Source organism: Chenopodium album, chromosome 6, assembly GCF_948465745.1.
Source record: "Chenopodium album chromosome 6, dcCheAlbu1.1, whole genome shotgun sequence".
Classification (NCBI taxonomy): Eukaryota; Viridiplantae; Streptophyta; class Magnoliopsida; order Caryophyllales; family Amaranthaceae; genus Chenopodium; species Chenopodium album.
Genome location: NC_137839.1, coordinates 34819598 through 34891686, shown reverse-complemented (window position 1 = coordinate 34891686; position 72089 = coordinate 34819598). Strand labels below are relative to the sequence as shown.

The window sequence follows — 72089 nt, the reverse complement described above, 5'->3', positions numbered from 1 at the left end:
TCTGGAAAGCGTGCACTTCTAGAGTATTGAGAATTATGGGTTGGGGTACACGGTGGTAGCCCGTGGCTTTCTGAGGCTTGTTTGATCAACATGTTCTCTTTTCTTTTGGTATTTACATTTTTATTTTATAATGAAAGTTAGATGGGATCCTAGACTAACTTTGTGAGAATGGAGTCGCGCCCGTTCTTGCATCGCGCCAAACTTTTATTTTAAATGGTCATTTGGGACCAAAATGATTTGATGGATTGGACAACCTCGTCTATTGCTTACTCCAAATTAAATTAATTAAATTAAATATAAAGAGTCAAGTGTTTGGAATTGATTAGCAAATATGTTGAGTCGATTGAATTGTTTAAGTGTGGAGTCTTGATTAATGAATTCGTGTTGTATGTTTATTTACTTAAATTAGTTGAGCATGCTAGGTTTTGTGCGTTGTAGCTTGTATGTACTCATCTTTGCTGATTGTGTGCTTTTGTGTGTTTTCTTTTGGTCATGGCCTTCGCCTTTCAATGACCCTGTGATGATCCAATTATTACACTTGTATTATTGGGGAGCAGTATTGCACAGGTTAGCTTGATGATGTGAAGTTCGGGGATTTGACATACGCATTTTCAAGGGATTGGTGTGATTGAGAGTATTCGTTCTTTGTGTTGAACTTATTTATGTTTTACTATTTTAATTATGTTTTTGGACTTTGATTATTGGTTTGGTTTTAAATAAGGGCCTTTATGGTTCCAATTTGTAAGCTTTGAATTATTGGTTTTCTAAATTATATTATTTTAATATTTAAGTTGGATATCCGCTGCAATACTTTGATAAAGCCTTAACGTTTTAACACGTGGCGGTAACATGCCAATGGTTCTCCTCTATTTTTATTTAAAGTAAGTGGTTTGGAAAAGGGAGAATTATTGGGGTGTTACATTCACATTTACATAACTTCTATGCACAAGGTCAGAAGGTCTTTAAAGCTTGTAATGTAAGGCTAGGGTAAATGGTAGGATAAATTTTGGAGTATGTGAGGGAAAAGCTATGCATTAAGGGAGCCAAATCCTAATAAACCCATGATCAAAAATAAATGATGATCATACATCTCCAACAACATAACTAAATCCAAAAAAACCACCAAATACAACTCCAATCATCATAAAAAATCCAAACACTTACAAAATTCACTCATAAAAATATGATAATGTAGAACTTGAGTGAAAAACAAACTTAGAACTCATTCTTTTTTTTCTTTTCAAACTTGAATTTTTTTTCTTTTCTTGAACAACCTTCAAATAGAACACTTGAGCATTAAATTTTTTTCTTTTGCTCTTTTTTTTTCTTTTTTACTCATATTGGAAATTTTAACTTTGAAACACAACATATCAATATTTTCCAATCAAAAATCAAAGAACAATAACTCTTCTTTTATTCCCACATTGTGCAAATAATGTGCACACCACAACTCCCTCACCTCACCAACTAATAGCTCCCCCAAGCCAAGCTTGGGACTAGTAACCAATGGGGCTCATATAGACTTGTAATGTGGCTAAATAAATAATAAAAGGGCACAAGCAACAACATGGGTAACAAGAAGGGAACAAATGTATCTAAATACTCTGAAGGCTACCTAAAAGAATGAACGCCTTCGTCCTCCTCATGTACATAATAATAAGTCATGAAACACTACTCATAGTTGCAAATCAATACTCAATTTCATTGACATACCAGGTATTATGGAACTATCACACATTTCCTAACCAAATCAACTAGTCAAGCACTATATTCACAAGTAGTTGGACAAAATTGACGCATGTTAAGGAATCCAAACAATTAAACTTCAAATCATGACCAACAAATCCACAATGCTCATTATCAATAACCAAGAATCAAAACAAATTTTCTCAAGTAAGGGGCACAGGGAAGCATGATTTACAATTCATTGGAACATATTTTTGTATTTTTTTATTTTTCAATTTTTTTTTTGTATTTTTCATATATAAGAAAGCAATAAAAACTACACTAGGAAAGCAATAAAAACTATACTAGAAAGCAAATAAAAAAAAAGGAAGAGAATTACCAAGCGAAAGATCACCCCCCCCCCAAGCCAAATCAAGCAATGCCCTCATTGACTTGGGAGTGTAGCCTACTCCTCATCCTCATCCTCATCCATCCTCGAATAGCCCCCTCCATGGCTAGAACCGGCTTCTCCATGGCCCGAACCACCACCACCATAACCCGAACCACCTGCAAAGTAGTTAGGGTCCACACTCCCCCCAATCCCACCAAAAGGTACATCGGTCTCATAATTATGGACCGATGAGTAGTCTACATAGGTACCGTAGGCACTTGGGTCTGTATATCCACCTTGCGGATATTGGAACCAATCGGTAAAGTGAATCGGGGGGAATAGCCCCCCGACGGGCATAATCATCATACACTACTACAAAAAGAGGAATACACATCGCCTAAAAGAGGGTATATAGAGCGCCACTAAGGCGCTTCCCAGAGGGGGTGCCCTATAAGGTCTACAGTACGCCTGTTTGAGGCGATCTGTATCTAATAGAATAGAGAGCGCCTATCTAAGACAACAGCTCTCTATTCCATGTGTAAAATATATAAAGAACAAGGAAAAGAGAGTCGTGATCTGAGGATAGGCGCTCTATAAATATGTAAAAAGAGAACGCCTATCATAGATAGGCAATCTCTTTTCCTCAATTATTTTTTTTTAAAAAAAATTATTATTATTATTATTATTTATCAATAATAATAATAATAATAATAATAATTCTTACATAGTTAATAAAACACCATAATGAATCAAATAATAACAATTTATTAATTAGAAAAATTATATACAAGATTGCCCTCAAAAAAAAATATGCACAAGATTACTAGTATTTCAATTACAATGACTAATTGAGGAAAAAAAATTACAATAGTACAAGTTTAGACAACCACCATTGCCGTCAACACCTTCCAAGCACCCCACCACAACAAACGACGATACAACCACCTCCTTTGCAACACCTCTACTCGCGTTCTAATGTTTTCAACAACATTTCAGACAACCACCACTGCAATCACAACAGCCGAAACCCACTGTTCACCTACGCCCCCGAATCAACCACTGCACCCACAAATCTACCTTCTACACTACAACAGGAGCCAACAATGCCAAAAAATACGTTACATATTTATTGTTATTGTTACTACTCCAATATAATTAGAAAAATAAAAATCAAACCAAATCTAAAGTGAAAATCAGAAATTTGAGATTAAAAATTAATATTTGAGAATTAAAACGAATTGTAAAATGAATATCAGAAATTTAAATTAGAAAAAAAAAATCTAATTTTAGATCAATCGAAAATTGCAAAAATCGGAAATTAAAACATGAAAAGTGATTGATAAAAGATGAAAAATCAGACAATTATAACATGATTAATAAACAACCACAAAGTAATCGCATCAAACACCCACAAATCTAATAATAATTGAGAAGTAAAACGAAATTTTAAAATGCAAACAAAAAACCCAAAAAAAATCATATCAATCACTTTGTAACATTAAAAAAAAAAACGAATTCGAACATTGCAAGTTTGAAACAAAAAATCGAATTAGAACATGAAAATTCAAACAAAAATGAGATTAATCTTCATATGCCTTTTTGCGTCTTTAGACTTCTCAATTTGTTTTACAGCAACATTTGAAATTTGAAATTCGAACACAGATTCAGGCCTGGCTCGGTCAATGGTGGCAATTCGTGGAAAGAATCAGTTCAACCCACCGCGGACAAACCGCGACAACGCGCGCGCTATAAGACTCCATGGTCGAAGGGTTTTTGGGGGTGATTTAAAGGGCTTCCATGGTGGTGAACGGGGGTTTCTGGGTTGGCTTTGATCTATTGCGGGTTGGAGCCATTGGAGGTGGTGATGGCTGCAGAACATGGTAGTATGAGGGATGAAGTCAGAAGAGAGGGAAGGAGGAGAGAGATGGGGAATGAAGAAAAAAGAAGGTGACGGGTAGCTCTTGATAGGAAATGAGTTAGGGTTATTAGGTTAGTGCATAACTGCGTACTAGTATATGCTTTTCTTTTTGTTTTTATTTTATTTTTTAATTTTTTTATATTATTATAATATTATAGAACGGTTAGCTAAGAGAGGCGCTCTATATTGTATGGTGTAAAATTTTGATATATCATGTAGAGCGGTTAACTTTGACAGGCGCTCTATAGGTTCAACATACAAAGCGCTTATCTTACATAGGTGCTCTATATAATTCTAGAGATCGCCTATGCAACTTGACAGTTGTGTATTGTGTGTTACTTATTCTAGTTTTTGTGGTAGTGATACATGGGGTACAAACCCCTCCCGAGGTTCCTCTCCACATACCCCACCCGTCTATCTAGAGACCCAATTCTAGTGTCCAAGTCCCTAACCATACCCTCAACTCTCCCTTGCCCCATCTCAATCCTATCCAATTGGCTCCTAAAAGCCGAAAAGTCATAAGGGGCGTTGGGGTCTATGTTGTAGTTGGTTGAGGAAGTGGGAATGTCATATGTAAAGGGTGGAGGTGGTGGGTAGTGTGGTGAATGGTGATGAGGTGAGTGGTCTATGGGAGATTGGTGAGTTTGTGGTGAAGGGTGAGGTGGTTGAACCTCACCTTGACCGTTAGTCTCGAAAGTATAAGAAGGCTTCCCCTTCTCAAATTTTGTCAAGGTGGAGTTGGGTAAAATAAAAGCATTGTCCCTTCTACCCGATTCCCTTTGAATCACCCACCAAGTCTCACCTCCCATGACATTAATCCAATTAAGGCCACCTAAATAGGGTAGGTCCATAATAGTTGGGCTGACTACCTTACCTTCGTTGTTAGGGACAAAGTTAAGGTGTTTGACCACTATGTGAGTTACTAGGACACCAAAATAAATGGGTACCCTAGACCTACCCGCCTCGGCCGCATTGGCCACCCTTTGGAAGTGGTTGGCCATCTTGTGGACTATGTTGAGCTTATCACTCCTAGGTATCATATATGACCCTAACAATTCTAGATCATCCCGCCTAACATTGGCGGGTTCATGCCTTCCAAAGATGGTAAGGCCAACAAACCGTTGCCAAAACTTTGGCACGGGATGTTGTATCCAAGTGCCCTTGGCATGTTGAAGGTTCAAATTAGCATCCCCCGTAAGGGATTGATAGACAATGGCAATGTTGTCTTGAGGAGTTTCAATTGGCCTATCCGATTTTAACTCAAAAATTTTTCCAAATTCTTTCAAAGACAATCTAACATCATTATTAAGTAATCTAAATTTAACATGAGAAATTAAAGCATTAGATTTTATGACATTAAAACTAGAAATGAATTCCAAGGTTAAGTAATCATAAGTATCATAATGCATGTTAAACAAACCATTCATGCCAATTCCCTTAAACAACTTTTCTACGGGTTTATCAATTCCTAATTTAATAAGGGTGGGGTGATGAACAAAACGCGTAGGAATTACCTGCCTCGACGTGAGATTGATCATCCTTTGCTTTTACTCTTGGGTGGTGATGACCACCCTCTCCCATCCCGGAACTTGCAATTTCGGGTCAATTCTAGCCTCTTGTTGCCTTGAGCTTTCCCCCCTTACAGTCCTTGATCTCTTGAGAGCCATTTGTGATGAGAAAAGGTAGGAATTGGAGACTTTCTCTCTCTTAGGGTTTGAGAAAATTGAGAGAAAGTGGTAGAAATTAGGTGTAGATTGTAGAGAAAGATGAAAGGATCAAGAATATGCAAAAATATTTGAGTTTTGATGGAAGAATTTGAGAAGATCATGAAAATAAGGGAGTTTGAAGGTGTAAAAATGGAGGTTTTAGAGAGAGAAAGTAGTGGTGAAGAAGATGAAATAAGAAGAAAGTGAGGAAAGAAAGAAGGGGAAAGAATATAGAGGACGACCAAAATAAGGCGCGCCCGATCGGGCAAGCCTCGCCCGATCGGGCGAATTATGCTGAATTCCAGAAGCCTGGTTGCGCGCCCGATCGGGCGCGAATACGAACGAAAATTTCGCCCTTTCACTCGCCCGATCGGGCGAGCTTCGCCCGACCTTTCTTTTCCTTCACTCGATTTGCGCCCGATCAGGCAACCTCGCCCGATCGGGCGAGATAAGCTCGAATTTCTAACTTCACTTGCGCGCCCGATCAGGCAGCCTCACCCGATCGGGCGAATTTAGAGCTGAAAATTATCCTTGCTTGCGTGCCCGATCGGGCGAGCTCCGCCCGATCGGGCCCGTGCCCAGTCGGATTTCCTTAGCTTTTCTTCGATTTCTTTTCGTCTTCAGATTTTTCTAAGTCTATTTACCTCTCAAACCTATACCCGTACAAAAACACTTATAAATGGTAAAATTTCACTCTCCTCGCCTCTCTAAAATAAAAATAAAAAATAAAGAAAAAGGAAAACTAGTCTAGAAAGCAAGAAATACGGGTTGCCTCCCACAAAGCGCTGGTTTATCTAGGTCCCACACAACCCTCTTACCACCTTGATGCTCAGGTATGAAGTGGAGTTAGGAAGGTTTCCTCCACATCTTTACTAGTAGTATTCTCATGATACACTTTCAATCGTTGGCCATTTACCTTAAACTCTTCACCCTTGTCATTGACCAACTCTACCGAGCTAAATTTGTTCACCCTTGTGACAGTGAAGGGACCGGACCACCTAGACTTCAGCTTTCCTGGGAAAATCTTTAATCTAGAATTGAAGAGAAGAACCTTATCACCCGGTGCAAACTCTCTTGATAAGATCCTCTTGTCATGCCACTTCTTGGTCTTCTCCTTGTAGATTAGCGCACTATCATATGCCGACAATCTAAACTCATCTAACTCATTGGGTTGGAGGAGTCTTCTCTTATTCGCGACCTTAGAGTCCATGTTAAGCTCCTTGATCGCCCAAAAAGCTTTGTACTCCAACTCCACGGGAAGATGACACGCCTTACCATAGACTAATCTATAAGGCGAAGTACCAATTGGTGTCTTGAATGATGTACGGTATGCCCAAAGTGTTTCATCAAGCTTCATACTCCAATCTTTCCTTGACTTGGCTACTACCTTTTCTAGGATCGCCATGATTTCCCTATTAGAGACCTCAACTTGACCACTAGTTTAAGGGTGGTAACTAAGCCCGGTTCTGTGATATACACCATACTTCTTAAGGAGGTTATCCAATTGTCTTTCATGGAAGTGAGTACCTCCATCACTAACAATAGCCCGTAGAACACCAAACCTCGGAAATATGGTCTTCTTGAAGAGCTTGATGACTACCTTGGCATCGTTTGTTGGTGAAGCTAAGGCCTCGACCCACTTAGACACATAATCGACGGCTACGAGTATGTAGCAATTCCCATTGGAAGATGGGAACGGCCCCATATAATCAATACCCCAAACATCAAATATTTCTACTTCAAGAATCTCGGTTTGGGGCATCTCATGCCTCCGCGAAATGTTGCCAGTCCTCTGGCAAGAGTCACAAGCCTGCACAAAAGTGTTAGCGTCTTTAAACATAGTAGGCCAATAGAAGCCGGACTCATTAATCTTAGCCACCGTTTGAGTGGGGCCGTGATGTCCTCCATAAGGTGAGGTATGAAAAGCGGTAAGAACGCCATGAACTTTCCATTCGGGAACACACCTGCGAAATAATCTGTCTGCACACTCACGAAACAAAAAAGGATCATCCCAAAAATAATGTTTAACATCAGAAAGGAATTTCTTTTTCTATTGGTAGGACAAGTCAAGAGGTAGAGTACCACCCTCTAAATAATTAGCAAAGTCCGCATACCAAGGGTGTTGCTCTACAACTGCATACAGGTTGTCATCAGGGAATGAATCATCTATAGGAAGATAGTCCTTACCCTCATCATACCTGGTTCGTGACAAGTGATCTGCCACTACATTCTCTGCTCCCTTTTTATCTTTTATTTCAATGTTGAAGTCTTGGAGCAAAAGAACCCATCGGAGTAGCCTTGGCTTTGATTCCGCCTTGGCTATCAAGTACTTCAATGCTGCATGGTCAGTAAAAACAATAACTTTAGAACCAACAAGATATGATCTAAATGTTTCTAAAGCATAAATAATAGCAAGAAACTCCTTTTCCGTAATGGCATAGTTGACTTGGGCTTCATCCAAGGTTTTGCTTGCATAATAAATAACATGCAAAACCTTGTTCTTCCTCTGTCCGAGCACGGCTCTTAGCGCAAAGTCACTTGCGTCACACATGATTTCGAAAGGAAGGTTCCAATCGGGAGCACATATGATGGGTGCCGATATCAAAGCCTGCTTAATCCTGTTGAAAGCCTCAAGACACTCGTCAGTAAAAATAAAAGGAGCATCCTTGAGCAAAAGCCGAGTAAGTGGTTTAGCAATTTTAGAAAAATCTTTGATAAAACGGCGATAAAACCCCGCATGACCCAAGAAACTTCTAACTCCCTTAACATTAACTAGGGGAGGTAATTGCTCAATCACTGATATCTTAGCTTTGTCTACTTGTATGCCCTTATCAGATACAATGTGACCTAGGACTACTCCCTCTGTCACCATGAAGTGACATTTTTCCCAATTAAGAACTAAGTTACACTTTTCACATCTTTTCAAAATTTTAGCGAGATTAATTAAGCATGAATCAAATGAAGAACCATATACGCTAAAATCATCCATAAAGACCTCCATAATAGACTCTATGAAATCAGAAAAAATGCTCATCATACAACGTTGAAAGGTAGCGGGTGCATTACATAAACCAAAGGGCATTCTACGATATGCAAAAGTGCCATAAGGGCATGTAAAAGTAGTCTTTTCCTGATCTTCAGGGTGAATCGGAATTTGGAAAAATCCCGAATGCCCATCCAAATAGCAAAAGAATTTATGATTGGCTAACCTCTCAAGCATTTGATCTATAAAGGGGAGAGGGAAGTGGTCCTTTTTAGTGGCGATATTTAATCTACGATAATCTATGCACATACGCCACCCTGTTACAGTTCTAGTGGGAATTAGTTCATTTTTTTCATTTGTTATCACAGTCATCCCACCTTTCTTTGGCACTACCTGCACAGGACTTACCCATTTGGAGTCAGAAATAGGATAGATAATACCTGCATCAAGTAATTTCATAACCTCCTTCTTGACTACTTCCTGCATGTTGGGATTTTATCTTCGTTGGGGTTGAATGCAGGGCTTGTAATTGTCCTCTAGATGTATCCTGTGCATACAAAAATCAGGGCTAATACCCTTGAGATCATCAATACTGTACCCAATAACTTTCTTATGGGTTTTGAGAACCCCTAGAAGTTGGGAAGTTTTTAGGTCAGTAAGTGCAGTACTGATGATCAAGGGGTGTAGTTCCTGTTCATCAAGAAAAATATATTTTAAATGAGAAGAGAGAGGTTTTAGCTCAGGTTTCTTGACCTCTGCAGGTTTTGATTCCTGAACTAAATTTACTACCTTCATAGTTTCCTTGGGGCTTAACTCTTTTAAGGAAAGAGCCTTTTCAATATCTTGTACCTCATTACCCCAAACGCTTGCATTGTCTATAGATAAATTCCCGCAGAGAACTTCCTCTAGGGGATCCTTCGCAAAAACCTGTGGCAAGCTATCATCACAAATATCATCCATTATATCAATTACAACATTCCTCTAGCATAGGCCCTTTCAAAACCTTCCCTAAATTAAAAGTAACATTGTCGTCACCTACAGAAAGGGTTAGTTTACCATTTTTAACATCAATAATCGCTCCTGTAGTATGGAGAAAAGGCCTACCTAATATAATGGGTATTTGTGTATCCTCTGCCATGTCTAAAACAACAAAATCAACAGGAATAAAAAATTTACCTACTCTGACAGGGACGTCCTCTAAAATACCTAAGGGGTATTTTACCGAACGATCTGCCATTTGCAAAGTTATATTAGTAACTTTTAATTCTCCCATATTAAGTTTAGCACAGACAGACGATGGCATGACACTGACGCTAGCACCTAAATCACACAAAGCTTTATCAATAAAAACATTCCTTATATGACAAGGGATAGAAAAACTACCGGGGTCCTTTAATTTAGGAGGGGATTTGTTTTGCAATAAAGCGCTACACTCCTCTGTGAAAGCTACAGTTTCTACTTCATTAAAGGCCCTTTTCCTAGTCAGAATGTCTTTCATAAATTTAGCATAAGCAGGAACTTGAGTGATTAAGTCAGTAAAAGTAACTGTTACCTGCAGGTTTTTCACAACCTCTAAAAACTTACCGAATTGTTTATCAAGCTTACTCTTCAGATGTCTATTAGGGAATGGAAGCTTGATAATTGGGCTCTGCACATCTCCTCCCTTATCCTGCGATTTACCCTGCACAGAAACATTAGTAGGGTTAGTATCTATTTGTAGCCCTGCAGGCCTAGCATGATTAGCGTTTGGTATAGAGGAATCTATATTAGGAACTGGTCTATCTTCCTTTGGCATAGGAGGTCCATCATAATGTGAACCACTCCTTAGAGTGATTGCATCGGCATGATCTGTAGGATGGATAGGTTGTGATGGTAGAGCTCCCTGCTGACGGGATTGTAGAGTAGATGAAAGTTGTGCAATTTGACTGTCCATGATTTTATTATGGGCTAGGATAGAATCAATTTGCGCATCCCTACTCTCCATATGCTTTTGCACATTGGTAAGCATTGCTCTAATTTCTGTCATGGCAGGGTCGGAAGATGATGAGGGTGATGCTTGGCTTTTCTGGTCGGAATTAGGAAGATAATATTTTTGTTGTGATGGGGTTTACTGTTGTGGTTGCTGTGGAGGTGGAGGGTTTTGTACATTGGTGCTCCGGTATGAAAGATATGGATGATTTTTATAACCGGCATTGTAAGAATTGGAATAGGGGTTATTCTGCCTATAGGTTTGAAAGGCATTAACTTGTTCCATAGAGCTCCTACAATCTTGCTCCCAATGACCTACAATTCCACAATTTTCACAAAAAGCTTCATTGTTAGCAACAGCAGAAACATTAGCTACAGAGTTAGGAGCAACAGTAAGATTATCTAATTTTTGACAAATAGACGTTAATTGAGCTTGCAAAAAGGATACAGAATCAACATTATGTTTTCCTTTATTTGCAAACCCTCTCGGATTCCCATATTGGGAATTGTGTATTGCCATGTCTTTGATAACCTGTCCTGCATCGTCCACATTTAAATTCATGAACCTCCCACTAGCTGCAGAATCTAGCACTGATCTAGAATAATTTCCAAGTCCATTATAGAATGCTTGGATCAATTGCCATTGTGCTAGATTGTGGTGGGGGCACTCTCTATGTAGATCCTTGAACCTCTCCCAAGCCTCATATAACGTTTCTTCGGCCTCTTGAGCGAAGTTTTGAATAGCACTCCTTAGCACCGCTGTTCTCTCTGCAGGATAGTATTTATTATAGAAATTCAAAGCAAGAGTTTCCCAGTTAGTAATACCAAGTGCAGTTCTATTCAAACCATTAAACCATAATTTAGCTTTGCCACATAATGAAAAAAAAGGAAAAAGAATCTCCTTGATTTGGTCTTGCGTGACCCCGGCTTGTCTAATGGTGTTACAATATTGGCAGAAATCTGCGATGTGAAGATTGGGATCTTCACCCTTAGCTCCACTGAATTGCTTCCTCTCTATCATAGTGATAAATTGGGGGTTGATTTCAAACTGAACTCCATCTAGTGACGGAGTGGGAGTAAGGTGCCGGAAATCTGTGAGCTTCGGTTGCGAGTAGTCACTGAGTTTCTTCTGGGTCGTCATCTCTGATTCTGAATCTGAAGGAATATCTTTGTCACTAGAATCAGAGGGAGGATCTCTTCGACTGTTGTCCTCCTCAGAACCCGCCAGAATTTGTCTATAGATTTTCCTTTGCCTATGAAAAGAGCGCTCGATCTCAGGATCGAATGGGATGTAACCTGATCTGGAACACCTGGGCATAAAGAAGGAACTAAAAGACAAATATGAGAATTGCCTCAAAGAACTAACGTTCTCTGAGATAAAAGGGGATAATCTAGACTACAAAAAATAATCAAAAAACAAAAATAAAACCGTTTCCCCGGCAACGGCGCCAAATTTTGACAGGGTAAAGTCGTGTCCCCTAATCAAAAATAAATACCTAAGTCCTCTAACTAAAGTAGATAGGGAAGTAGGGTCGAACTCCACAGGGAAACAAGTCTTTTTACTCCTTATTATTTATTATTATCTAAATTATCTAAATAACCAATATTTTTGGGAATAAGTTCTATACTACGAAAAAGAAGTTTAGGGAGAAAAGAAACAATAATAAGGAAGCCTAGGGTCACAGGTTCACCAATAATTAATATTCCGGGATAAAACGAAGTAATTAATAATTAACATTGCACAAATAACATGATTAACAGGCTCTCGCAATTTACTAGATCTAAGTTCCTATTGAAAATAGCCTTTAATAGTAAATTAACATCTGCTCGATTCATCAATTCAATATTGCTAAACATTCACAATCAAATTACATATGCTCGATTCATAATCTAATTGGAAAGAATTAAAACAATTCAATAAGAAATTATCATGCAATACCCATAATCAATAATAACAAATTATCCCTTCATATTAATTATGGATCCCCACAAACCCTAGAATGAAACTACTCACACATAATCATAACTAAACTAATCAAATAAATAAAACAAAACATAATCAAAGAAGTAAGTAAAATAGCTGAAATTAAAAGAGAAGAAATTGTTACCAAAAGAAAACTGGATTAATGGAAGTAATTAAGAACAAAAGTTGAGAGAGAATTTAAGAGAGAGAAATATCCTAAGTAAAGAGAGAAAGTGTAAAAAAGAAGGTAAAATTACGTACAAATCTCGTACGTAAACATTCCCTAAAACAAAATTAAAACTAACTAATCAGGTCCCATAAAAACACGCGCCCGATCGGGCCCGCCTTTTTCTTCACGATCCATCGGGGCAGTCGCGCCCGATCGAGCTAACGCTCACCTGATCGGGCGCGCCTTCTTGTTGGTGCTCTCTTATGCGCGCCCGCCCGATCGGGCGCAAGCTTTCCCGATCGGGCCCGGTCTTCTTCTTCGAGGCTCGAATGTCGATTGGGCTCAATTCCTCGGCCCAATCTAAGTTTCCTCATCGGGTCTTGACTAAAAGATCCAATAACCTCGGTGTCACATACCGAGCCCTTAATCATCGGCTCTCACCGATCCTGGCATTCAAAAGTGGTTGTGTCTTTCTATCTTCCGTAGTTGATCCATAAAGCCCGGGAAAATGCTCAAAAAGTGCAATTTCCTATAAAATACAACTAAAACTACGAAAACACTAGAAAACACAAATTAGTAATAAAAGTGGCTCGAAAGAGCCAAAAACACTACTAATTATGACCAAGGGACGGGGGTAAATTACTATATGAAATGGACATATTACCTTCCCATCCCAGGTTTAAGCGAATATGGGTTGAATAAATAAGGTCAATCTTGAGATAAGGCTCAAAGTGGTTGATGAAAGAAATGGATATGTGATTGAATGGTTAATAGGGAATGACAGGGTTGCAAAGGTGCCTCAAGTCATTGGTGTACCTTGTGCTTAGTTCGATAATTGATTTTTATTTTTGCTAATTATGTGATCGAATGTAAGAAAGAGATGCTCATTTATGAAGAAGGTAAGAAATGTGACACATAGACACATGGATAAGGAGAATCTATGCTAGACTTTTTAGGGGGGAGGGTTTGAAACAAAAGAAGAAGAAAACATGAAATTTTGGTGAGAAGCTTGCATCGTGCTTTGTCTTCATGGCTATTTATGAGTAACTTCTGCCGCCTAGTGAGGAAAAAAGTTTCTTGTTGTCGATGCTTTAATTGGAAGGGAAGAAGGAAGGAGTGACGTTCCTCTTATTATTCCAACTATTGCCTAGTGATTTTAGACTCAGTACCGTGTAAGGAAGAACTCACTTAATGCATTCACTCAATACTCGGATTGAAAAAGAGGAGTGTATGAAACAATTTTGAAAACTGATGGGAAATACTCCACTCATTCCTATTACGACGGAAAACGACGCATGCATGGTCCTAGTATACGATCATATACAATATAGTGCATTACTCGTAGACAAAGTGTGTGCAATGACTCAACATGTGTGATTAGGTGATTTTATTACAACTCGTAGTATGATCGCATGGCTAGACATGAGGACGTTGTGAAAAACAAAGGACCTAATGACCAAATAGCACGAAAGACTAAAAGACAAACTAACTTGATTAATTTTGTCCAATTTTAATGTTTATGCTATTTACTAGGTGAAAACGGTCCATTGGCAATCATTAGTCATAAATAAGATCAACCAGAATCATAGACAAAGAACACATGTTAAGGTTAGCACAAAAAATTACAAGAAACTAGGAAGAGGACTAGAATTCTAGAAGAGTTAGAACTCATGGATATAAAAAAATAAATAAAAATCTATAATTCTATGTTATTTGAGTTGACACATATTAAAGGACTTGTCTAAGACTAGATTGACAAGAAAAGATACAAAAAAAAAATTAAAAAAAAAAGGAAGAATGTTGACACTAAAAGACACCTAAACTAGACAGGCTGTAGTATATCCGTTATAACTTTTGATCTGTGACTCTTATTGGGACGAAACCAACTCCAAATGAAAGATAAAACTCGGGGCTATAGATAAAATAGGTGACACGACACGTAAATCTTTCTAGAACTCCGTCTATGACCAAAACAAGTTGACTCTTGTGCAGGATACGAGAATAAAAAATCCGGGTGACTCAAATATTACAAAAAAAAAATCTATGACTCGACTCTAATAAAAAAAAAGGATTTGATAAGAGAAAAATATAAATAAATAAAGTAAAAAAATGCACATATAAACACATTGTCACGCATGATGCAATGAAGTTCGCAACCTAAAGTCAAGATCTATGTTCCACTATGGTCAAGCTTTTGGGTGTCAAAGGGTACCATGGTTAAGAGTTTGGACGTGTTAGCAAGGCATCCTCCCTTGAGGTTGTATGCCAACGGGCGGCTCTGCGAGTTCGTGATGAAATCGAACTCGACTCCATGGTTTGGGTGGATTTAAAAACTCGGATGAACCCTTATTGCCATGAGCGTTTTCGGGTTGATAGATCTTAAATCCTCCGGGCTAGCCACGTACGTAGAACACGTACTATTGTGGCAAAATAGGCAATCTAAAATGCATATGCATATGTGACAATGCCAATCAAATCGCAGAAATACAATTCAAGAATCTTTCAAGTCTCATCCACTCATCTCAATTAAATACCGATCACTCAAATCGATAAATTACCAAGAATCCTCCCTAGTGGAGTCACCAAATTGTAGGCGTCGTTCGAAGTGCCCCTACGTTAAAGGATGTTGTGAATATTCTTGGCACTCATAGAAAGTGGGAATTGACATAATACGATTAGGGACAAGGAAAGTAGGGAGCCGCCAACAAGTTTTTAAGGAACTTGTAAACCGTTCACGGATCATAAAAGGCAACCACGAATAAAGGGACACCGATATAGGCAACAACGATTGACCCGTGAAGGTTACACCCCATTCATAATCCATGAGATTACTAACTCCATATGGTTCGGAACCACGAAAGGAGGATCAGGGATGATGGTACGAAGTGAGTCATGGAGTCACATTCGCCCGTATTGGCCTCTACTCGATTCTTATAGTGAAAAGTAATTCCTACGATCTCAAAGGCATGCAAACAAAATATTCAATTTACTCCAAACTATTATTAGGCTAAATTGGTTGAATATTAATGCAACACATAATTCTAAAAATATTGTGATCACTTGAATTAATAACAAAATTAAAAGGAACCTAAACCGGTTGTCCAAATTATCTTATTAGTCGTGATTTTCAATTACATATTCCCTTTAAACATGCAATATGGGGATCAATAAATATAATAAAATAAGCATTAATATTGAAAGCAATTTAACAATAAATCCAACAATATAAAATCGTTAGAAAAATAATAGAAACAAAAGGAACATAATTCTTACTTTGATTATGTTTGCTTGCAACTATAAAATAATAAACGAGTTAGTAAATTCAAAGAAAAATAATAAAACAATAATTAAATTAAATTAAATTAAATAGAGTTGATTTGGGGCAAAACCCTCAAACAGTTCTACCTTTCACGCCTTGGTTTAAGGACAGAACCACGAGTAAAGTATGGACTCCTTGGAGTGCTTGAAAGGGAAATTTTGAAAGAAGAAGGGTAGACTAGTGTTCAGGCTAGAGCATAGAAGAGAGAAAAAGAGAGTTCATTAATGCCCCGTACATCAGAAATGAGGGGGTATTTATAAAAAAAAGAGTAGAGGGAACACACGGAACCCTAAAAAGATAAAAACCCTAAAAAAAAATAACACCGCGACACGGGGGAGAACACCGTGACATGGTGCCAGGCATTGTAAAACGGGGCACACTCCCGTGACACGGTGGAAAACAGTGTGACGCGGGAAATAATCAAGTTACGGGTGATAAAACACGTGAAGGGTTTACGCGGAAGGACACGGAGTTGCCCCGTGTCACAGCACAGGCATCGTGTCACGAGGAATCCCACCATGGCGCGGCATTGGTCCCCGTGACGCGGTGCTTATTGCCGTGACGCGGGAAACTCTTCGTCCATTTTTCCCTCTAAATACATTTTTTTGCCCTAATTTAGTTCAGCCTTTTTAAGTGTCGATTGATAGTTTCAGGCCATTTCTGATTTATTATTTATTAGTTGGGCTAAAATAATAAAATGAAAAGGTTTAGGCCAAAATAATAAAATAAAGGAAAATAAATAGAATAAAAAGGTTTGGGTCAAAATTAAAAATGAACTATGCTTTGACTAAACATCAAGACTGATCCATGAACTACTCAAAAACTGAATTTAATTAAATACGATTTTTTAAGCACTCTCAGGATTCAATACTGAACCCGACCAATAATGACAGTGAAAGATTGTTCATCATCGGGTTTGGTTTTGGGGAGATATTTTTAGGTGTCTACACCTGCGCTGCCTTACATTGAGCTTGCCTTCTTTGGAGGGCAGACGACTTACAATTTCCAGCCTATGGACTGGCAGCTCCAGCTGCAAAACCTTGGAGAACAACCCTCTGCGTTCTCCAAGGAGATAACCAAGGCCGAATAGTCGGCCAATGTTAAAAATGTGTTGGTACGGTGGATATCTGTGACGGTAACACCAACCCAGGAGATCACCTTCTGGCATACACCTACCTCATGTATCTACAAGGGTTGGATGATGTCGCATAGTATCGCTGCTTCCCAGCTACCCTGAAGGGCATATCCCAATAGTGGTTCGGCAACCTACTAGCTTTATGTATAAATAGCTTCAAGACGCTTGCGTTCTTGTTTGCCTCAAACTTCTCTATGAATATCTCTACAAAGAAAAAAAGCCTCGATTTGAGCAATGTGCAGCAGGGAGATAGAGAAGGATTACGCTCCTACGTCAGGCGGTTCATTCTGGTGAGAATCCAGATTCAAGGGTTGTCTCAAGAGGTAGCCTATATAGATTTCTTCAAGGGTCTGAAGGATGGGTCGACCTTCAAGTTCGACCTCGTCCGAAAGAAATTTTTTTACCCTATAAGGAACTCTGATGGAGGCGGAAGCCTATATACAGGCGACTGGACTCTGCTCCTCTAATAAGCAATCGAGCCTAAAAAGTCTGATAAGCAGAAAGAGAGTCGGACTACTCAGCCGGCTTAGAAGTCGTCTGAAAAAAGCAAAAAGAGAAAAGAGATCTGGGCGGTTGATGACTCTGATCAGCCGTCCCAGAAGAAGAACAAAGAATTTAAACTGTACGTAAGGTACGAGTAACAAGGACAGCTACTCCATCCTCATGGAGATAAAGGATCAGCCGACTATAGAGAAGCTGAATTTAATGGAAGGTTCTGCTGAATCAGAACAAAAACAAACATTGCCATTACCATAGGATGTCAACCATGACACCAACGGCTATTACAACCTCAAGTGGATGCTTGACTGTATGGCTGACAAAGGAGCGTTGAAATTCTATATCTTGAATTCCAAAGTGACTTCCAAGACGAATCCGGGGCAGTCCTCCATACAGACTCCTTAGCCTGCCAGTAGTTCGGACACCAATGAGGAATCGGACTACACTATAGCAAAAGGATTCGTTGGAGGTGGCTCGACCATTCGGGGCACCAAGGACCATCTGAGAAAGATGGTCAATTCTGTTGATGAAGGGAAGGCGTCTGCCACCAGCGCCTTCCCAAATATCCTCATCACCGAACGAGACTAGGGCAAGGTCCACCGGCCGCATGACGACCTGGTGGTCATTGAATGTAAGGTCGCCAAACAATTGGTTGGCCGGATCCTTATAGACACATGTAGCTCCTCTGAAATCATCAGTTTCAAGTGTATGTCCAAGCTCAAGTATAAGGAGGACAACCTGTGCACCGTCTCCCACCCTCTCATTGGTTTTGAGGGAGGAGTCATGCACCCAGTCGAACAAATTGACCTGCCCATATGGCTGGGGGAGAAGGAGAAAGGGTGCAATATGCTTCGAACTTGGCTAGGTATGTCTAGAACTTGTGAATGTGGAATTTTGTAAAAGGGGGAAGGCTTAGAAAGAGGGAGAAAGAACAAGCTTCTAGCTTTTTAGAGAGAGAAAGGATAGAATTAGATGGTTGTGAATGAATAAAAACGGGGAAATACGACCCCTATTTATAAGACAATAGTCCATAATCAATATAAGCAAATTAGAATTTTAATCAGAATGAAACTGACATATGTCGCCAGCGACAGATCCCAGCGCGAAACGACAAGGATCACGCATGGCAACAGGCTCTGTCGTTTGGCACTGGGATAGTTTTTTGCGGATTTTGTTTTTATCATATATTTTGTTCCAGAAGTCCAAATAAGGCATATAATATGTCGTTGGAAAGATATTGAAGTATACTTTCCAACCCAATTAGAATCAGATTAAATTATTTTGTAGAATAAAAGATATGGCCAAAATAGTGGGACTGTGTTAGTTTTTGACAAAGTTTCGTATTTCTTTAATATCTTTTTCGTTATAGCTCGGAATTAATATTATAATATATCATTGGAAAGATAATTTCAAGATATATCCAACCATATAAGATTTGGATAAAAATTATGAGGCACAAAAATAATATCTGAACATCTTCCATTTCGCACAGAACAAGGACTCTCAAAAAGAGAAGTTTTATTTATTTTCGAATTCTTTGATCTTATATTTTCAAAAAAGGATAATTAAGATCTTTTAGAAACTTATAGAATTTTCTAGTTAATCCTAATTAGTTTAGGAATGGGATTAAGCCCTTGGACCCTCCACATGATCATTGGGTCGTAGGTAACATTCGGTTTGAGCCAATTAGTTTAGTATTTTGGTCATAACTTTCTCATTATTCATCGGAATTGGGCTTATAATATATCATTGGAAACGTCTTTTCAAACCCCATCCGACTACACCATTACTAGACCCTTTTAATGGACCAAACTAAACTGGAATGGACGTTTTTCATAAATAGAGTAAGAAAATAAGTGGTTTCGAAAACAGAAAGAAATATTTTATTAAAATGACCGCATCACAAGACTTTCGCACTTTCACTTCGTTTGATAATTAAGCGACGTGAAAAGTATTCATCACTAATTTAGTTTTTAGGGAGTCACATTTGAGTGTCTACAGTAATAAATATTGCAAGTAAAAAGAAACAGTATTTTATAAGATTTTTCAGTGCGTGTTTAGCAAACTTGGCTTTAAATATGATACTCATCTTCACGGTCTAATGTTGTCCCATTCCATTTCAATTAGCCGTAAAGTAGATAGTCCAAAAGTTATTATAGTGGTAATAATAATCTTATTTTCATCAATGAAAAATAATTTTGATTTTATAATCAATGGTGGAAAAGTCAAGGGTCATAGATTCTAGTCGTTAGTCATCTAGTGTATAGTCATACAAAGAAAGAAGAAAGAAGAAAGAAGAAATAAGAAAGAAGAAAAAGAGGTGATAAAATATTAATTAAGTAAAATGTTGAAACATCACACATCATGTGACCACCCTTAGCTTTCTTTTTTCCTTATCTGCTGCATTGCCATTTTTATATGTTCCCTTTTCATTGGGCACTTTCGTTTTAGTTGGGTACATGATTCATAATCCTAATTAGAGTAGACCATAATAGTGACCATTGAATCACCATTAAAGAATATATATATATATATATATATATATATATATATATATATATATATATATATATATATATATATATACTTTATTCCTTTTTTAGATACATCACTTTTTATAAATGAAAGTTTCAATTTAGATGTATCATTTTATTTTTTAATTACTCGATTCGATTCATAAAAATCACAACACTGTAACTAACACGTGTCAATATACAACTTTAATCATTAATATTCGTAATTTTACATTAATTACATATATAAAAAGGTTAATATAATAAAATTATACTAATGAGTAATGACTACTCCAAAAAAATGTTATGGAGTACATGGCAACATATCTTTTTTACAAGTTGATTAAAAATGTAGTTAAAATAAACATATGAATAGTAAAAAAGTCAAACTGTTACAATTATTACATCACGAAGATAGTAATAAATTTTAATTTTTCTATCTTTTTCATAATTCATAAGTCCTTATTTTCTTTTTTCTCTCTATCTCTTATTAACAAAAGTTCGTGCCTTCTGAAATGATACATCTAAAAATAAACGTTGGAAGTATTAGTATTGCAAGATTAATAAATTATTTAAGCACATTTGGTATGATTAGTTCATGTTGTTCCCAATGCCGCTTAGACATGTGAAGGCAAATCAAAAGTGGATAAAAGTTTTGAATGTCTTGTGTGAGAGCTAAGACTAATCATTGTTATTATAATACTGATGATGATGCTTTCTTGGCTTAAGCTACTTCAGCCATGTTGTATGCCGAAGTATTCGATTATTTTAAGCATAAGTTGATTGCACCTTTGACTTATTAGCCTTTCTTAGCTAGTTTTAGGGAGACAATACCCCACCTCTTTCTTAATCCTTTTCAATGCGCATAATGTGTTAAAAAACTAAATCGCCAAAAGTACCACCTCACCATGGAGTCGGGTCCTCAATTACTGAATGAATAGCCAAAGCATGCTTAATTAGTGGAATGGGGGAAACTAACCTGTGACTTTGAGGTCGTAAGTTTATTTTGATGTTTACTGTCTACATTTATTGCTTGAGTGTATGTAAAAGGATTTCTTTACTTTTACCCTCTACTCTAAATTCTCAAGTGTCATTGATTAAGTAGGCTATCTAACATTGTGAGAGGTGATGGTTTAGTACAATTTTTTTACTAAAATAAATTAATAATGATCGAGAAATTCGATTGTTTTTTATTTATTTTTGTGTTTATATGTAGATTATATATTGTTTTCATACTAAATTACGCTTAAAATTCATTCTCTTTATTATAATTTATTACAGGTTACCAAACAAGCTGTAAAGGTTATGGAGCAAAATTTTTGGTAGATTTACATAAGCTAAACTAAACCTTTACACAGGAAATAGTTGTACGTCGTAGAAACAATTTAGGAAATCCTATGTACTTCACATCTGAATTATACACTGAACTGATCCACGAAGGATATTTATGTCAGCATATATAACTATTTCACATAAATCATTAACAGTACATGGTATTAGGTTTACATACCTTAAAAGGAGGAGGCAAATCCAATAATTGCATGTATTGTTTTCGGACAGTTATTTGTTAAACAATAATAATATTTTGTACTCTTAGGTTATTTTGTTTGTTAAGATTTTTCCATTTCTCTCCCTTAAAAAATTGCAAACAAAGATGAACGAAGGAAGTAGTACGTAGTAGTTTTAATAGTTTTCAATAAGTTTTTTGTTCTTGTTTTATTTTTTCAAATTTATATATGTTGTGATTAGTCTTGATTTACTTTGACTTATATTATTTCAAACAAGCTAAATTTTTTTGTTTATAAATTATATAATAACTCGTGTTTAGACAATAAAAGTTTAAAATAAGTACTTCAGAGAATTTTACACAAAGGAAAGTTTCATTAACAATTCCGATCCATATGCAAAATAAAAAGGTTTGTATTAACAAACCTTATAGGTAGTTCGTCGTTGCACATTCTTTTCTCTAGCCGTGAACGATACTGTGTCAAGCCATTAGACCATTATTTGTATTTTTTTTGAAACAATTATTGTATTTTCTTATGGTTATATATCTTATTAGTTATAAATTAGGAAAAATACACTTTATTAATCCTAACTTTGTCCAATTTACTATGAATAATCCCAACTATCGATTATTCTGCAATAATCCCTACTTTCACCTCCGTTTTCTTCTAACAATCCCAAACCGGTCAACAAAAGTCAACAACCTTCTATTGTAGGTTGCTAGACAGGTGTCTGCTTGCAATTGGTCAGAAATAAATTAAAAAATAAAAAGAAAGTTTTCAAAAATAAAATAGAATAAAATAAAAAGAAAAATTAATGCAGCCCCAACCGCCACCTCCTACCCTGTACCTGTCGCACGGCCGCACTCCCCAAACCACTCCCTTCCTCGCACCGGTAGCTGACGCTGTCGGTGTAGTCGTCGGCTTCGAGGAATGAATCTAAGTTCTCCGTCGAAAATGGTGGGTAGAGAGTGAGATTGGAACAAAGTACTGAAGGGAGTGGTTTAAGGGAACGGAGGTGTGGGCTTGCGGTTGTTCGACAAGGGGGTGGCGGTTGGGGTGGCTATAGGGGCCGATTATGGAGGCACAGGAGTTAAGAGGTGGTTTTCGGTGGGTCTAGGGAGGAGGAGATGGCGCTGGGGAAGGTGGTTTCCCGGTGGCAGTGGTTTTTTTTTTTTTAATTTTTTTGTTTTTTAATTTTTTGGACCAATCACAATGTGACACGTGGCATTTACATTTTTTTAAAATAAACCTTTTTAACAAGTAATCGGTTTTTGGGATTGCTAGAAGAAAACCGAATTGAAAGTTGGGATTATTGCAGAATAATCGATAGTTGGGATTATTTAAAGTAAATTGGTAAAAGTTGGGATTTAATAAAGTGTATATTTCCTATAAATTATTATAAAATTTTGATACATTTTAAAATCACAAAGTCTTATATGTGTCTAGCCACTTGGCGTGGCATTTCACATAGTCACATATAAGGCAATTAATTTAGTAACAGAGGGTTACGGTGAAGATCAAATGGGATTACAGTAACATATGTAGGTTACTTAAATGAGAAAAAGAGGATACTTTCTTAATTAGTGGAATTATTCTTTTGTTTTTTAAAACGAAAAAATAGGGGTTACTTATTTCTAAATTACTTGATTTTACTTCTATAATGAATTTGAATTACTTTAATGGATTACATGGGGTTACCCTTATGAAAAAATGAGGCTACTCATACATATAAATGAAAATTACTCTTATAAATCAATGTGGCCACACCATGTCAGTCACATACAAAGACTTGCCCTTGAAAAATACATTTTAGTGTGAATATAACAATACTTGCTCAATTCTACTTTTTGCATTATTCATTTGACCTACTTTGACTAATGTTTGTGATTTATATATAAGGAAAAATATAGTCTTGTGGGTACTTGTCGGAATTGTCTCAATGAATAGATTATTAATTTTCAATTTTTAGAGTTTATACTTATTGATAATTAAAGATATTATTGGATCAAATATTAGCATTGACATACATGCTCAAAAGAAATGGAGCAAGTAGTTAAAAACGAAGGGGGTATATTTTAATATATTTCTCATAGAATCAATACAACAAAGTAAAATTTTAAAATCAATAAATAATTTCAAATCATTTCGATTAAACAGCCTTAGGCCCTATTCTTTTGAGCTTCTGGACAGAGTAGAATAGAGCAGGGGTCAGCAGAGCAAAACAGATTAAATTTCAACACAACAGAGCAGATTTTAGGATAGTAGAGCAAAGAAGATTTCAACATTATTGATAATACTATTATTATTATTATTATTATTATTATTATTATTATTATTATTATTATTATTATTATTATTATTATTATTATTATTAAGTGCATATACCATTGATTTAGGTGAGTGAAAACATAAATAAATGTGTACCATATTTAACATATGTTAATAGTAGAAAGATAAAATACAACAGTTTATTTATATTTATTTCACAAAAATTTTAAAATAAAATGATTCAATGAGAAATAATAATTTTACTTATAAATATGTCTTAACCATATATTTTTAACCCTCAAAATAATAATGATATACAAAGTATTAGTTGAAAACAACCTCTTTTTTAAATTCTTAAATTGTATGGAAAGATTTGAAAAATAATTCAACTCACTGAACTAACAATTAATACCCACATAAAATGTTTCTACACATTATGATTCTAATATCAAATGTTTATAAAAAGAAATTGTTATTAACTGTTATTATTATTATTTATTTATTTGAAAGAATTTTTATAATTATTAGAAATTATTAATTAATAATATTATTACATATTAATTCTTAATAGTTTGAATTATTAAATATTATTATTGATAATTATTATTATGATTAATAAATATTATTTATTATTAAAATTACTTTTAATATTAATAATTATTCAAAATAATAAATTATTATCATCAATAAAATATTAATTATAATTATACAAAATAATAAATTATTATCATTAATACAATATTAATTATTATTATTATTATTATTATTATTATTATTAATTACTATTTGAAAATAAAACAGAGAAAATTTCTTTTGAGCAGAACAGATTTGATTTGAGCAGAGCAGAGGATGGCTCAGCAGAGCAGCTCTAAAGAACGGGGCCTTACTCCTACATTTGGGCTCAGGTCTGTTTCATGACAAATGGCTAGATTAAAGCACACTTACAAAGTACAACATAATTTTTCGATAATCATATAATTAAGAGCTAGTATATTAATATTACTATCTTGCATGTCTTGATTAAAAAGCCAAAAATTCGACTTTATTTACTCACGGATAGAAATGAACTAAACATACTTGTTTGATCTTGTTAGGTCTTGTTAAATGCTTTAATGTGTAAATTTAAAAGATCAAATATTCCTAACTTTTAATTAACATAATTAATGATGTACATTGTAGGATTAGAGGGATTCTCAATAAACTTGTCAAAACATATTTAACAATATAAAAGGTGTCTAATTAAACATTTTTTATTTTTCATTTGTTTACAAAAAAAGGAAAAAAAAAAATAGCAACTGCTCCGTTGGAAAAACTTGAAGCAAACAAATAGATTTTGCAATACCAACCATCTAATATTGCACATAACCTGGTAATACTGCATTATGCATGTGCTCATATAGTCATATGCAGAGAAATACATTTTAAAAATCCAACATGTTAACTTTTAAATATAATAGGACTCTCTTAGATATGCCACGACAAATTATAATTGTTGCTTTTTAATTTGTTTGTGCTTATTCAATTTAACTCTTATGATCATAGGGCTCTAGATAGATATCTAAGCTAGATTTAGTACTTGTATGTTGTATCTCCACACAAATTAAATTCAACTAGCATAAAATATATCAAGCCTAAGCTTTATGTATCTCATTTTTATATTCTCATCTCTTAGAGCACCCTTCTTTTCTAAGGTATTAGCTTCATATTGCCATAAATTTTCATTAATCATATTGTATTAATTGATGTTGAAAAATAAACCCACAATAGTAATTATTTAACTAGATTTTACATCCCACAAGTAACTTCATGAATATACAGTCACATTTCTTATTACCATCTTAGCTAATAGAATTTATGTCGTCTAAGTTCACGTAAATAAATAAATCTTTAAGTAAGCACAAATTTTAACAATTAAAAAACAATTATGTAGCTTAAAAGAATGAATAAAACCGAATATTTCAACAATTTCAAGACATACAGTGGAGAATTATTCTCTTAAACACATCTATTTTAATAATATGATGTATTTAAGTAGTAGCCCGATGCAACGCTCAGACCACATACTGATATAAGAATATTATAAGATTTTTATTTTACCTTTTAAAATATTAGAAAAAATAAATGTTGTAACAAATTAAACTGGAACGAATAATATACAATCAAATTGATCTGGTGTACAAAAAAATTGATATAACTAATATTATTAAGTACATTTCACCTTTAAGAAAAAAAAAATTACTACTCATTTTCCTTAGAATCAAATGCTTTTAGATTACGAAAGAAAAATTCATAAAAGACTTGTAATCCCCCGTATTTTTTAAATATTTTATAAATGAAATTTTATTTTATTTATAATATTTATTTGTTATTTTCCGAAATTTAATTTCAAAAGTTACAAATTATTAATCTGGGTTGAAAATTATTTGAACAAATTATTTTATGCACCTTTATTCTACAATTTATGCCCAATCAAACAAGCCTAACCCATTTGTTTACTTAATTGACCCATTATTTTTATGAGGCCCAATCTTTCTATTTATCCCACAACATTCTCTCCTATAAATACCCCATGAATCCCCAAAAATTTCCCACACAAAAAGGTTACTCTTATTTTCTTCTTTGTTTTATTAATTTGTGTAATTAAAATTATTGATTTATGGGTTTTGATTTTATTGTTTGAAATTAATTTAATTAGTATCAAATTGTATTTTAATGATTAAACTTTATAATTTCAGATTTTATAAATGTCATAATTTTCAGATTTTGTAAACTTTATAACCTAGGGTTTTTAATTAATGAAAATCATGATTTTAGGGTTTTTATGAACAATTGATTTAGGGCTTTTATAGTAATGATGTTTTGAATTTTGGTGATTATAACTAATGAGTAGTTTAACTTAATTCCAGATTATTTTGAACAGGTAAATTCGTGTTTTAATTTTTGGATTTCCGTTCGTTAATATTAATACCGTTTTAATCCCGATCAGATTCTTAACTCATCTGATTTTGATGAAAAAGTAGTGTTTTTCATGTGAAAACAACGTTTTAAGAATATGATTTTAACGAAGTTTTTCATGTGAAAACAACGTTTTTCATCTGATTTTGATGAAAAAGTAGTGTTTTCGTGGCCAAATTCAGTCTCTAAATATGATTTTCGGGCAGTTTTTGATTTTAACGAAGTTTTTTTATACTTAAAATATTATCCTTGAGTTTGATTAATAAAATTAATTATGTTTAAAGTTAATTAAGCATAAATATATGTTTTATTGAAGTTTTAAGTGTTGAAAATAGTTTCTAAGTATTACTTTTGATGTTTTATAAAGAGGGTTTAATCACTAATTAAAAAGGGAGATTATTAGGGGGTTTTAAATAATTTTAAGATTTTTATTAAACTTTAAAGTTGCTGTAATTTCACGTATAAGAGTTTATTTAAGGTTTTTATGATGAAAATTTAAAGAACTATATATAAGCCTTTAATTTTAACTCAAGAGAAGGTTTTAAAGTGTTGTTTGATTTGGATTTTGAAGGTTTTAAAGTAAGTTTGTATTGCTGTAAATTTGATTAATTGGGTATTGATTGAGATGTTATTGTTTGGTTTAGGAGAAGAGTTTATTGAAGGTGATTTCTAGTTAGTAAAGTGGCATACCAATTCGTTTGCTCAAGGTACGTACAAGTTACGAAACCATTCTTTTAGGTGCATGTTTAAGGACGGATCGAGAACTTAGTATCATGTATAGGGATGACTGAGTTAAATTGTTTGGTTATACATTGTGAATTTCATATGATGTGCACTATTTTATATTGCAAGTATTATTTGAGCTCTAATTATGCAAGGTGCGCTTAGAGGCAAAGGTATGCAATTGGTGTAAAGATTAATTTATTACTCATTCATGATTATGCAAACAGGATGAGTAAAGGAAGAATTCAAGTCTTATAAGACGAGGTTAAGGTTTTGGGGTGCCTTATGCACTCAAGGTGTTTATACACCGAGGTAGTAAAGGAATAAATAATAAGTGTTGTTTGTCACTAATAAATCAAGAATTGAAATTGGAAACTTGTCTTGTTTGATTGAATTGTGTTTAGAATGTTTGTATTGTTATGCATATGAGTCATCACCAAGTCTAAACCTGCAAATCACGTAAAGTGCAAGATGGAGGAGCAATAAAACTCTAGATTGGTGCACTTCTGGAGTAATGACAATCAGGGGTTGGGGTACACGGGGTATTAGTCGTGTACTTTTATCGAGGTCGTCTGATCTACGAGTCTCCTATTTCAAATATTTTTTTTAAAACTAGGAGTTAGGTGAGATCTCATACTAAATACGGTCACGGAGTCGCGCCCGTGGTCGTTGGATGTTTATTGATGTTTCCAAAAGGAGGCATGGGGTTTTTCTTTTATTGATGTTCCAAATGGGACATGGGTTGGACAACCTTGTCTATTGCTAAAATCCAATGAAATAAATAAATGAGTTAGTTAATATCAACTAGCGAGGTCTTAATAAATTTGATAATTGAGCCATGTGTTGAGTCTGTATTTTAATGATGCTTCTGCTTGATTATTAGTAGCATGTTAGGTATTTCTTAATTTATTTCGCAGCTTGTATGTACCCAGCTTTGCTAATTGCGTGCTTTTGTGTGTGTCTTTCTTTGGTCATGGCCTTCGCCTTTCAATGACCCTGTGACGATCCAATTTTTACACTTGTAATATTGGGGAGCAGATTAACCACATGTTCTTACACATGCAGTATTCACATCAGGGTTGTGGGATTTTGAGTGGAGAGTTGGTTATTATTCGCAGTTTATTTCTTTTCATAAGTTTGAATTTATTTAAACTCTGGTTTTATTTATTTACTACTTTTGTTGGGTTTTGAATAAGGGTCTTAATGGTTCCAGCTTGTATCATTTAATTTTGTTTTGGTTATTGGTTTTGAAACTTATTTATAACTGAGTTAGTTTTTCCGCTGCTAATTTCTGATATAGCCTTAACATTTGAACACGTGGCGGTAGCACGCCAGTAATTCTCTTGAATTTTGTTTAGGGTATTTACAGGTTTTAAGAGAGAATTATTAGGGTGTTCCAAGACTAGATCATATATTTTTGTGTTTGGTTATGCTACATGTATATGAAACTTCATATTATTGAAATTATCTACTTATCTAGGTACGTAGTATAGTACAAAAAGTCCAATTTACATTTTTTTTAGCTAGGTACGTTAGAAGACAAATTATCTTATTGAACTACAACTTTTCACAAGTTAATCTGGTCAAGTTTGCGGACTGGTGAACAATTTGAGAGTAGGGGGAATAGGGGAAGGGGAAGGGTAAGGAAAAACTCCACCCTTAAAGTGTTGCTAGTGAGATTTGAAATCCCGACCTCAAACTTAAAAGTATCAATCCTTATTGATACATTTATCTTAAAATGGAAAAATTCAAAACCATGTTTTCTCGAATATATTATCATTCGAATGCATGCAGTCAAAGTCACTCTAGTTAAAATAAGTAACAAGATCAAATCAAAGTGAAACAAGATAAAACATATTTCGTAATAAGCCTTAGTATTCCATTACATACTTCATACTAGATTAAACCTTTTACACATGATGTTAAGAAGTAGCTTTATATGAGATGAAGAGAATAGCTACTTGTGCAGGGGGTGTTGTGAAAGAAGACAAGTAATACAGTTAAAGATTAAATTCCTTTGGAACTTGAAGGAAAGTGACTGCAGCAGGTAATGGAAACTAAAAGTGTAGCAAATAAATCTTCTTTTTAATGGGGTTTGAAAGTAGCCCGGAATCTCTACTTTCATCCATTATTTATTTTTTTTTTATTTTTTTAAAATTTAATTTTTTATTATTCTTATTCTTATTCTTATTATTTTTTATTTTTTATTTTTTTTAGTAAAAGATCAATTCAACCCTAAGCTGATGTTTAAGGCTTAAATATAATTTTTACTCTTAAACACACCAAATTTGTAAGAGTTGTTTTAGCAATTATTACAACAAAATATTTTGATGTTTGACGAAATAGACGAGTATAGGAGTTAGGCTTTTTTGGTTTATCTTATTTTGTCTATAATTATTTTATTTTACTACGAGTATATTTTGTGTGATAATTTTTTTTTAATTTTTTTTTATGTCTATGAACTTATATGATTTTCACAAACTTTTATATGTAGCTGGCGGCTGGCCACACAATATGACCAGTCATATCAGAAGTTACTTAATTTTATTGGCATTACTCGGTCAATGTTGCAAGGGCTACTCAATTTATATATAAAGGCTACTCGATCAGTATTACAGGGGTTACGTACTCAATCAATGTTTGAGGAATAACTTTATTTTTTTACAAGCGGTCACATTGTGTGGCCAGCCACATATACAACAGTAACAACATGCTCTATTATTTCTTAATATATTTTGTTGAACTTATTTTATTTGATCTGAATATATTTAATTTCATTTATTTAAAGTTACTTTTTATTTTATTTTATTTTTTTAATTTATACTCCGTACTATTTTATCTTAACTTATTTTTGAAATAAAATAAAATAGATGTTGAAATATGTTGAAATTAAAACATTAATGTAATCATCTTTTATTTATTTATTTATTATTTTTTTAGGACAATGTAATCATCTAATTAAACCAATTAATATGAAGTACCTTTTTATATCCATTAAAAAACAAAAAAAAGTGTAACCTTTTATATCTAGTAACTAACAATTAGTCCATTATTTCCCCATTGCAAATAAATGGCTCTAACTTAAAAAACTACTCCCCCTCCGTTTTTTTTAAATACTTGCTCGATTTCTCATTGCGCGGAATTTTAGGAGAAATTGAAGAAAGTAATAAAGTATGAAGGTAGTGAGGTAGGTGGAAAAATAAAAAATTGTAAAAAGCAAAGTAGTGTTGAGAATTGGGGGGAGAGAATATGAAGTTAATAAAATATGATTTATGTTGGGTCTACTAGGTGAGAGAAATGAATTAAATATTGTAAAAGCTTTCCAAATAAGGTAATGGAGCAAACATTTAAAAACGGCCGAAAAAGGAAAGTTGGAGCAAGTATATAAAAACGAAGGAAGTACTTCGTATGATTTTCCCCATTGCAAATTAAATGGCTCACTCTAACTTAAAAAAAAAAACGTGTTTTGGAAAAAAAAAATTAATACTCTGTAGCATTATGCTTTTGGAAAAAAAAATCATTAATCAACACGAAATAATATAGTCACCTGGGGTTTTGTATTCGTCTCATTGTATAATTTAGTATTATCAAGTTTTTATAATTTTTACACATATAGAAATAGATTCTTATATGTATTAAAACGTGTTTTGAAGATCGTAAAAAGTCAAATGTTAAATAAAAAAGTGCCTAATTACCAAGAAGGACCTTCGTATAATGCATGGTATAATACTCCCTCCATCTCCAAAACTTCGACCCTTTTGGACTAATTTTAGTCTCAAAATGATCAATCCATTTGCATTAAAATACCCACCAATTAACAAAAATATTTATGCAAAATTTGCTTTTCCATATAAAATTTTGTTTTTTCATTTATTTTTAATACTTTATCTCTCTACTTTTTTACAAACTTCATGTAAATTTATTTTATTTTATTTTTTGAAATAAAACTCATGTAAATTTAGGGTTCGTTTGGCATTGTTGCGGTTTTCAGTTTTTTGGTTTTTTGTATTTTAAAAGTGTATGATATATGTAATGTAATGAATAAAAAATTAGTCAAACTTATTAAAATCATGCTAATTTTGAAAACTGACAACAGAAAAGTGAAAACACCTTTTTCTTGTTTCCTGTTTTTGGTTTTTTGTTTTTTAAAAAACTAAAAACTCAAAACAAAAAACAATGCCAAACAAGCCTTATCTTTCTAATATGTTTTTATTTCTTTTTATTTAATTTTCTTAATAATCGCGAAATCAACCCTGAATTTTTTGGCACAAAAGGAGTAAGTAAATAAATGGGGTTGATTTGTGTGTGTAAAGAATTTTAGAATCTAGACTGTAGACTCACTAAATGTTTGATCAATCAATTAAATGACATGATTCCATATTTTTTGTATTGTCCTTTTCCTTCTCATGATCACCTTTTTCCTCCCTTTATATAGCCTTCCAAACTTGCACAATCTTCCTCATTCCCAAAACAAAACCAACAAACAACTTCACATTCTTCCTCTCAACATCAAAAAATGTCAACAACAAATACCCCACAAAAAACATTCATGAAACCAGCCTTTGAACAACAACAACAAATATGCTCTGCTTCAATGCTCTTCCCATTCCTCCAAAGGAACACCTCTATATCTCAGACTAATGAGAGAAGAGGCCGGCGAAAGCAGGCCGAACCCGGCCGGTTTCTTGGAGTCAGGAGACGGCCGTGGGGCCGATACGCAGCCGAGATTAGAGACCCAACTACTAAAGAACGACATTGGCTAGGTACCTTTGATACTGCTCATGAAGCTGCTCTTGCTTATGATAGAGCTGCCCTTTCAATGAAGGGTACTCAAGCTAGAACTAATTTCATTTACTCTGAAACCACCCCTTTTTTCCCTCTTCTTTCACCTTTTGATGGTCCTTCTCTTTTACCTTCTTCTTCTAATCATTTCTTCTCTCTTTCTCCTCCACTTCCTAACAAACCATCCACTTTTACTACAACTAATAATATTGTTCCCACCACTCCACCACCACCACCACCTCTTCATACGGCCTCGGCCGAGTCGAAAATCGACACCTATACTAGTATTAGTACTCATCATACATCCACAAAACATAATGATTTTAGCTTCATTACTAATAATGATGATAACTCAGGTTATTTGGGTTGCATTGTACCTGAAAATTGCTTAAGACCAACTCCTCCTTCCGAAAATGACCCTCATCATATCCCTAATAATAATAATGTAGGGTACGACCTTACACTATCACATTCTGATCATCAAAGCATGCCTACACCAATGTTGTTATCTTCGTCGTATGAACCTAAAGATGATTATTCATTCTCATCTTTCAGCAATAATGCTAATGAAGAAAACATAAGTGGTAACTTGGCATTGGAGATTAGCAGTAATTTCAGTGATTACTGCGATGACCTCGCCACGATAATTAATCATCCATTAATGATGGAAGAAGGTTGCATGATGGAAGGGTTATATCCTATGATTGAAGACATAGCAGCAAGTTCTTATTTTACAATGCCTTGTGCTGGTTTTAGTAGGGCACCTTATTATGATGATATGCTTGACTTGGGATATTCACTGTTTTAGTAGCATAGCTTTAACTTCCAATAAGATAATTAATTAATGCATGATTATATATTATAAAGGTACTTCTATATATAGTTAGATGTTTCATTGTTTTGAAAGATCTTGCTACTGCTTTTTTTATATGTAATTACACTATATATTTTGATGTAGTACACATAATATCATGTATATGAGTGGCTGTAGTAGGTCGTGTTAAATAAGACTTCACCCGTTTCAATTTTTTTTATTTATTTTTTATTTATTTTTTATAGTAATTGACATGTTTCTTATATCATGTTTGTCAATTCATTAATTTACCCATAATATCTCTAATTATCAATTCATACAAGATGATAGTTCGTTCGATGTGTACATTTTTTTTTTGTTTTAGTGAGTAAATGAGTTACACTAGCAATACAAATTACAAATAAGAGATACTGATTCAAACCATTACAATAAGTAAAATGGCTGCACTATAGATTGAACCTAAGAGGCTAACACCAAAGGTTTTGATAATTAAGTACATTACCATTAATCTAATGTCATTTATTAATTGCATTATAATTGTAATTTAACTATTAGATTTTATCTTACATAATTTTTTTATAAGATGGTACAACCTATTCCACTCAAGTCCCATTGTAGATCCACCTCTAGTAATCCATCATACACACATGCTCAGTCTTTGTCACTAGGTTGATACCTATTTAACTATCTATGTACTTTATTTATTTATATATTTCATTCTCTCATATTTTTTATTTATTTAATATACTATTTTAAAGTTACTTCATATGTATAGTAATTTAGTGGGACAATATATGATGGGTAAATTTATAAAGGTAAAGTTGTAGTAACTTCATATAAACATTTGTAATATACTAATATGCAACACAATTAAAATTATAGGACAAACAAATTAAGAATTGGAGCAAACAATGAAACAAAAAGTGCCAAAAGGGATTAATATTTTCGTTCCGTAGCATCAAATTTCCTAGTCATCGTAAGGTTTCCAACTAATCCACCAAATATTGAATTTTGAAAATTTGTCGATAAAATTGCATTGAGACAAAAACATTTGGAGTGCATGTGCTTGCAATTAACAAAAATTAAAACGAACTTGTGTTTTGAAATATTTGAAAGCAAAATAAAATAAATAAAAATTTAAAAGTAAAGATTTGTAATAGCCATCCATATGGCCATATGTATTTATGGTTCCATTTTGGGTGGAGTTGTTGTGATAGCAATACACCGGAAAATAAGGGAAAGAGAAAGGCAAGACTGCATTAGATTATGTTTTTCATTTTATTTTCTTTATTTTTTTTTTTTAAGAAAAAAGAGATAATAATTATATTAAATTAACTCCAATTCCATCAAAGTGGGGATACTTTGAGGGAAAAGATCCAAGCATACATACTTCGAGTTTAAACTCGTATCCCACTGTGTCACGAGGTGAGTGACAATGTTACAAGCTCTTTTAACATGAGAGGAAGAACAAAATTCAAACTAGCCATATCAAACCTAACGAAAAAGTCCAAAGGGAGGGTTGTGAGATACGAATCTCGTGTCTCACCAGGGTAGTTTAGGAATTTTGCCATATTAAAGTACCACTAGAGGTCATAATGGTATATCTTTAACTCCTAGTAGTACATTGTCATTATCTAGTAGTATAAGTTTATTCATTAGTAGTAAATAATTAATTTAGACCTAAGAGTTAGGAAAAATCTAAGTTAATCTTTAAGGACCTTAAACTTTCAGTAGTACTATTTCAAATTTCAACAGTACAACATTATTGTCCAATGATATAAGAATAGTATCTAGTGAAAAATCTTAAACAAACCGATTTTTCTTAAGCAAATTTACTAGTTGTCATATTAAAAGCTATTTTAGAATTCTTTCAATCTTAATTGTAGAAGCTGCGTTAATTTGGTATCAGAGCCATACGGTTAAATTTAAACTAAATTGGTAATTAAATTAATAATTAAGTAAAACTGGTGAATACTATACCTTCTATTGAGTGTAAGAAGCCTGATTTTAAGCACTACTATCATATTCTTGAAAATACTATTAATTTTGGCCCAATCCTTAATTATATAGTAGATCAAATTGGTGAATTAAGATCGGAAGTTGATAACATACATGCTCATTATATTAATATCGAAAATAAGATATCAATAACCACAACCGTTTTTTTTTTTTTTTTTAAAAAAAAGTGATATAAAAGAACAGGTTAAACAAGTTTAACTTGCTTTAACAAACGAAGTTAGGCATCAATTGGGTAAAAGAAGTATCACCTAATAAAGAGAAAATTGTCCCGTATAAATATAAGTAGACTTTTCAAAATTTATATAAAAATAAAAAGTTTATTGTATCACTGCCTAAAAGACCTACTAGTATCCTAGAAAAGAATAAAGAAACTAAAGATGAGCCCTCATCTTCAGGAGAAAACGTTTAATAACAAACTACAAATCTTGTTTGATAAAGAAGACAACCCTAATAAGCTAAACGAAATCATGAACTTAATTTATAAAAAAGGAATTTATCCTGAAATGGAGGAAAATAATTATGTTTCTTTAGAAGAAGATTTATATCTACAAATGGGATTGAAAAAATTAGATGATCTAGACTTTCTACCTATAGAAGTTGTCCAACAAAAGATTGAAAACAAATAAGGTAAAAAAGAGTAATGAATAATAATGATGTTGGAGAAGAAATTATTAATAAAAGTATTAACATAAACAATGTTATCAAAAGACCTAGGTATCAAGGAGAAGAAAGTTGCACACGACCAAGATACATACCAGGGAAGAGTACCCGGTTTAGTGTCAAGGTTATGCCTAATCATATACGTACCTAAACAAGAAGAAGTGACTCTTGAACCTATAAGTCAAACTAGTTATAAGCTTAAATTAGATAGTGTAAGAGATAGACAAGATGTTTTGGATCAGTGAAAAAAGAGTATGAGTAGTAGTGTACTTAATTTAAACACTGAATGGACTTCTGAAAATTTCTTAAATTATATCGAACATAGTCTCTATGGCTGTGTAGAAGACTTATACAATGGAATAGATGAAGAAGTCAAAACCACATTAAGAGCTAGTGAATCTCCTACTAGAATGTGTAGACAGTTATGTTAATACATTGAGTTAGAATTCATTGGTTCTAGAGTTGATCCTAATGAAAAACGAATGAAGTATCAAAGAAAGTTAAGTAATTTGTCCATTTGTAATATGAAATATGTTGGTAATTACATTATGGAATTTGAAACATATTATTATAATATTGGTGAATATGAAATAAATCTTGGAATGTTCTATGACAAATTATCCAGTCCCCTTAATGAAGAAATTAGCGAAAAATATCAAGAATGGAGAGATAAATTCTTAGTTAGGGATGCCCTAGGTAATATAATTGCTTTTCTGAGAAAATGGATTGAAAAGAAATGTAGAGAGGTTGCAGGAACTCAACAAATGAAAAGACAATTTCTCACTTGTTGGGATTTCCCAAATTACTATGGATGTGAAAGAAAAAACTATAATAAGAGAAGGAATTATAAGAAAAATAAATTTGAACGATCAAGAGGAGAAACCTATAAGAAAAAGTATTATAAACATAAATATAGAAAAACCAAGTAGGTTTTTTTAGAAATACAACATATTGTCCTGAGAGAAAGAAAACATGCAAGTGTTGGACTTGTGGAGAATTAGGACATTATGCTAATGAATGTAAGAAAGATAATCATAAACTAATAGAAGCTTTACAAAGTTGGGATTACATAGAAATACCAGAAGACAAAGGTTTAGAAGAGGAAAATGAGTATAATGATGAACCTGAAGATAGTGATGAGTTTGAAGATAAAAATATGAATAAATAAATAATATGATGGAAGGAGAAGTATTAGAAAACTCATAATCAGATGACAATGAGGATAAAAGTAAAATGACTATAGGTCAACTAAAAAGAGCTGAGTATTCATTTGAAGACAATGACCTAGATCAACTAAACAAAGAAAGCTGGAATTTCCCCCAGATTACTAAGGATAAAATATTTAAACTTCTTTCTTTAAAACTAGAACCAAATATGTATGCGAGGAAATGGAAGGAAGTATAGTAATCAAAGATTGTGAACAAAAGGCAGCCGAAAATCCGAAATTAATATCATAAACTGGAAAAGTATTAAAAAAACATAAAGAAAAAGGAAATTATAGTTATATTTGTATTGGTGCAGTTCAAGTATACAGAACTCCTTTACAAGATTTTGGCAAGGATGTTAAATGCTTGAGTTTTATTTGTGATATAAGACATAAGGAATTTTATGATCAAATAATTAGTGGTATCACATGTAACCTAAGTCAAGGAACGGTAAGCTATATATGTGAACCAAGATATTATGTGAGCTTAGAGGATTCATTTGCGTCAAATTTTTTAGCTAGCAAGCTATTAACAGAAGGAGTGAAAATGCATAAAGTAACACGACCCATACAATTAAGATGGAAGGTGGTTTATAAGTTGCTAAACACTATAGATTCATCTCTTAAGAAACAAATAGTCGATGCCTAGATATATGAGCAAGGAGAAGGTAAAAAATTACACCGATAAAAGTAAATCCTAATGAAATTGAAATTAAAAAAACTTGGGAGGAATTCTTAATGAACATTGCAGTTAGTAATAGATCAAGTAAGATGTTAGTTGATAAATCAGGATTACTTCATATTGGAATGACTACAAAACCTAAAATACAGAGAAATACGAGTCTTAGAGCACCAAATCTAAGCCGACAAAATTCAACAGCCGACAAAATTCAACAATAATAAGAATGAAAAAAACAAGGTGATGAAAAGCTAGAAGAGGATGAGGAAGAAATATTAGTTCTACTAAAGAAACGAAATGAAAATATATGAAAGTAAAAAAGCCTTAAGACAAACGGCAAGGCACATCATTGATATGGGGTCATATTCTAATTTAGAGTTTAATGAATATCCAAATAATCCTATTGATAAAAGGACGGTAATTGGATATAAGACCAAAACAGTGAGTGAACTAGTATATGAAGAAAAAGTTAACATGCAAATGGAAGCTTGTAATGAAGTAATCAGTACTAATCCAAATAGCATTTATATTCCAATTGATATACGCATTGAAGAATATAGTAAATATAAATTATGTGCATATATTGATAGTGGTTGTTCTATAGTTCTAGAATTTTTATGGAAAAAAGCAAAAAATCATGTGCAAGTTATTTAGAATTGCTAATAATAGTGTTATGAGGCATACGGAAATAATTGAAAAATTACCAATAGAAATTGGAGGAGTTCAATGTGTTATTCCTACTTTATGGGAAACTAATTAACCTAGTCATGATATGATTATAGGAAATAATTTTCAGAGATTATACTCTCCATGCACTCAAACCATTGATCAAATTATCTTTACTATTAATGGTCATTCTGTTCCAATACAGAAAATAACAAAGCCTTATACTCATCAGACTATGGAATATACACACAGCCAGCGTGATGATAAGGTTACCCCTAGACAACGAGAGGTTGCACTTAGAATTTAGGAAAAATTGCTCCCAATAATCTGAACTTTGCCTCGTCCGCCGAAATTAATCCCAACTTTCGTTTATTATCTATCACTCCCAACTTTAGGGGGTATTAATTTCTATTGAACCCATATGACTTGCAACCGGCCAATCTAGTAAACATTTCTGAATTATTTTTTTTTTGCACACGTGTCAATATGTAATTGGTTGAAAAAAATAGAGAAAATAAAAATAAAAAAGAAAAATGTAAAAAAAAAAAATCCTAAAACTAACCCAGCTGCCGCACCTCCACCACCACACCACCACCATCGACAAATGTCCTGCTCACCACACTACCACCACCGACGCACTCCCTTCCTAGACATTACTACCGAAAAACCCATCAAAGACCTAACCGGTCGTTTCCCCACCAAAAGTGGCCACAACGCAACCCCCTCCCTGAAATCGACAACGTAGATTGGCCACAAATGGCCGATGTTGGGGCTGAATACCCTACACCGGCCGATTTTGGTCATTTGTGGCCGATTTTGTGGCTGATTGTCAAAGGGTTACGGATTGGGCGCTGTTGGGAAAGGGGGTTTTGGGGGTGGGGAGGGGGTTTAGGAGGTGGTTGGGCTGCTGGGGAGGGGTTTTCGGGGGTGGGGGAAGGGAAGGGGTGGCTGGGCGGCGGTTTCCGGCAGCGGGGGAGGAGTATTCGGGGATGGGCGCGAATTTCCGGCGGGGTGGGGTGGTGATGCAGTGTTTTCTGGGAATGGGGGGTGGTGGCTGGGTTTGGGAGTTTTTTTTTTATTTATTTTTTCTTTTTTTTTTAATTTTTTTGGACCTATCACGTGTTGACACGTGTCTAGGTAACCTGCTACATCAGGTTGGATGACTTGTTGGGTGCAATAGAAATTAATACCCCCTAAAGTTGGGAGTGATAGATAATAAACGAAAGTTGGGATTAATTTCGGCGGATGAGGCAAAGTTCAGATTAATGGGAGCAATTTTTCCTAAAATTTATGAGTGTTATTCATCATTAATAAATCAGGTAATTTGAATAAGCAGCAAGAAAAATTATGAGAAAATTATATTCAACAAATTCAATAGAACATTGGGAAAAGGATAAGGCACTTGCTAAGTGTAGACACCCATTTGTGTCTCCCCAAAGCCAAACCCAGTGATGAGTACCTTTCACGTCGAATCATAATCGAATGAAACGAAAGTGTGGAAAGGTCTAGTGTTGCGGAAAGTTTTTAATTCTTTTCTCTTCTTTCTGTTTTTGAAAACTTTATTTTAAGAAAATAGCCAATCCAGTTTGGTTGGTCCATGATATGGGTCCAATAGTGGTGCAGTTGGATGGGGCTTGCAAAGACCTTTCCAATGATATATTATAAGCCCAATTCCGATGAACATTGAGGAAGTTATGGCCAATTTACCAAACTGGGCCCGGTTTGAGCCTTATATGCGGCCCAATGATCTAGAGGAGGGCCTAATATGATTTATCATTCCTAATGAAATTAGGAATGGTTTTAGTCTTCTAGATTCTTCTAGAAGGTTATTTTCATTCCTAATTCAATTAGCATTGATAAGTTGATTTTGTTGACTTTTTAGAGTTTTAATCAAAATCAAATAGAATTTTTGAAGAAATTATATTATTTTATCCTCCAGTACGGTAAACTTATCGGATTTTCGAAAACGCGTTGAAATCAAGCTTGGCGTCCAACCCCAGGCCTTGGCGCCTGGAACCAGGCTTGGCGCCTGGCGCTAGTGCTGGTGCCTGGTGCCAGCTAGCCATGGTTGGCGCCAGCTCTGTTTCCTGAGCGTCAGACTCTGTTTTGTTAATTTATCTTTTTTGGCTGATTTTCTCTATAAATATCGTATTAAAAACTCCGTTTTCATTCATCATCTACATCCATTCATTCACCAATTCTCCTCATTCACAAGTTTTCATTCATTCATTAGCATTCTTTAATTCTCTCTTTCATTCATCTTTTTCTAAACTTTGTGTTCTTATACAAAATTCCGCATTCACAAGATCTAGAAACACCTAGCCATATTCGAAGTTGCCTTCACCCTAGACGTGAAAGGTTTAATTTCTGAGGATTTGGTCCCAAATCTCTATTTCAATTATTTAATTTGACTGTTTTGATTATTATTTTCCTTCAAGTTACTAACGTGTGTATTTTGTTATTAGAAAGAGGTACGAGGCATCAAAGTAAGTACTTTAATTGATTTATTAATATAATGATGTAGAAATCGTGTTTATATTGTTATTATGATATTCCTTGTATCATGTCTCTACGTGCTTTCAACTTGTCCTGGGCCTCGTATCTCTTTCTAATTACAAAATACACACGTTAGTAACTTCAAGGAAAATAATAATCAAAACAATTAAATTAAATAATTGAAAGAGAGATTTGGGACCAAACCCTCAGAAATTAAAACCTTTCACGTCTAGGGCGAAGGCAACTTCGAATATGGCTAGGTGTTTCTAGATCTTGTGAATGCGGAATTTTGCATTAAAAAGCAAAGTTTAGAAAAGAAAGAATAATCAAGAAAATCTTGATGAGAGTTGGTGATTAATAGATGTAGATGATGAATGAAAACGGAGTTTTTGATACGATATTTATAGAAAAAATCATCCAAAAAAGATAATTTAACAAAACAGAGTCCGAAGATCGTAAAACCACATTGGCGCCAGCCCTGGCTAGTTGGCGCCAGGACTAATGGCTAGCGCCTGGCGCCAATCCTGGTTCCAGGCGCCAAGGCCTGGGGTTGGACGCCAAACTGATTTTCCACGCGTTTTCGAAAATCTGATAAATTTCCTGTACTAGAAGATAAAATAATATAATTCCAATCGAAAATGCTATTTGATCTTGATTAAAACTCTGAAGAGTCCTAATTGAATTAGAAATGATGAGAACCTTCTAGAATGTTCTAGAAGACTAAAACCATTCCTAATTACATTAGGAATGATAAATTATATTAGGCCCTCCCCTAGATCATTGGGCCGTACTTAAAGCTCAAACTAGGCCCAGTTTAGTAAATTGACCATAACTTCCTCAATATTCATCGGAATTGGGCTTATAATATATCGTTGGAAAGGTCTTTGCAAGCCCCATCCAACTACACCACTATTGGACCCATATCATGGACCAACCAAACTGGATTGGCTGTTTTCTTAAAATAAAGTTTTCAAAAACAGGGAGAAGAGAAAAGAAATAAAACTTTCCGCAACACTAGACCTTTCCACACTTTCGTTTCATTCGATTATGATTCGACGTGAAAGGCACTCATCACCGGGTTTGGTTTTGGGGAGACACAAATGGGTGTCTACAGGAGTCACCTCGGGCAAGCTCTTGTGATACGTCATAAGCTCTAGGGGAATAGAGGTAGATCCAACCAAGATTAAAGAAATCATGTCAATGCCACCGCCCAAGACCGAGAAACAAATTCGAGGATATATCGGCCGGTTGCATTACATAAGTAGGTTCATATCAAAACTGACAACGATATGTGAACCAATTTTCAAGAAGCTCAAGAAGAATGTACCAGTAATATGGGATGACGAGTGTCAGAAAGCCTTTGAAAAGATCAAAGCCTATCTCGCAAATCCTCCCGTATTAGCGCCAACACTTCCCGGAATACCTCTTAGGTTATACTTGACGGTTACCAAAGAGACAATGGGAGCCATGCTAGCACAAGAGGTAGAAGGCAAAGAGAACGCAATTTATTACCTAAGTAAGAAGATGCTCGAATACGAAACACGCTATACACCACTCGAGAAATTGTGCCTCGCCTTGGTGTAGGCCACAACTAAGTTAAGACATTACATGTTGGTGCATACCGTTTTCGTAGTCTCCCGATTGGATCCACTCAAGTATATGTTCGAGAAATCTACACTCAATGGACGTATTTCAAGATGGATAGTCAATCTAGCCCAGTTTGATGTACGATTTATGCCTCAAAAAGCTATTAAAGGATCCGTGGTGTCAGACTTTCTAGCAGACTTTCCAATAGAAGACTCGACGCCAATACAAGACAATGAATTTCCAGATGAAGACTTAATGGTCACTGAAGATGATACTTGGACCTTGTATTTTGACGGAGCCTCATTGCGTGGTAGGCCTTGAAACAGCCTTGGCATTGGGAGTAAAGAAGTTAAGGATATTCGGAGACTCTTCTTTGATCATCAATCAGATATCTAAAAGGTGGAAAGTAAGGAGCGAAAGCCTAGCCCCTTACCAAACCTATCTGGAAACTCTTACCGATCAGTTAGAGAAGGTAGAATACACATATCTACCAAGAGAAGAAAACCAATTTGCTGATGCCTTGGCAAGATTAGTCTCAATGGTTAGGATTCCCACGGAAATCGAGCAAATGCCTCTAACTATCGAAAAAAGGCACAAACCAGCATACATCCAGGCTATAGAAGACGACGACTTAGTCCAAGGCGAAGAAGAAGAACAAGAAGAAGAACCGTGGTACACAGACATACTCAACTATGTCACCAATGGAGAATACCCTCCTCATGCTGACAAAAGAGCAAAACGAGCATTGAGACTTTTGGCTTCTCAATATGTACTCATAGACAACGAGCTACATAAAAGGGTACCTAAAGGTCGAGCTCTTCTATGTGTAGGAAAGGTGGATGCACAAAGAGTAATGAGAATAGTTCACGAAGGAATCTGTGGCACTCATGTAAATGGCAAAATGTTAGTCTAGAAAATAATGCGAGAAGGATATTATTGGACTACAATGAATAGAGATTGGCATCAATATGTAAAAAGATGCCCTAAGTGCCAAATTTATGCCAATTTACAACATGTCCCTCCATCTTTGCTCTACACCTACACATCGCCATGGCCATTCTCTACATGGGGAATTGACATAATTGGCAAAATCACTCCCCCCAAGAACAGGAGGCCACGAATTTATTCTAGTAGCAATTGATTACTTTACAAAGTGGGTCGAAGCGCAATCATACGCTAAACTCACTGCAAAACATGTAGCACTCTTTATCGAAAGAAATATTATTTGTCGATATGGAGTCCCACATGAAATGATAAGTGACAATGGAACTCACTTTCAAGCCGAATGTGAAGAATTGCTACAAAAATACGGCATTCAACATCATCATTCTTCCCCTTATAGACCTCAAGCGAACGGAGCAGTCGAGGCAGCTAATAAAAATCTAAAGACTATCATCGAGAAAATGACAGAAAATTATAAGGATTGGCCTGACAAGCTTCACTTCGCATTGTGGGGCTATCGCACGTCAATCCGTACATCAACAGGAAATACGCCATTTTCCTTGGTATATGGAATGGATGCCATACAACCTGTCGAACTAGAACTACCATCTCTACGCATTGCGCTTGAGAGTAAACTCGATGAAGTTGAATGGACTAGGGCAAGATATGAAGAATTGATTCTACTCGACGAAAAACGACTAGAAGCTCTACATCACACTCAGTGTTATCAAACTCGTATGGCTAGGAATTTTAATAAGAAGGTCAAGACAAGAAATATCAAAGTCGGAGATTTGGTATTAAAAGCACTAAGGAAAAATGTTTTAGATCCAAGGGGAAAATTTAGACCTAACTGGTCTGGCCCCTACATTGTCAAAACAATCCTGTCAGGAGGTGCAACAAAACTAACTGATATGGATGGCAATGAATTCTCAAACATGACCAATCTTGACCAACTTAAGAAATATTACCCATAATTACTTGAGTAGGATACTCAAGAGAGCTACGTTCGGCCTGATTCCTAAGGAAAGGATACGTAGGCAACCCTTTACGGGTGCGGCCACTTTATTTTTTGACATCTCCGCGTTCCAGAATCAATTAAAAAGTCAACAGAAAATCGGCAAATTATTGGCGTCGCAGAACAGAGCCTGGCGCCAGCCAGAATTCATCAGCGCCAGCCGATGGAATTGGCGCCTGGCGCCAAACCTCAATAGCTGGCACTAAACACCAATTACTGGCGCCAATTTGGGAATAAAATCTGGGCAAATTTCGGTGTTTTTCGGAAAATTTTCGACTTCCGTACTCGAAGAATTTCTGAAAAATTAATTTTTTTCGATTTTAATTGCTTTAATAAAATAAATCTAAAGTAAACAATTTAATTGAAAGCTGAAATTTCATTAATAAAATAAAATTACATTATTGATGGAATTTAAATAAGGCTGAAATAAATTAACTCTAAATAAAATGACAATCTAAGTCTAATAAATCTAAAGCTAAGCAATGCTTTTAATCTTTCTTTTCCTTTTTAGCTCTTTTCCAATTCTTAACTGCTTCCTCCTCCTCATCCATTACTTTAGCTAGTAGGCATCCTTTAGAGGACCTACATTCAATTTTGGAGTAGATTGTCTCCCCTTCAGCTAGCACTCCATGCTTCTTTTCCACCCAAGCTTTTTTGTCTGTGGTGTTAGCTTTCCTTTTTCCTTTGTCTTTGGTAGTATTTTTCTTCCTAGGCATTGTAGGTGTTTTAAATTCAATTCTTGCGCCTAAGCGTTCTTTGGCAGGAGTCACCCTGTCACCTAGACGATTCTTCACATCGGTTCTACCCTGATCAATTGAAGATTTCTTCAGCAACCACTTCTTTAAATCATTGGGCAAAGAAGGGGGAACCTTTTGGGTAATCACTTCCCATAAAGGTCTAGCGCTCCAGTAAGCATCGAATCTATCTACTTCTTGAGATACAGGGTACTCATAGGGAGGACGAAGATCCCCGAAAGGAATATTCTGAAGCAAGCCGTATTGTCTTTTTACCCTGCAGGGATAATAATAGGTTACACGAGACAAGCTTGGAAGACGGTAGAAAGGTTGCTTGTTAATACCAACCATCCTTTCTATTTTCCACCATGGGATGACCCACTTGATAGCAAAATCACGTGATTCAAATACTTTTCTTCACCCATGGCGCCCAATTTTAGGGATGCGCTTCTTCCTTCCGACGAAGCAATTGGGAGTATATTTTTCAATGTCATCCGGAGGGCTAATTAATCCTAGCCTCTCCATTAGCCACATCTGTAAAAAATTGTAATGCAAATAAATTATTATTACAATACGAAAATATATTTTTTGATTTCTGTAATTAAAAATATTAATTTTCTACCTGTAATAAAATTGGAGAACCGCGAAAAGGCGCTTTTGGGTCCCTTTTCAATTCATCGAGACTAATCATGGTCTTTCCAACTATTAATGGCATTGGATTCCTCCCTAATTCAATTTGTTCTAGTACAGTGGTGATAATTGATTGACCCTCATTATTTTTACCACTACTAAGAAAAAATTGATTGAGCATGCAAAATAAAAACGCCCTTCTTCTATATATATGAAAGGATTAAGAAAGAGGTTTATCAAAATAATAGCGTGCGAATTCTTTCAAATTAACTATATTGCCATCTACTATTTTTGATAAATCCCTTTCCTTTAAATTAAAGAAGCGCTCAAAATCCTTATAGTAGTATGCATCTTGACAAGGGAATAAACGCGTCGTCAATTGTCTATCCCTAGATCAAATACAATTTATACAACCTAAACAAACCTAATACGAGTATAAGGCAAGCATAGGGGTCGAACCACAGAGAACGGTAAACACCACCAAATGTTATCGACAATTAAGCTAGTCCGGAATAGGAGATAAATAAACTAAAGTCTAAAGATGCTAAAACAAGAAATAAAACATTAAGGCACCAAGGGAAATGGGTAGGTGAAGTTGACGCTTGACCATACAATAACAAAGTAGCATATCAATGGTAAACTAAACATACATGAATATCGAAGTAAAGGGTCCAATCTAGTCGCCTTCCGGGGTCAATTGGCTTCTCCTAACATAGCCTCTATGTTTCCACATTAGAACCATATACTAGGAGGTACTATTAAATAACAATTGATAGTAATGAATCTCAACTAAGTCAACTTCCGTTACTTGTTAGTAAAGACTCATCTTTGATTAACTAACAATGTGCACTTGCAAGAAAGACCAAAAGAATATCAAGCATGCAAAGACTTTAATCACCATTAACATAACCCCAACATTAAAAGCATGAACAATTAGCAACTACACCATCCCCACACCCTTGGCTAGGTGACTACTCACAAATCATGTTGAAAACAATATCAATCATCAAATCAATAAGCATCAACATGATTAACAAGCAAAGAAGAAAAATAAAAGCAAATAAGCAAAATAAAAAAAACAAAGGTAAAGAGAAAGAGTAAGAGATTGCTCATTAATTGAAGATGAAGGTCTACAAAGGATTGAACAAGCTCCTTCTTCAAGATCCAAGTTCATTAATGAAGAAAACCGCACTCTCTCTCTCTACCAATGAAGACTAATCCTAACCTAACCTAAAACTAATTAGAGAGTAGAATGGATGATTATTGAATGTTTTTAAATTACCCCAAAAATGGGTATTTATACTAACTTAATAAAACTAGGTGTTTTGGGTGTTTTTGTCCCTTGGGAGAGTTACGTCACGAAGTCTGATCCGGCTGAGCTGTACCTACAAAACAACGGAGACTCCGGGTGGTTGGAGCTCCGCCTCCGACGATCAAGTCAGTAACTTGAAACGGAATAAAGAGAACGAAAAGTTAGGTGGGTATCTGCTCGGATTCCAAGCTCAGGTCTTTCTCTGATGTAAGAGAATAAGGGTGTAGTAAATGATTGAATGTGTCCCCAAAATGGGGAAATATCTCCCTATTTATAGGGTCGTTGGGAAAAGTGCCCCTACCTAGGTCACTTGACCTAGATTTCAGTGGGCTGCGCCGTTTTACGGCGCTCCTAGGAGTTTGGGCCTTTGAAAGCCTCCATTTCAGAAACATATCTGAGGGCGCCAAGTGTCAAGAGGATGTTGAGCTACATGGGCCATCCTGAGCTCGACACGTGGCGACCTCTCATTGGTCCACGTGTCTAGGGTAAAAATACCCTAAACATTTGCCCCTCACAGGTCGCACGTGCATGTCACGTGGGGCTTGTGACACGTGTCCACCTTTCATAGGTGAACAGTAACGGGTAAAATTTTGAATTTCAAATCAAAATTTTCCCCCCATTTTTACTTTCTATAAATAGAAAGTTACCCCCCCTCCTTTTCACACTTTACATTCATATTGACTTTTTAGAGAGAGAAAAAGAGAGATTCTAGAGAGAGTTTTCTCTGCTCCCGCCTGCATAATCAGCGAGCTTCAAGCTTCCGAGTGCTAGCAGTACATCACCCGGTTCACCGGCTGTAGCGGTTTTCAGATTTTCCAGAGTCAAAGCAAGGTAACCGCCTATACCATTTTAGCTTTTCTCCCCTTCAATTTACATACCATTTTTTCCGCCTGTATGCCCGGCTTTCTTTAGAAAATAGAAAATATAAATGAGTTCCCAATCCACCCACTCGGCACTGCCTAGGTCACTCAGCCGATCCCCCGGAACGGCTGAGTCTAGAACAGGGGGTGCCTCTTCTGGACCGTCGGAACCAATATGCTCATCTCCGAATTCCTCCCTCTCTGTGTCTGTGCAGGACACAATGGCCAGAACGAAACAAACGGCCAGGCGGACTAAAAGCCGGCGCACCATGAGAGTGCCAGCCGATGAGGTTTTCCCGGAAGGGGATCTGAGGAATTGGGAGGAGAGCGGATCTGACGAAGAGGCTCCCTCTACCTCCGGGAGCTCTGGAGTGAGAGAAGTAGACGGCGAGGGAGCCGCCTCCTCCAATGAAGCCGGCGACACTGAGGCCGGCCAGGGATCAAGAGCGGAATCCTCCGGCTCTGACCAGGGAGATTTTGCGGCTGACTATCAGCAGCCGCCCAAGGTAGTTGACAATCCCAAACCCAAAAGGACCCGGATGCTGCCGAGTAACATTGCCCTTCTTAATAGCGGGTTCAAGGCCTTTAAAGAGAAACATCCCTTTGGAAGGGGTTGGGAAGTTATTATCCCTCCGGCTGATGCTGTGATGGCTTGGGGGGACGACATTGACCATGCAGATGACTACTTCATCTGCTATGAGGCGGTAATAGAAGTCGGCCTCCGGTTCCCCCTCCACCCCGGGATTAGGAAAATCCTTAAGGGGTATGATCTGGGGGTTTGGCAGCTCACCCCTAACTCGTGGGTGAACATGTTAAGTTACATCGCCGCCTGCGAGTTCCAAAACATGAACCCCAGTTTCTCTGCCTTCGCTCACATGCACTACTTGAGCAAGGCTCCAGGCGGCCATGGGGCATGGTATACGCTGACTACCCTGCCCCAATATCTAATGACTTTGGACAAAGTGTCCAAGTGGTCCGGGTGGAAGGACAAATTTTACTTGATTTCTTCCCCCACTTTGAGACACAACCGGACACTGCGCCGGTATAACACTGAACCGGCTCTTCTTGGACGTAAATGCCCTCTCCCGGCACTATCTACTAAAGCCCGGGAGCAAATCATGGAGCCGGGATTTTTTGAAACCACAACTGAGCCCATGGGGGATGGGACTCACAATATTGTTCCCAAGAACTGGATCCCCCATCCGGACTTCTTCAAAGACGAGTGCTTCTTGTCCGCCTGCGGGCTGAGCACAATGTTTCCCAGGGGTAGAATACTTCTCATCCGGAATAATTGTTGTTTCATTTTTATTACAAATTGCCTTAATTTTTTCTAACTTGAAATTCTTGTTTTTGCAGAAGAAGCCCTGAGGATGGTTGACCAGGACAAGACTCCTGCTAAATCTGCGGCGCAACTGCGCAAGGAGGCGGCCCTTGTAAAAAAGGTAGCCGTCGAGGCTAAAGATACAGAAAAACGGGGTAAGACCGCCTGACTTTATGTTTGCATTTTTTTTTTTTATATATACCGGTTGGGTATACTTATATTTTGCTTCTTTCTCAAGAGTCCGCCAAGAGAATCCCTCGATCATTCTCCAAGCTTCTCAAAAGGCAGGGAGATGATCTGGAGAAGGCTCCGGCTGCCAAAGCCGCAAGGAAGGATCCCCCGCAGAAGCAAAGTTCTGCCCAATCCGGTCGTCCAACGACTGGGGGCAAATCCCCTGCTGTTCTGAAGAAATTGAGTGAAAGCTCAGAACAGCAGAAAGCGCCGGAAGCCTCTACGGCTTCGAAGGGTGGCGAGCCACCTAAGGTTGCAGGCGGTGCGGCAACCACTGGGGAGGAGAATAAGCCGGAGACCCATCCGGAAGTTCACGGTAAGGAACGAACTGAAATACCTTGGCCACTTGATTTTATGAGAATTAAGACTAAGGTTGATTCTTCAAAAGGGTCAGTCAGTAGCCGACAACGGATGAATGCCAGCTACGCTGCTTCTATCTCACAAAGAACTACTTTTGATGCAGATCTGACTCCTAACCCGCCGGATCTCGCCGGCTTCGCGAAGCGGATGGTGAGGACCCTCACCCGGTCTGAGAAGGCCTCAATACCTGATCTGCAGGTCGTGGACTTCGACCGGATAATGGGCTCTCTGGCTGAGGTACATGATTCCTCTATCTTGATGTCTTTAATCTTTATTTTGACTAAGTAACTCATAAACCGACTGTTATTGACTCAGGCTATGGTGAGAGTGGACAATCTCCGGGGTCCCTTCAGGCGGAAGCAAGAAGAGGTAAATGACGCCAAACGGAGGGCCCTACAAAACCTCAACTTTGCTGAACATTCTGATTATATGTGTAATTTAAAGATTAAAGCAGTAGAGTTGAAACAGGAGGAGCTGATCCGGAGTTTGACGGCTGCAAACAATGAAGCTAACAGCCGGGCTGATGACCTTGATAAGCAGCTGAAAGATGCCAAATCTGATCTCAAGGCATTAGAAGATGCTGACAAGGAGAATGCCCAACTCCGGATTGACAATGACCGCCTGAAGCTTGAGCTCATGACCCTGCGCAACAAGTAGTCGGATGAGCTGGCCCGGGAGCAGACCCGGCTGACTGAGGAGAATGAACGGGACAACTTGGCCCGGCTGAAGATCACCTGGGGCCTCCTCTACCCAGAAATAGACTTTGAAGTCTATAAGCTGAGGTATGATTACGCCACTTAGGTGTATGATGCCCAGCAGCTGGGTGATGCTCCTCCGCCTCGCTTCCAAGACTGGGCTGCTGAGCAGGGATATGAAGTCTCTGATGATGAGGAGCCGGCGGATGATCATCAAGAGGGCCAAGCCAGCCAAACTCAGCCGGAGAATACTCCGCCTCAGCCTTAGGCGAGCCTCCCACCTTTCTGCGGCAGTATGCCAATCAATTTTGTTTACCGGCTTGCATGCCGTGTTTTGTTGTATCTTTTTACCAACCATGGGGTTGGGTTAACATTTCCACTTTCTTTTTTTACCGGATGTGCCATTTCAAATATAAATGAAGTATTCCGACTCAGTTGGATTTTATATATGTCTGTTTTGAGTTTTTTCAATTTGAATTTTTTATGTGTATGCAATTCTTAAGTATTTTGCCTAACTTAAAAAAGCATGCGGCAATTTGCAATCTGGGTGCTCTTGCCCCTGGGCGGCTGTGTGGTTGGTTTTATGCCAGGCTGATTGATTGGCTTGAAAACACTTGATACTTGGAGAAGTATGGAGTGTTTTTAGGCCAATAAATCACAATGGTGATTGCCCCAAACCAAGTGCACATCCGGCCATAAAAGCGGGTGCTTTGAGCTTCTTACCCAGGCGGTTATATTCCGTCTGGGGTTATCACATAGCCATTACACAAAATCTTTTGCCCCAATAGGGAGAGTGAGTGCAACTTTGGAATAAATAACCCAAGTAAGAATTTCTATCAATGACCGACTGATGCCTATGAGCATCCGGTATCTGGAAACTTATTCGTTCTTCATAGGTTATTTTGGTCAGACAGCTATGAGTTGGCCAACTTGGTCGTTCAATTTTTTCCATCTGCATGGGTACGTAGAACCGACAAATAGTCTGTTCTCTGTGACGATTGCACCCGGAGGGGTGTCGCCGGACGCCTTTGCCCATGCTGGGACAGGCGATTTTATAAAATGAGCAACCATCCGGCTATTTTAGCCTCTGGTCTTGTTTGGGACCGGTTGTATAGCCACTAAACGTTTTTGTGCTTAGTTTTTAGTCAGTATTGAATTTACACTAAGTATCAAACTTAGTTTTTTAAACAAGCGGGTCAGTCTGGGTATTACCCAGGCAGATAATCAGGCAGTTGAATAAACAAAGTATCAAACTTAAATAAACAAGGGATCCGAGTAGTACCCAGGTGGTCCAACAAATATTACCTTTACTAAGTGTCAAACTCAGTTAGGTAAAGAAGAATCCGCCTAGGTATTACCCGGATGGATAATTAAACAATAACTCGATTTTGCAAACAAAGTCTGAATCTTCATTAATTGACTCACTGTTTACAAAAAGTTTACAATCTCATAAGTAGTACTTTTTTAGGTTGTCTACATTCCAAGTTCTAGGCAAACGCCTACCGTCTGGGGTTTCCAAGCGGTAGGTGCCATCCCTTACTTCTTTATAGATCCGGTAGGGGCCTTCCCAATTTGGAGTTAGCTTTCCCAGCTCATTGGCCCTACCGGTTGCCTCCACTTTCCGTAACACTAAGTCGTCAACTTTCAAATGACGCTTGTGTACTTTTTTGTTATAGGCTCTAGTCATTCTCAGACGGTTAATCTCATGACGCAAGGCGGCATTGCCCCTGCGTTCTGGGAGTGAATCTAATGTCAGGCGCATTGTTTCCCACTTTGCCTCTTCATCATACAGCATGACTCTGAGAGTCGGCTCGAAATGTTCGATGGGCAAGACGGCTTCAGCACCGTAAACCATGAGAAATGGGGTTTCACCGGTTGCCCCTTTCGCTGTTGTCCAAATGGCCCATAGGACATGGATTAATTCTTCTGCCCATAAGCCACCGGCTCTTTCTATTTTCTTTTTAATGCCGTATGAGATGAGTTTGTTAAAGGCTTCAACTTGGCCGTTTGCTTGGGGCCGGCCAACAGATGTAAAATAGCTTGAGATCCCCTGATCTCTCAACCAAGTTTTTAGCTGAGGCGTCTCAAACTGAGGACCATTATCAAACACCATAGACATAGGTACCCCATACCAGGTGATAATGTTCTTCCAAATGAAGGAAATTACGTCTGAGGTCTTGATGTTTTTAACCGCCTCAGCCTCCACCCACTTGGTGAAATAATCCACAGCCACCAAGATGTAGCGCTTTCCGCCTGGAGCAGGCGTGTAAGGACCTAGAATGTCCATGCCCCATTTTGCAAACGGGATTGGGCTGTGGATGGCCGTCAGATCAGCAGCCGGACGGTGAATGAGTATGCCAAATTTTTGGCACTTGTCACATTTCTTCACCAACTCCTTGGCGTCTGCCTCAAGAGTGGGCCAAAAGTAATGTCGTCTGGCTCTAACGGCTAGGGACCTGCCGCCTATATGAGAGGCGCAGAATCCCGAGTGCAAGTCTTCGAGAACTTCCTTCCCCTTTTCTGGGGTGACACACTTCAAACGGGGCTTAAGAAATCCTGCCTTGAAGAGTTCTCCATTTTTCAACTCGAAGCTTACAGCTCGCTTCTTCAGGACGGCTGCTTCCTGTGGTGAATCAGGAAGTGTGCCGTTTGAAAGATAAGCCCGGATGGCATCCATCCAGGTGGAGCTTCGGTTTAAGGTTCCAATGGGCTCTTCATGTATGCTTCTCTTTTCAAGAACTTCCCAAAAGACCGACCGAGGAGTATCACAGCAGGCGGATGAAGCCAATTTGGACAAGGCATCCGCCTGGTTGTTATCTAACTTGGGCACTTGATTCAGACGGAATTCCTCAAGTGCCCCAGTCTCTTCCTTGACTGCCTGAAGATATTTGATCATAGCCGGATGAGTTGCCTCATATGCTCTTTCATACTAGCTAACGACCAACTGTGAATCAGAATAGGCGTCAATCTTTGTTGCCCCTGCTGCCTTACACATGCGGATTCCGGCTAGCAGGGCTTCATATTCCGCCTCATTATTTGAGGCTTGAAACTTAAACCGCAGTGCATATTCAAATTTGTCCCCCTCTGGGGACTCATATATAATTCCTGCACCACAGCCGTTCTTTGTTGAGCTTCCGTCTACATGCACTTTCCAAACCTGGTCAAAATTATCCGGTTGCACCGGTCGGGTCATTTCAACAATGAAGTCGGCAAACGCCTGACCTTTCACTGCTTTTCTAGGTTCAAAAGTGATTTCAAGACTTTGCATTTCAATAGCCCATTTCAACATTCTTCCGGATGACTCCAAAGTAGACATTGGCCGCTTGAGGGGCTGGTTGGTGTAGATTACCACCGGATGAGCCAGGAAGTATGGCTTCAATTTCTTGAAAGCCATATACAGAGCAAGGCCAAATTTTTCTACCATGGGGTACCGGAGCTCAGCATTTTTTAAGACATGGCTAATGAAATAGACCGGAAGCTGAACACCGTCTCTCTTAGCAAGGAGAACGACAATGAGAGCATGATCTGAGACGGCTAAGTACATGTATAACACCTCCCTAGGCAATGGACTAATAAGTCTTGGCAAAGAGTGGAGGTGTTCTTTCAGCCGTTGAAAGGCGGCCTCAGCCTCATCTCCCCATTCGAACCTGGTCTTCTTCCTGATTGCTTGGAAGAAATAAAGGCATTTGTCGCCTGACCGGCTGAGGAATCTCCCCAGAGCAGCCAGGCAACCGGTTAGTCTCTGTGCTTCCTTGACAGTGCGGGGTGACTTCATGTCAATCACCGCCTGTATCTTCTCAGGGTTAGCCTCTATCCCCCTTTGATCAATCAGGAATCCGAGAAACTTCCAAGACTTAACACCAAAGACGCATTTCTTAGGATTTAACATGACCTTATGCCGCCTGAGTGTGGTGAAGGTTTCTCGGAGATCAGCAAGGTGATCCGCCCGCTGTTTGGATTTGACTATCATGTCATCAATGTATGCCTCTACATTCCTCCCAATTTGATTAACAAAGACAGTATTAATCATCCGTTAGAACGTAGCCGGCGCATTTTTCAAGCCAAACGACATCACCGTGTAACATAATAGCCCCTGATCAGTGACGAAGGCCGTCTTCTCTTGATCTTTCTTCCACAGGGGTATCTGATGGAAGCCGGAGTAGGCATCCATAAAACTCATCAAGGCGTGACCGGCTGTAGAGTCGACCAGACTGTCGATCTTTGGAAGCGGATAACTGTCCTTTGGACACGCCTTGTTGAGGTCTGTATAATCAACACACATGCGCCAGGTCCCATTCGGTTTCTTAACAAGGACCACATTGGCCACCCAGTCGGGAAAATTACAAAGCCGAATGAACCTGGCGTCTAGCAGCTTTTTGACTTCGGCAGCTGCCGCCTGAATTCTTTCCTCGCCGTGGTTTCTTTTCTTTTGCCGGATGGGCTTCTTTTTCGGGTCCACGGCGAGTTTGTGGACAGCGAGATCCGGGCTGACGCCTGGCATCTCTTCCACTTCAAAGGCAAAAATGTCTTTGAATTCCTTCAGCAGAAGGTGCAAGCTTGCACCCAAGGTGGCATGAGCAACCGTCCCAACCTTAACAGTACGTTCTGGACGGCTGCCGTCCAGAACGAGATCAATGCTTTTTCCAGCCGGTTGGGGACGGAGCTCATCTGACCGCTCACCGGTCAGTGATTGCTATTTTTTCTCTTTCTTCACCTCCACCAGCAGAGGTGCCTTTCTTTTCTTACCGGCTGCTGGTGGGACAGGTGCTGGATCGGCGTCTTTGACATTGTCAAGGTCTATTGGTTCCTGGACGCCTGGGGTTACAGTGTCTCTGACGGCTGAGAGGTAGCACTCTCGAGCCGTCTTCTGATCCCCATTCAGGGAACCAACAGTGCCGTCATCCTTCTCATACTTGATGAGCATGAGAGATGGGATGATTACTGCCTTGGCTACGTTGAGGGTTGGCCTGCCAAGGATAATGTTGTAGGCGGTCAACTCCTCAACGACCAAGAACCTGACGACAATATGTCGCCCTTGGCCCTTCTCTCCCAGCCGGATGGGTAAGTCAATTCTCCCGGCTGGGTAGACCATCCCACCCCTAAAACCAACCAAGGGGTGGGTGACCGGATGCATGCTGCTGATATTGTATTTCAGCTTCTGCAAGCACCGGAGGCTGATGATGTCTGATGAACTGCCGGTGTCAAAAAGGATCCATCCAACCAGCTGGTTGGCAACCTTACATTCAATGACCACCGGGTCATCATGCGGGCGGCGGACGCTGCCCCTGTCCTTCTCAGTGATCAAGACGTCTGGGGAGGAGGAGCTGGCTTCCGCCTGCTCATCATCATCTTTGTCCATCTTTCAAAGATGGCTCTTGGTGCCCCTAATAGTAGGGCCACCACATGAAAATCCGCCTGCTATAGTGTAGACTGGCTCCTTGTCGGTATCCGAACTACTAGCGGGCTGGGGGGTAGTCTTGGAGGACTGACCCTTGTTCTTCTTTTTTGCCCCGGCTGGGGACTTAGAAATATAGGACTTCAGCATCCCCTTGTCAGCCAGACGGTCCAACGTCCGTTGAAGGTTGAAGCAGTCGTTGGTGTCATGGCCAACTTCCTCATGGTATTGACAAAATTTATTTTTGTTCCTGGATTGAACGGAACTTTTCATTGGATTCAGCTTCTCAAGGGACATCCGGTCCTTTATCTCCATGAGGATGGAGTTGCAGTCCTTGTTAAATTCGTACTTTGGGACATACGGTTTAAATTCTTTCTTCTTCTTCTGGGACGGCTGGTCAGAGTCACTAACCGCCCAGACCTCTTTTCTCTTCTTTCTTTTTAGCCGGCTGAGCAGGCCGGTTGTCTTTCTGTTTGTCAGACTACTTAGAGTCCGACTGGCCTCCAGGCTTGCAGAGGTCGGTAGCTTGAATGTAGCTTTCCGCCTCCCTCAGGGCCGCCTGTAAGGTGAAAGCCCCTTTTCTGACTAGGTCGAACTTAAAAGTCGACTCGTCTCTCAGACCCTTGAAAAAGTCTGTAAAAGCTACCTCGTCAGACAGTCCTTGAATCTGAATTCTTATCAGATTGAACCGCCTGACATATGAGCGCAACCCTTCTCTCTCTCCCTGCTTAACAGTGCTCAAATCAAGGCTTGTTTTCTTAGCAAGGATGTTCATTGAGAAATTGGAAGCAAACACGAAGGCGAGCTTCCTGAAGCTATCGATGGACCCGGCTGGAAAATTGTCAAACCATTGTTGGGCAATGCCCTTCAATGTAGCCGGGAAGCACCGACACCAAGTGGCATCATCCAACCCCTGCAGATACATGAGGTTGGTGTAAGCCATAAGGTGGTCTTCCGGGTTGGTGGTACCATCATAGGTACCAACAAACACATTCTTAACCTTGGCCGGCTGGGCCGCCTCGGTTATCTCCTGGGTGAACGCAGAAGGCTGTTCTCCCAGGCGCAGCAAACGGAGCTGCCAGTCCAATGGCTGGACATTTGGGTATGCCGCCTAACCTCCAAAGAAGGCCGGCTGCATGAAATGAGGGGGATACTGTCCGTAAGCCTGAGTAGGCACATACGGTACAGCTCCAATCATGTGAGGGCCAGAGTGGACGGTATTACCGCCTTTCTGGCTCTCATGCAAGGAGGGTGCACTCCCTGCAGAAATGTTGTTGAAGCTGTCTAGAAAGTTCGACGTTGAAGCCGACTCATACATCGATTGGTTTCTCTTCCGGTTGATGATCTCCCGGGCATCAAGAGTTGATTTTTTACTTCTCACCGGCTGCTGAGTCCGGCGAGTGTTATTGGTATTCTTCCCAGGAAGGAGAATTCTTGACCAATCAATGGTCCCGGCTGCCTTCTCCTTTGGATGAGGAGTGGGCTGCCGGTTTCTGACTGATTTCCCCTTCTCAGGAGGGGTCTTCTTCGCCGACTGACCTTTACTTGGGCCAGCCCGGATTTTGGTGATCAGCTCTTTAATTTCACCCTTGAAACTTGTCATGAATCTCATGAGTTCGTCTCGGGTGACAGGGGCTGATCCAGCTGCCGTTTGGGTTTCCCCTTCCGGCTGCCCAGTGGGTCTGCTTGGACCCGCCTGGGAGGCACCCCGCTCCAGAGTCTCTCTAGGCCGGATGCGCTTGATTCTGAGAGAGAGCCGTCTTCGGCTGTAAAGGTTTCGACCTGAGGATTTCCATCCTCCTCATGGTCTGTAAAGACTTCTGGGTCTTCGCCTAGACGGTTAGGGGGTGGTACAGACTCTTAACCATCTTCGAGGTACTCTCCCCACAGACGGCGCCAAATGTTTTGGGTGTTTTTGTCCCTTGGGAGAGTTACGTCACGAAGTCTGATCCGGCTGAGCTGTACCTGCAAAACAACGGAGACTCCGGGTGGTCGGAGCTCCGCCTCCGACGATCAAGTCAGTAACTTGAAACGGAATAAAGAGAACAGAAAGTTAGGTGGGTATCTGCTCGGATTCCAAGCTCAGGTCTTTCTCTGATGTAAGAGAATAAGGGTGTAGTAAATGATTGAATGTGTCCCCAAAATGGGGAAATATCTCCCTATTTATAGGGTCGTTGGGAAAAGTGCCCCTACCTAGGTCACTTGACCTAGATTTTAGTGGGCTGCGCCGTTTTACGGCGCTCCTAGGAGTTTGGGCCTTTGAAAGCCGCCATTTCAGAAACATATCTGAGGGCGCCAAGTGTCAAGAGGACGTTGAGCCACATGGGCCATCCTGAGCTCGACACGTGGCAACCTCTCATTGGTCCACGTGTCAAGAGGATGTTGAGCCACATGGGCCATCCTGAGCTCGACACGTGGCGACCTCTCATTGGTCCACGTGTCTAGGGTAAAAATACCCTAAACAGGCTTGATTCCATAAAGTGATCGACCTGATAAGAGATCGTCTCACTTAGCTTAAAGCGCCTAAGCATTGGCTCATTAGCAAAAGGCACCGACATATAGGTTCAAGAGCAAAAGGCACCGACATATAGGTTCAAGAGCAAAGAGCACCGACATACAGGTTCAAAGCAACAAGAGCGCCGACGTACAGGCATAGCGGAAGCAAAGTTCAGACGAACTTTTAAAGATCGACAGGCGTGGATCTTCGGTAATTTCCTTTGGAAAATTATCGCATCAAATGAGGATGACTTCAAGAGAAGATATCTTCGACAACGTTCCCTAGCTTGTGGAGAGTTGTCACGAGCAACTGAGGATTATTTCAAGCGAAATAATCTTCGATAGTATTCCCTAGGATGTGGAATATTGTCAATGCGGCTAAGGATTATTTCAAGCAAAATAATCTTCGATGATATTCCCTAGGATTTGGAATATTGTCAATGCGGATGAGGATTGTTTCAAAAGAAATAATCTTCGATAATGTTCCCTAGGATGTGGAATATTATCATTGCGGAGAAGATAGTTTCAGGTGAAGCAATCTTCTAATTTGGAAGCAGTTACAGGCGTAGCGGTTTTCAAGCGGGATGGCATTCTCTAGCTTGTAGAAGGTCATCAAAGCAATGATACAAGGATACAGCAACAATCGGTTACTTTCAGATACGTGTGCTCGACGGTGCAAGATACGCGTTTCTTAACTCTTTTATCTGTTTAACTAACGCTAGTTTTGCAGGTATCGGCATTAAAAGATTGATTTAGGATCCCAGAACGTTCTGAATCATTCTCCGTCCCTATCGATACTTTGACTTTTGTTTTCGAAACTTGCGTTTCTCCAAACTCAGTCAAAGTGGGGGCTTCTGTAGACACCCATTTGTGTCTCCCCAAAACCAAACCCAGTGATGAGTACCTTTCACGTCGAATCATAATCGAATGAAACGAAAGTGTGGAAAGGTCTAGTGTTGCGGAAAGTTTTTAATTCTTTTCTCTTCTTTCTGTTTTTGAAAACTTTATTTTAAGAAAATAGCCAATCCAGTTTGGTTGGTCCATGATATGGGTCCAATAGTGGTGTAGTTGGATGGGGCTTGCAAAGACCTTTCCAATGATATATTATAAGCCCAATTCCGATGAACATTGAGGAAGTTATGGCCAATTTACCAAACTGTGCCCGGTTTGAGCCTTATATGCGGCCCAATGATCTAGAGGAGGGTCTAATATGATTTATCATTCCTAATGCAATTAGGAATGGTTTTAGTCTTCTAGATTCTTCTAGAAGGTTCTTTTCATTACTAATTCAATTAGCATTGATAAGTTGACTTTGTTGACTTTTCAGAGTTTTAATCAAAATCAAATAGCATTTTTGAAGAAATTATATTATTTTATCCTCCAGTACGGTAAACTTATCGGATTTTCGTAAACGCGTTGAAATCAAGCTTGGCGTCCAACCCCAGGCCTTGGCGCCTGGAACCAGGCTTGGCGCCTGGCGCTAGCCATTGGCGCCTGGCGCTAGTGCTGGTGCCTGGCGCCAGCTAGCCAGGGTTGGCGCCAGCTCTGTTTCCTGAGCGTCAGACTCTGTTTTGTTAATTTATCTTTTTTGGCTGATTTTCTCTATAAATATCGTATTAAAAACTCCGTTTTCATTCATCATCTACATCCATTCATTCACCAATTCTCCTCATTCACAAGTTTTCATTCATTCATTAGCATTCTTTAATTCTCTCTTTCATTCATCTTTTTCTAAACTTTGTGTTCTTATACAAAATTCCGTATTCACAAGATCTAGAAACACCTAGCCATATTCGAAGTTGCCTTCGCCCTAGACGTGAAAGGTTTAATTTCTGAGGGTTTGGTCCCAAATCTCTATTTCAATTATTTAATTTGACTGTTTTGATTATTATTTTCCTTGAAGTTACTAACGTGTGTATTTTGTTATTATAAAGAGGTACGAAGCATCAAAGTAAGTACTTTAATTGATTTATTGATATTATGATGTAGAAATCGTGTTTATATTGTTATTATGATATTCCTAGTATCATGTCTAGGTTATATTTAATATTAAATATGATTGCTATGATGCCTTTTATTCTCTTCCTAATATTTATAATTGTTAGTATCATGTTAGGGCTAAAGATTTGATTTTTATTGCTTAGTGACATGCTAGAGTTTGTTATTAATCTTGTTAGTATCATGCCTAGGATCTTGCTATTATTATTATGCTTTAACATGATTTATGATTATATTTATAATTGTTTTTATTATGATTATAATTGTTATGAATATGATTATTATTATTTTGATGATTATTATTTTATTATGATGATTATAATTATTATTCATTATTATTATTATTATTATGATTATTATTGTTGCTTGATTTTTATTGTTATTGCTTGATCACCTTTATTGCATGTTAAAGGGAATTTATACTTGCAATCACGCTTAATAAGATAATTAATAATCTTGTTTAGGGTTAATTATGATTATAATTCAAGTGATCGCCAATAATAGGTTTATTTGTGCATTAATGTTCAACCAACATAGATAAACAGGTTTAGGGTTAACCTATTGATTGCATGTTAATCAGAAAGCGCACATGAATACGAGCAGAATAAAGTAGAGGCCTAATATTAGGGCAGGTTCAATTTCTTTTAGGTTGGATTTGTACCATCATCCCCGAACCCTTATTTGGTTCATGACCTTATGGAGTTGACGATCTCTTGGATCGTTAAGGGGTGTAACCTTCATCCTATGAACGGTTTACAAGTTCCTAAAAAACTTGTTGGCGACTCTTTTGCTCTATCTTCTTCCCTATTGGACGCCACCGTACTTTAGTGTATGATCACAGTGGGGTTCAAGCTAGTGGGATTTAAAGGCTTGAAATTATTCCCTACACTAAGATAACTCTAACGAATCCTAATAAGATCATTAGAGAAAGACAAATGATCTAGACCTACAAAGATATACAGAAATTTGATGAACAAATAAAAGAGTTGCTAAATAAAAAGCTAATTAGGAATAGCAAGAGTCCTCATAATTGTCCAGCATTCATGGTAAGGAATCATGCAGAGCAGAAAAGAGGTAAAGCTAGAATGGTCATTAATTATAAACAGCTAAATGACAATACTGTTTTTGATGGCTATTACCTTCCTAATAAAATTGTGTTATTTAATATAATACAAGGAGCCACATGGTTTTCTAAAATGGATTGTAAGAGTGGCCACTTGTACATAACTAACTTTAAGTAACACCCAAAAAGTGTTACATTGTAACACCCCAATAATTCTCTCTTAAAAACCTGTGAATAACCTGTGTATAACATGAACAATTTCAAGAGAATTACTGGCGTGCTACCGCCACGTGTTCAAACGTTAAGGCTTTTTCAAAAAATAGCAGCGGAAAAACTAAATCAAGTATATAAGTTCAAAACCAATAAGCAAAACCAAATCAACTCTTACAACTTGGAACCCTTAAGGCCCTTATTCAAACCTTAAACCAATAGAAATAGTATGAAAGTAAAGTTGAGTTTAAATAACTTTAAAAGTAATTGACAATAAAAATAAGAAAAGTAACCAACTCTCTACTCAAGATCCCACCATCTAGAAACGAATGTTGCATGTGTAAGAACCTGTGGTTAATCTGCTCCCCAATATTACAAGTGTAAAAATTGGATCATCACATGGTCATTGAAAGGCGAAGGCCATGACCAAAGAAAGACACACACAAAAGCACGCAATCAGCAAAGCTGAGTACATACAAGCTACGAGATAGATTAAGAAATCTCTAACATGCTACTAATAATCAATCATCATGCATCATTAAACTATAGACTCAACACATGACTCAATTATCAATTCTTATTAAGACTTCACTAGTTGATAGTAGCTAACTCAGCTCATTTCAATTTATTCATTTCATTGGATTTAGCAATAGACAAGGTTGTCCAACCCATGCTCCATTTGGAACATCAATAAAAGAAAAACCTCATGCCTCCTTTCGGAAACATCAATAAACATCCAACGACCACGGGCGCGACTCCGTGACCGTAGTTAGTATGAGATCTCACCTAACTCCTAGTTTAAAAAAAATATTTGAAATAAGAGACTCGTAGATCAGACGGCCTCGAGAAAAGTACACGGCTAATACCCCATGTACCCCAACCCCTGATTGTCATTACTCCAGATGTGCACCAATCCAGTGTTTTATTGCTCATCCATCTTGCACTTTACGTGATTTACAAGTTTAAACTTGGTGATGACTCATATGCAAACGATACAATCAATCAAATATCAATTCAATCAAGTAAACAAGTTTCCAATTTCATTTCTTGATTTATAAGTGACAAGCAACATTTATTATTTATTCCTTTAACTACCTCGGTGTATAAACACCTTGAGTGCATAAGGCACCCCAAAACCTTAACCTCGTCTTATAAGACTTGAATTCTTTCTTTACTCATCCTATTTCAATAATCATGAATGAGTAATAAATAAATCATCTCACATATTCACAAACCTTTGCCTCTAAGAGTATCTTGCAAAGTTAATGCATAAATAATATTTGCAAAGTAAAATAGTGCACTTCATATAGAAATCACAATGTATAACCAAACAATTATTCTCTGTCTTCTCTATACATGATACTAAGTTCTTGTTTCATTCCTAAACATGCTTCTAAAGGCAAGGTGTCATAACTCGTACGTACCTTAAGTAAACGAATTGTTTGGCCACTTTACCAACTAGAAATCACCTTCTATAAAGTCCTCTCCTAAACCAAACAACAATAATTCAATCAATACCCAAGCGATTAAATTTACAGCAATACCAAACTACTTTGAAATCCCTTAAACCATTGAAATAATACCTTTAATTTGTTCATAATAGTCAAAGTTAATAATTTAATAGTTCAACTATAAGTTTATATGTTAAAATCATGAAAATATAGCTTATAACATGAATTTCCAGCAACTTTAATTTAAAGTAAGGAATATAATCTGAAAATTAAGTTTAAGATAACAAAATAACCTCATAAACATCTCTACTTAAAATAATTATTATTTAGTAGATTAGTATGTTAAAACCCTAAAATTCCATCACAAAACCATGATTTAAAACCTTTAAAACCAAGACTAAAAATCTGGAAATTTAATTCAATAATAGAATGTATAAATACAACAATCTAAACTTGAATATATAATTAGAATTCAATTAGTTTCATAAAACCTCAATCAAACCTTCAAATTCTCAATTTAAACCCTAAAATAAACATAATTCAAATTTGAAAATTAATTTTAATACTAACAATAAAGATTATATGCTAATATAATAAACAGAGGGTTAGTCCAATCCCCTAACACGAATTTAGCCCTAAAATCCCCAAATAATCAAGTTTAAAGCCCTAATTTCACAAATGATCTGAAAATTTAAAATACATATAATAATTTATAAACTTGATAATTTCTCATGCTTTTAAGGAATTCAAACATGATTAAAGAAATTAAAACTAACAATATAAATTAAAATAAAGATCTTTAATAATATCAAGAAAGAAGGAGAAATAAGGGTGGAAGGAGGGAGAAAGAACCACCGGTGGTGTGCGGGTGGAGCTGCGGTCGCCGGAGGAAGTAGGGCGGCGTCGATGGTGGTGCTCGGCAGAAGCAGGTAGCAGCGTTTTTAATTTTTTTTTTTTTGTGAGCAGCAAGAGGAAGGAGGAAGAAGTGAAATGAATTTTACGTGAAAAGGAGAAAGGCTGTGAGGGTTTTGGGGGTTTTATTTGAGCCTTGGGTTTTAGATTAGGAGTAAAACTTGAGGTTTTGGGTTTGAGTAATATTTAAGTAATAGGCTAGTAAAATTAAAATGGATTATGATTTAAATTAAACACTTAATAGTTTTAGCTTGAAAATCTTATTGTTTTTACATGAAAATAATTCATATTATAAAATTAAAATAAAAATATTTGTATAAATAATAAATAAATATATTTTAATTAGGTTGAAAATATGGGGGATTGCATACATAATACGGTAAAAGTGTTATTATAGACAACAGGTAACACTTTAATGGGTGATACATCCGCCCATGTTACTTAAGGTCTTATGTAACACTTTGGGTGACGTATGGTAACATTTTTAAAAGTGTTACTATAAACCTTCTTATGTAACACTTTTCATATTATTAGTATCATTTTTAAAGTGTTACTTATAATTTCTTATGTAACACTTACTTACCTTTAGTATCATTTTTTAATCATACAGTAACACTTTATCTGACATTTTGTATCACTTTTGTGATTTAATGTAACACCTTATTGATTATTAGGTAACATTTTTCAATCATCTTTTGACATATAATAACACTTTATTTGACATTATGTATCACTTTTTGCAACTAATGTAACACATTTTTAATTAATTAGTAACATTTTGCATATCCTAATAATAATAATAATAACAATAATAATAATAATAATAATAATAATAATAATAATAATAATAATAATAATAATAATAATAATAATAATAACACTTAATTAATTAGTAACACTTATTATTATTATTATTATTATTATTATTATTATTATTATTATTATTATTATTATTATTATTTCAGAAGAATAATCCAACCTTTGTCTCATTCTCCCAGAATAATCCAACCTTTCGATTAACCTTGAAGAATCCTAAGTTTATTATATATTTCTCCTAGCAACCCCAGCAGGTCACCTTACCCTTTTCAACCGGTTACCATCCATGTGGCAATTTTTGATTGGTCAAATTTTTATTTTTAATTTAAATAATAAATTTAAATTCTGAAAAAAAAAAAAAAAAAAAACTTCTATTACCTTCCCTGACCCTCTGTTTGTTTCCCTCTCCTCTTCCTTCCTCCATTATCACCCACCAACACCACTCAACAAACCATCACAGCACTACAAACACCACCACCTAGAACCACCACAAACAACCACTGACATCACCACTCACCACAACATCCATGACCCACCCACAACCGAAAACAATACCCACAATATCAACGGCTTACGGCCGCCCAATTCAGCCCAAAATTCAATTGAGAGGGAGAAAAGAGAAGGAAATTGGTGGGAGTTGGGGTTTCGTGTTCTGGGTAGGTAGAATTGGGGTTTCGGGTATGGGTTGGGGTGGGTTGGTGAATTCGGGTATGGCCGTATACGACTAGGTGGGATTGGTGGTTGTGGGTCCGGTGGGAGTGGGTTTGGGTGGGGTTAGTGGTGGCGGAGGTGGTGAGGTGAGGTGAGGTTGTGGATGTTGTGGTGAGTGGGTTAGGCTGACAGTGGATGGGAGTGGGTTAGGCTGACAGTGAGGTGAGGTGAGGTGAGGTTGTGCACGGTGGCGGCAAGGTTGAGAGAGGTGAAGAAGCCATTGTTAATGGCTGGAAGATGTTGAAGAGGAGAGAAGGAAGAAGGCAGGGGAAATTAATTAAGGAAAATAAAAAAATAAAATAAAAATAAAAAAGTAACCTGAAGTTCAGGTAACCGGTCAAAAAGGCTCGGTAAGAGAAGATAAGTAGTATACTTAGGATTATTCAAGGTTAATCAAAAGGTTGGATTATTTTGGGAGAACAAGTTAAAGGTTGGGTTATTCTTGTGAAATTTTCCTATTATTGTTGTTGTTGTTGTTGTTATTGTTGTTAAAAATGACAAAAAACCTACAAAATCGACCGAATATATGAAAATATGCAATTTTTTTTATTTTTTTAAATATAAAAATAATATAAACATGTACAACAACCAAAAATATTAAAATAAAATACATGATAGACCATAATTTGAATTGATACAATTTCATAGTTTAAAAAAAAAAATCATCCATAAACACCAATTTGTTTGTTTGGCTAAATAATCTAATAATCAAATAGAAAGAAAATTAACTTCGGTCTCTTGAGGCAAAATAAGTCAGCAACTCAGCACAGCAGCAAAGAGACCGCAGTAATAAAAACTACTAGTAGTAACAGCAAGCGGATAGCAGCAGCTAGCAGTACCAGCATATAGCAGGAGCTACAGGCCAGCAGACAGGAATACCAAGCCAGCAGACAGCAGTAGGCATTAGTAAACGTAGTAACAGCGTAGGAGGTAGCAATAACAGCATACAGCAGTACCAGGCTAGCAGATAGCAGTAGAAAGCAGAGCGTACTAGCTGTGGGCATCAGTAAAAGCAGTCACAACAACAGGTAGTAATAACAAGACTGTAAAAATAAAAACTAACTATTGTTAATATTCTCGCTTTCTTAAAGTGAAAGGAAGACACTGAGGCTAATCTATCACATGAAATAAAAGTGGTTCATAGCACGTTGTATCTCATCTAAAACAATCCAAGTCCACTACTCCCACTGCACATTATTGAAAGATAGTAAAAGAAATCAAACATAAGAGTATTGATCTATGACTGGCAGATTGTCAATTCTCTCTTGCCTTTTATTATTTTAATTTCTTGAAGGAACGACTAGGTCCTGAAGAACTTTATACTGATCAACTGATGTAGACAGAATTAGCAATTCTTGATATAAGATATACTCTTTCAGAAAAGACTAATTACACAGCCTGATTTACTAGGTGAATGAGGAGTGACTGGTAAATCCACAGTATTTTCAGGTAAAAAACAAGAAAAATGGTAGCATCAACATCTGCCATAGCAGTAGAAAATGGGATTACCTCGCCATTCCTGTTGGGTAGGAAAAAGAGTTGTGGCTCTTAACAACAAAGTCATCACTACAACTAGCAAGAAGTTGTGGCTGCTGTACCTCCTTAAATTGAAATAATATTGACATCTGAAAAATAAAGAGCATTGAAATCATCACCAAATGATGATAGAAACTTGTTTCAACATTCCACGGTAGCATAAGTGTTCTAAATTTTAATTAAAATATAAAGCTCCCCCTTCAACAACATTGGCTATTTTTTTTTAAGACAAACACGGGAAATTAATTTATTAAGTCAAAATCCGCCAAAGATATAATACTTTGGGGGATAGAATCCATACAAAAACGTTCATTACTAGTTCTCGTATCTCCTCTAGCCATAAAGTGAACTACGGTATTCCTTGCCCGTCGAACATGAACACAATTAAAGAATAGGGTGGAGTGATTCCCACATATATATATATATATATATATATATATATATATATATATCTAGTAATCTTATAAATAATTTCAGAATACTTGTTCTAATTTCTTGTGAGAATGATCATCTTAAGTATTACTGCACAGAGGAACACATAAGCAATTCATCTCATTTTCTACGTTAGAGCCTGAAAACATGAAAATATCCATCAAGAGATCAAACTCGGCAACATATGCAATTACTTATGATCGTAGGGGCTACAACAAGATAATGATCTTGGCATCAAATGTCACTTTCTTTGCAAAGAAAAATACTTTCCTAATAAATTGGATGCTTTTAACGGTAAATAATCCACCTTCAATTGACATTATTAGGGAATTGTGGAAGATCAGAGCATAAAACTTTAGGAATGAATCATATATATAGAATAATGCAGAAATTATTCATGAAGCTTAAGAGTTAGTGAACCCAGCAGTGGGACTAAAACTAAAGTTTAATGTAAAAATGTGAAGCAAATTAAAACAAGCTTGCAATTATTGTTTTACATAACTTACATCTACTAGTGTAACTGCCATGCGTGTAGTGGCAATTTTTCAACCATCAACACCATGAATTTCAATGCCTCTAACATTCTAGTTCTAGTCCATTACAATAGTCTGTAATTAGCAAAAAAAGAAAAGGAAAAAAAAAAAAAAGCTTACTGTCAAATTGTGAGAAAGCAACAAGACAAAGAACCTAAATATCAAAGAAGTCAAACCAAACAGAAGCTAAACGCAATGAACCCACCAACCTAATCTCATAACTAAGCTTTGAGGAAACGGTGTCCATACAATTACTTCTCATTCTGGAAATTAATGGACAGACTATAAGTCCAATCCTTCATGTCATCATTAGGCCTCAATATCTATATGACACGCAAGTAAATAAATTTAATTATGCCAATCTAAGTTGGTTATCAAGAAAACATATACAACTTGATTGTAGTGCCCAATCTAGTTCGATTCGAGAAACATACATACTACAAGTACCTCTCAATCTACATACTACGACAGTTTGAGCAATTTCTAATCATTCTAGTTAGTTGACGGGATTTAAAGTGCCAGAATTGCATTTCTAATCAAACCCATTAGCAAAATTAAAATGAGAGCTAAAGTTAATAAAATCAAAATAGTAAGACTAAAAAATGGAGATAATTTCAGCTCTTTAATTAGCTTATTAATCTAATTAGCTTGGAATGAAAATCAAACTGATTTTAGCGCAAAGTATAACTTTTACTTTACAGTTTTAGTTACTCCAACGTACCACCACAACTCCAATTAGTAATCACAAATTCACCATCAAACAATAAAAATTGTCAAAATCAACAGATAAAAATCAAAGTAAAAATTACAAATAACCCAAAAAAACAGAAGAAAGAGAATGAACCTCAATAAGCACCACCATTACTGCCTCTTCGTCGCCGCCAGCACCACACACAATCAATAACTTCTTCACTGTAGTTTAAATGAAGAATAAGTAGTGGGAAGAAAATTTGAGAAGAGATTTATCAATTTGTCACATCACGCACATTCAGTCGAATCTATTCATACATAGATACAATCCCCTAAAAACTAAGATGAACCACGAACATTAGAGCGGTGGCCAAAATCCTCAAAATCAGCCATTGGAACGATGGCCAAAACCCTAAGCAGCGGACGTTTTCGCACTAGTAGCTGAAACCCTTTTATATCAGCCACCCTTGCACTGGTGGCCGGCAAGCCGGTTACAATTAAAGAGGGAGAAAGAGGAGGGGCAACGACCTGGTGCAGGCTTGATGAAGGCGTGGAGAGGACGAGGGAAAGCTGTTTGAAGGAGATGCAAAAGGGAGGAACATTGTATTAAATTGGAGATTAGAGCGTGAAAAACTAAGTGAAGGAGTTTTTTTTTGTTTTTTTAATAATAATAATAAGTGATGGAGTAATAAATATATGTAATAAAAATAAGGTAACACTTCTTAATGTTACCGTAAAATGTTACCTATTTTAAAAGTTTAAAAGTGTTACTTTGTAGTGTTACTTATGTTAAAGGTGTTACAGTAAGTGATACATTCTAAAAAAATGTTACTAAAGTGCTACTTATAAATCCAATAATTTTACATTTCAAAATGTGTTACCAACACGTGTTACATAAACTCAATTATGTACTAGTGGGCTAATGGCAAATTAAATGGAAGAAGAGAGCATTCCATTAACTGCATTTAGCTCCCCTCAAGGGCATTATGAATGTTAGTAATGCCTTTTGGATTAAAAAAAATGCCCCACAAATATACCAGAGACGAATGGACAATATTTTGAGAGAACTTAATCATTGTTTTTTTGGTCTATATAGATGATATTCTACTATTCTCGAAAGATTTAGAATAACATAAGAATGATCTTAAAGCGGTAACTAAAAAATGTGCTGAGCATGGTATAATCCTTGGAGAAGATAAATGTTTTTATGCTAAACAAGAAATTGAATTTCTAGGATTAGAAATTAAAAAGGACAAATAATATTACAAAAGCATATTTTGGAAAAGATTGAAAAATTCCCAGATAAAATTACAGATGGAAAACAACTAGAAAGATTTCTAGGATGTTTAACCCATGCTTCTGATTTCATAGAAAATCTTGCTCTATTAAGGAAACCATTACAACAAAAAACTCAAGAAAGAAATAACATGGAACTAGAAGGAAAGTGATTCCAAAAAAGTTCTAGATTTAAAATCTATGTGTAAAGATCTTCTTGTACTAACACTACCTACTAGTGTTGTGTTAAAAATCAAAGAAGGAGAAAGATGTTGTAGATATAGTAGTGAAAGTTTTAATAAAGTCGAGTTAAATTATCCTACAATGCAAAAGGAAATCCTTGCAGTCAATAGAGGAATTGAGAAGTTCTTAATCTTCTTAGCTCATAAACAGTTCTTAATAAGAACTAATTGCAAAGGCATACTTGGTTTTGTTAAAAAGAATTTGTCTTATATGCAAGCGCAAGGGAGACTCCTGCGTTGGCAATTATAGCTTAACCAATTCTCTTTTATTGTCAAACATATTCATGGATCGAAGAATTCTTTGGAAGATAGTTTGACCAGAGAATTAGCTAATGTCTAAGAAACTCAAGGCAACACAAAAGCCTCCTGCACGCCAACTTCAAAAGATGGATGCAAAGAGGAAAACTCTCATTGATGAAACAGAAAAAGCAATGGAGCGGGTTTCACCCTCCAGCTGGGCCTTGATGATATGCAAGGCTTGATCATTTCAGCAAAACAACGATCACGAGATGGTTTAATCAAGGGTTTCCACTGAGCAGTCCAAAGGCCATTGATGTTTCAAGTAACAGTCATGTTATTTCGACTCATCCCTAATATACAAAATATAATACTTAATAAACTAAGAGATAACGATTTCAAAACATGGTACAAGCTAGTAGTTACAAGATCCAGTCGATTCTATGATCTTAGAGACTTATGGGGAGAACGAGTAGAGTTTCCTACAAATTCTAAGGTAGCAGCATTATGCATCAATCCATATCCTCTTACTCAAAACGCTCCATTCATTAAGATACATTACCAAGCTTGGGATTGTGGAATGGTATATGCCTTTCATGATTTCCCTACTCCCGATGACTCTTTCTTTTCAAATCTTACAAAGTTCCAGCAATACGCATTTAATAAAGTCTGAAGGTTTTGTTATAACAAAAAAGAGTATCTTCAGCTAGCAGCAAGGGTGCAATGTGCGAATATTGATGTTGTGGAAGGAAAAGTTAGTCCGCCTCATTATTTGATAATGTTCGGGAAAGTGGCCTTTAGTACTCAAGATCCCATACTAATTCGTCAAAAGACTATTAAAAATCCAACTGAAGCCAGAGCACTGAGATTTTTCTACATTTCACAATATCTTGATGATTTTATAAGAAGGAAAGAAAATCCTCCTGTTATATTCATGTTGGTAATACAACAATTGTGGCACCTAATGAGATAAAAGAATATTTAGTAGATGGCATAAACAACACCGAGTCAATCTACAAATACTTAGAAGATGTTGAAAGTGGAAAGTTTAAGTCATTTGAAAGCCATGAGTATATGTTTGAAGTCTTCATAAATTGGGATGAATCATATGCGGCCAATTGTGTTGTAGACTTTGACATAAAAGAAGAGAATCCTATGTGTTTAGGGTAAAAATACCCTAGACACGTGGACCAATGAGAGGAGGCCACGTGTCGAGTTCAGGATGGCCCACGTGGCTTAATATCCTCTTGACACATGGCCCCCTTAGATACATCTCTGAAATGGCGGCCTTCAAGGGCCCAAATCCCAAGAAGCGCCGTAAAACGGCGCAGCCCACTGAAATCTAGGTCAAGTGACCTAGATAGGGGCACGTTCTCAAATGACCTTATAAATAGGGAGATATT

At 36.9% G+C, this 72089-nt stretch overlaps 1 protein-coding gene and 1 long non-coding RNA gene across 2 annotated transcripts; one reads left to right on the top strand and one right to left on the bottom strand.

The window, feature by feature from the left end:
- Positions 1–32198: 32198 nt before the first annotated feature.
- LOC145636880 (uncharacterized) lies at positions 32199–33752 on the top strand. The gene has a single exon (XM_081688417.1). It carries the CDS (start codon positions 32199–32201, stop codon positions 33270–33272), a length of 1074 nt encoding a protein of 357 aa, XP_081544543.1. The 3' UTR covers positions 33273–33752.
- A 32584-nt stretch (positions 33753–66336) lies between these two features.
- On the bottom strand, positions 66337–69579 carry LOC145634821 (uncharacterized). Its single transcript, XR_014113600.1, has 3 exons — positions 69087–69579; positions 67251–67366; positions 66337–66735 (listed from the first exon to the last, which is right to left on the bottom strand). It is a non-coding gene; the product is annotated as an uncharacterized LOC145634821 (long non-coding RNA).
- Positions 69580–72089: the final 2510 nt, after the last annotated feature.

What these genes read in the sequence shown, in the direction of transcription:
- LOC145636880 (XM_081688417.1), top strand. Translation starts at nt 32,199, where the DNA reads ATGTCAACAACAAATACCCCACAAAAAACATTCATGAAACCAGCCTTT.